At 40.6% G+C, this 60,948-nt stretch overlaps 1 protein-coding gene and 1 long non-coding RNA gene across 2 annotated transcripts; one reads left to right on the forward strand and one right to left on the reverse strand.

Moving 5' to 3' along the window:
- The first annotated feature begins 15,413 nt into the window (after positions 1 to 15,413).
- Positions 15,414 to 58,858, forward strand: CPB1 (carboxypeptidase B1). Its single transcript, XM_008531940.2, has 12 exons — positions 15,414 to 15,981; positions 25,420 to 25,656; positions 25,770 to 25,845; positions 32,277 to 32,401; positions 39,614 to 39,713; positions 39,798 to 39,899; positions 40,749 to 40,850; positions 43,793 to 43,903; positions 43,989 to 44,079; positions 44,756 to 44,958; positions 57,417 to 57,501; positions 58,525 to 58,858. Exons 2-12 carry the CDS (start codon positions 25,586 to 25,588, stop codon positions 58,710 to 58,712), a joined length of 1,254 nt encoding a protein of 417 aa, XP_008530162.1. The 5' UTR covers positions 15,414 to 15,981; positions 25,420 to 25,585; the 3' UTR covers positions 58,713 to 58,858.
- LOC139076015 (uncharacterized) lies at positions 24,830 to 43,812 on the reverse strand. The gene is made up of 7 exons (XR_011527203.1): positions 43,678 to 43,812; positions 40,662 to 40,927; positions 40,180 to 40,324; positions 34,906 to 35,047; positions 26,225 to 26,303; positions 25,998 to 26,141; positions 24,830 to 25,504 (listed from the first exon to the last, which is right to left on the reverse strand). It is a non-coding gene; the product is annotated as an uncharacterized lncRNA (long non-coding RNA).
- Positions 58,859 to 60,948: the final 2,090 nt, after the last annotated feature.

Genomic DNA, 60,948 nt, shown 5'->3' on the forward strand with positions numbered 1-60,948 from the left:
GATCATGATGTAAAGTGTTCGCAGCCCTGGAATACTCTTTGAGCTTCTTTCATTGTTTATTTTTCAAAGAATATCAAAACTGAAAGAATAAGACCAGTTAGTTCTCAAGTCATAATTTTAAGAGCTTAGTCCTGCCTAGTCCTCAACCTTAAAATTGTTTTATTTCAACCAATGTCCAGATAATTAGCTAATATTGGACTTATAAAGTACAACTGATATTGTTATCATTATTATTTGAGGAATTCTATGGTTTAGGAATGTTTGTCAAAGTTACTTTTCTGTTATCACTACAGAAAATAAAATTAATTCAATAATAATCTCCCAAACCAGAAAGAGTTACTCTTAACATTCTAGTATATTCGTATAGACATTTTTCTTATATGTCATTTCTATTTTTTTACATAATTAACATCCTATAATTTTGTACCATGCTTCCTAACTTAATATTATGTTACAAGCATTTCCTATCTACTTGGTTACATTTTAACCACATTATTTGTAATAGTTATATTATTCCATCTTACAACTACATTATAATTTACTTCAGCAGTCCACTATTGTTAAACATTTAAGTCACAATATGTCTTTACTAGAAACAATACAGACTTCCCTAGTCAAAACATTAGATGTGTGCTAATGTATAACCAAAACATCTAAATAAAAAACTATTTTAATACATAGCCAAGTGTAAAACTAGATAGGGAAATTCCTGGGTGTGAGAAACAAAGAGAAAACTGAAAGTCTTAAGGATAAGTAGGAGATGAAAGCACTCACCAGGGGTCTAAGACTCAGATGAGGCCATAGGGGCTGCAGGCTGCAATTTGACAGAACTGAGACAATAGGAGAGAAGTCACACTCCCGAGAGCCAGAACTAAATTTTGCATAAAACCAGGAGTCATGAAGGGCTGTGCATTCTATTCTACAAGCTCTGCTTGCCAGCCTCAGAAAGCTGCAAGGAAGCTGGTCATGCACAGAGGGATAAGGGAGAAAAGAATCCCCAGAGGAAAGCAGAACACCAAACCTGGGCCGCTCGTGGGTCTGAGGGTCATATTCCCTGGGCGCGGAAATCTCGACATGAGAAATTAACAGAATAGTTTGTTCAAACCAGTAAAACTCAAAAATACTTGGAAGAGGCAAATATAAAATCATTCCACGGTAATGACTCCACAATTCCACAACCCAGGACACTGGGACTTCCGTGGTAAACAACTGCTACTGAAGAACTGGTCACAGCAAAATCTTACAAGCCCCACACAGAAATGAGCCACAGTGAAGCAGAGTGTGCAGGTGCAACTAATGGGATCATCCGAGCCCTAAGAACTGAAGCCAGGAGAGCTGTCCAAAAGAAACTTGCAAATAAATATGAAAGTTAAGTTTCAAATGATCAAAGAAACAGAGAAAGGAACGGAAAACCTATGTCAAGAACAGAAGCTTAGATATAAATGTTTTTTTTAAAAAAAGGGAAATTCTAGAAATAAAATATATGATCAATGTAATTTTTTTAACTTAAATGTTTCAGTTCAAAAGTCATTAGTGGAGTTGAGCAAGATGGGTGTCTGTGCGAGATCCATGAGTAGTGGGGCACAGCTGTGGTGAGAAATGGGCTACACACGGGTAGGACTGATGCAATAAATAAATGTATTGAGGATAATGGGAATCTGTTTCCTCACTGTTAGAGAAAGGAGTGGGAAATATGAAAAGAGAAAAAATAAAGTGGATTGGAATCGAAGGTATCAGTGGAAGTCACGGGTGTCAATTTAGACAGTTTGGGAAGTATGTATATTTACGTGTATGTATCTAGATAGATAGATGCGGAGAGAGAGAATGTGGGAGAGACCTGGGAATAATAGCAATGATTACACCTAACCTCCAGATCTTAGTTTCTAAATAACTACTCCCCACTAAAAGGAACCAGGGCTCCTTGAAGAAATGGCTACTTCCAGAGCGGGAGCACAGAAAGTATAAGGTGAGCCTGGAACATCTTTGGGACAGAAAGTAACAAAATGCTCAAAGATCATGGAGAAATATCAAAGACACAGACACCAGTGTAAAGGAACTCTTAGCCAATTTTTGGACAATTTGAGCATCAAAATAAATAATTATTACAACAGAATATAAGCCATTGAATAAAATAGAAATTCTTGCGTCCATACTGATATAAATAATAAGTGAATACCCAAATGTGAAGAGAAGAAAGCTTTTCCCCACAGTAGATTGCCAACGAATAAATAGAGACACAATAAAGAAATCAGAAAAATCACAATTGGACAACCATCAGAGTAATAATTACTTCAGCCAGGAAACATCAATGGATGCTAAAGCTACATGGTGAAAGTGTAATGAGGAACGGGATATTTATATAGTTTCGTGCTTCTCCACAAAATCCTTACAAATTACCAAGGGATAAAGAGTACCTTTACATTGGAGAATCCTGACAAATACCTCTTTAATCACAGTTATGATCACTAGCAAGGGGACAAACCCAAACCACACGCCGCCTGATAGGACTCCAGGAGAAGAATATGGGGTCACTTCTGTGATATTCCCATCAAAATACATAGCCTGAATCTAATCATGAGGAAACTTCAGAGATAGGAAAGTTGAGGGACATTCTACAAAATAACTGGGCTGTAATCTTCAAAAGTTTCAGCAGGGGCCAGCCAGGTGGTGCAGCGGTTATGTGCGCACGTTGTGCTTTGGCGGCCCGGGGTTCACCGGTTCGGATCCCGGGTGCGGACGTGGCACCACCTGGCAAGCCATGCTGTGGTAGGCATCCCATGTATAAAGTAGAGGAAGATGGGCACAGATGTTAGCTCAGGGCCAGTCTTCCTCAGCAAAAAGAGGAGGATTGGCAGCAGTTAGCTCAGAGCTAATCTTCCTCAAAAAAAAAAAAGTTTCAGCAGATAGCCAAGAAGACTGAGGAACTGCCCCAGAGTGGAGGAGACTAAAGAGACGGGCGTGCACAATTCTGTGATAGATTCTCTTACCGTCAAGGCGTTACTGAGACAACCGGCCAAGCTGAATGCGTCTGATTAGACGGTAGTGATGTATCGATGTTAATTTCCTGATTTTGATGGTTGCCTGCGGTTTTGTAGGAGAAGGTCCATGTTTGTAAGAATTATGCACTGAAGTAATTGGAAGTGACAGGGCATTACATGGGCCACTAACTCTTAAATATGTCAGGAAAAAAGTTCTTTATCCTACTCTTAAAAGTTTTTCTAGATTTGAAATTATTTCATGTTAAAAAAATTAAAATGTCAAACAGTAGAGTGGGCACAGCTAATAATGAATAAATTGTTTGAAACCTAGAACAGAAATGATTTTAAAACAAGGGGACTAAAATACATGACAAAAACAAAGAAAATGAGTGGGGGATTTTCAGAGCTAAGGATTTGAAAGGGCCTTACATTGATTCAGAGGAGGATAGGTGCACTGTTTTACTGTATAATCTTAGAATTTAAGAAGGCATATAAAAAATTTAAAGGTGACGTAAAGTAGAAATGGAATGAAAAACTTCCAAATTAGTAGAGGAAAAAGTGAGGAATAGCAAAAACAGGATCAATCTTACAGAAAGCTGCATAAAGAATAAAACTACGGGGACTGAATGTGTGATGGAAAAATAGAAGTTATTAACACTATAATAAACATCCTTGGATATGAATCTCTCTCTCTCTCTATATGTATATATGCATATATATAAAATCATGTCCTTAGATGCCCTGGAAATGGAACAGCTGTGTTAAACTGTATGTATGCAATATTATTATGGACACAACTTTGGACTCATCAACAGGTAAACTAAAGTTTTTGCTTACAAACTATATTTTGTTAATAAACATTTTTTAACTGCATATCTCTGAGATTTCCCTTTGCCATGCTCCACCCTGTTGAGGATGCTCCAGCCACAGGACTCTTCCACCTGCTTCCAGGACACACCAACCTCCTTCCCACCTTAGGACCTTGGCAGATGCTGTTCCTCCTTCTGGGTTGTCCCCCACTTTCCCTTACATCCCGTTACAAGCACACTCCTTTTGGTCTTCCCGCAATCGCCACCTCCCCAGAGAAGTCCTCCCTGATTCCTCTTTAGCTCTGGGAGATCGCCTCCCAGGGAACCAAAAGCCTCAATGCAGACCACTTCCCTCAACTTTCTCTCCTAAAACTGAGGAGTGCAGTGTCACCTTCTTATGTTAATTTTGATAGCACAGTCTTTCTCTTTTGACACACTATATTCGATTTTTTTCTTTCATAAATCAAGCTGCTAAGTGCTAATAAAACATGTAATAAAAAGGTAAATGGCCTCTGCATTAATCTTAAGTACTGCGCCTGTAATATGATTTTTAAAGCTATATTCTCAAATTACATAAACCCTGTGGGGCTGATTGTCAATGTCTGTCATACATAAGAAAGCCTCATTGTGGCTGTCGTATAACTTATGCCAAATCTGTTTTCTCCTCCTTCTAAAAAAAAAAAAATCTTGTTATAAGAGACTTTTGTGAACTTAGTTGCTGGTGACAGGAGCCATGTGAACAGCGCTCGCGACCTTGGCGTAACCACAGGAGAAACACCCTGTTGTAGCACTGACATGTCTCACACACACTTCAGAAAATCCCCAGTTTTCCTGTTAACAATCATCCAGTACTGCTGAAAGTTTTTGTCATTGGAGTTCTTTCCATTTCCAGTAGGAAATGACCTGGACTACCACAAAGCAACTGGCTTTAAGGTTCTGGTGATGGCCGTCAGGCATGAGCTGGTGAATTATTAACCTCACTAGACCTGTCTGTAGCATGTAGGATTTTCAGAGTGTTTTACAATCCCTTTTCTTAGTCGTAACTTATAGACTTGTGAAACAGGCAGCTCCTGTCATTTTTGCTTTGCAATTTGGATGCTGATCCATGGAAAGCTTAAATACCGTTTCCAGGGTCACCGAGAGTTTTCCTGACAGAGCCTACTTAAGCATTCATTGCTGCTGACACAGGGCTCTGGGGAGAAGGAAAGAGGGGTGAGGGAAAGCCCTGGGTTACACCATGAGGATGCAACACCGTAAGCATATTGCTGGGGACAGCCTTTCTCATAAACTACTAAGACAACTACACCACAAATACCCGATTATGTTCAATTCTTGCTAATATTAAATAACATTATCCCTAGAATTGGTGGGGAAAAGCAAATAGAATGGCAGAGAGATGAAATGCAGTACACTGGCTTTTTCAATACCTACCAAGATGCATTATTTATTTTCTATTTATACCATATTGATGCTAACACAAGTAGCTTATATTTATGAACGCTGACACAGTCCTGTCATGTGCGCTGAAAGCAATAGGCATTGCTTGATTTTCTGTCTAAGGGCCACAACAGGGTCTTTGTCAAAGGAACCCTCTAGTTTTTCAGCGTAGGACACCACTTTCAGTACTTCACTTTCAAAAGTGAAGTGGCTCGTCCAACATCTCACAGCCACCCTTGCACCTTGCGCCCAGCTCCGCACACTGTCCCCAAGCCATGCTGCCTCCCTCTGGCTTTCCTCTGGTGGGCACTACTGATACCCTTAAATATGTGGAAAATAACATCCATGAGGTCATTTTAATTTGAGGGGAGGGCATGAGTGGAGGGAATCAATCAGCAACAAGAGCTACTGATCAACTGCAGGGGATTTGGGTGAAATGCTGAAAATACTCTGAAATCCCAGGATCTGAAGACCTTTCAGGAGAGGAATTCATCATTGTGTAGTTGACCTCTCATCCTAAGACCATGGACAAAGAGGAGGTTGAACCCCAGATCAGCTCTGGAGGTGGCTGTGACTCCGATCCTAGGCTCTTGGTACCCACAATCATTGGTTTAATCAGAATGCCTTCTGTACACAGAAGGTGCAATTATGGCTACTTCTCACAGAAAGTAAAGTAATAGCATACAGATCAAATCTCCAGTCTTTTCTCTGTTAACTCCGGATGCCAACGTATTTCCATTGCACTGTGGTTCATGAAGACGTTTGATCATAAAAACTCGGCAGCTCCTGAGAAATAGTGTCGTCTAATCCAGAGTAGAATGGATGCCAAGGCAGGGCCTAGGGCAATTGATCAGGCTTGGGCCATCAAGAAATTCCTCTCTGTCAACCCATCCTTAAAGCAGAGTCCAAGCACAGCCCTTGTACTCCTGCCTGTAGCAGCAAACCCAAGACTTCTCACTGGGGGATTTGGGGATTTGGTTTGTTTTCCCTTAGCCCTGTGACCAGGACTGTCCTAGTAAGTGAGCCAGTTCATTGTCTCCCTGCCGAGCTCCCCAACTGGTCTCCACAGAATAGACTTGGCACCCAAGGCAACATATTTAGGCAGACCACAAAGTCTCCCAAATGGGGAAATGTTGGAAGCGGATAATACATTCAGCTGAGCATTCTTCCTGGCAGTGTGAGTGAAAGCCTGATCTGGACCTTAAAAGCTTATGGCAACAGCGAATGAACGTTGGCCTGTAAAGTCTGCTTCCTCTTAGGCAAGACAAGGTAGGTAATGTGAAAATAAGTTTTAAGTATTTGCAGAATCCCTCTGCATTAAAAAAAATAGTCATACTTCCATACAGGCCACTTTCATGGAATCATTCAGCTCTACGTCCCTTGTGTGTGATCCAAAGCTCTCTGCATCTCTGACTGCCTCTCAGTACCTGAGGGTCAAGCATCCCACTGAGAGCTTGGAAAGAGAAGCCAAAAAGATTTGGAGCTGGTGCGGGTGACTGCAGAGCACAGATGGCCAGTTATCGATGTAATCTGTGTATCTGGGAGGCATGTGCGGTACGGAGGCAGCTGCTAAACCAAATGCATCAAGCCACAGTTTTTAAGAAGAAAGAGAGTGTGGATTGGAAAAGGATAGAAGTTTTGCATGTATGCAGCTGTGCAGGGCTATGATCAATGGATAAAAATCAGGATTATATGCACTAATTGAGGGTTTTCCCCAAGTACAACCCTATGGAGGGTCAGAATGACAATCCATTGGGGTGTCACTTTGCAAGCTCAGCTTCAACCCTCTCAGCCCATTGTTTTCCTGGTATGCCAGAATGTGTTCTATTACTACTGGTGCTCCATGCTTTGGGATAAGATAGCAGATCCAGGTTTAAAAGGTATTGATTGACCTGTCATCTTCCTATGGAGGGAGAGCAGGAAGTGCTTTTACTCCATTTATTGATCGCTCACATGTGTGGCTTAATCTGTATGGCTGGATAGATTCCCAATTTTCTATCTATAACCCATAATGTTAGTGGAAAATGAGCCAACACTACTTTGTTCTGGCCACGTGAGCAGCCCTGAATTCTAATTGTGTTTCTCTATCTAAGCCCCAGAATGGAAACTGCCAAGATGAATTCGTTTTGATAAATCCACTGTTTCTGATGGCTGTCTACAATGAACTACAGCTGCTGTTCTTTTTTTCCAACAAAATGATTATGAAGCAAGCGTGCTCCAACTATTACTCCCATTGTCTTACTGAACTAACGAATTGCTTTGGAAAGCCCGTTGTGAAGACTTTTGATAATTATTGCATACAAACTGGTTAAAAGGAAATACATCATAATTTGGCTAACAAATCTGCTGTGGGGCTGCCTCGCCTGACGAATGAATTCCTTGGAGACGGGGTTAGGCACAGAGAGGTACTTTGCATTTTTCTGTTTATTGATTTTCATACTTTATAATATGATAGATTAACCAACATTGGCTCACAATTGCTCTTTGTCCAGAGTTTAATGGAGGAAAGAAAACAGCTTTTGGTCTTTTAAAAAAAATCTTCTCCTAGACATGTGAGAGGAGTAAGCCTATGATCTCCAGCAATGCTACTGAGAATCTTCACCTTGATCAAAATGAGGAAATGCATTTCAGCTGTCACCACCATGTCATTCCAGCCCCTCCTCAACTGAATTTATGTTGCCAAAAAGAATCCTCACCAGATCAAAATGATTGGAATCAGGCCCAAGACAGCTGTGGCCTAGATAAAGAAAACCAAGTGATTTTCAGTCTCCTGGATACCAGGAAACAGGACATGTCATCAATGGCCAGTTAGCGATCTTATTCTACACTCAGTACTGCTCATCTGAGTGTGACACTTTCTGTATGGTCCTTGGACTATTGTTGCTCATTACAGTTTAAAGAGAAAAGGATTCCATTTTCTTTAGACTTTTACTGCAGAGCTGGGGACACGGACACCAAGTAACACACAGAGAAAACTTCAGGAGTCTGTAAAAAGAACCAACAATCCAGTCAACTACAATGTCCTTTTTCCTCATAATTTTATTGTTCAAAAATTGGGATATACACATATTCTAGACTAGAGACTACCAAATGACATATAGAGTGTGGCTCTGGACTTTATTAAACTTTGACCTTATATATTACATGAAAGGGGGAAATCATCAGCCAAACCTCTCACAGGAAGTTTTGGGCATTGATAAGAAATTAGCCCTCTTATAGCTAACTATGTTTAAAGACACTGTTAGCATTATGCTCTATGAGATGAAACGTAATGAATTAAAAATTCTGTGGACCAGAAATGAATGTGAGCAGAAACAAAGTCATTTGGACCTTACGCACAAACAAATAGAAGACAGTCTCTGGGACTCAAGAGTAGTACATTTCTTAGGAAGACTCAGTGCACCATCTTCCTCCATCCCATAAAAGAAGCCAAAAGAGTCTCTTTGATGGGCTCCCATTCCACTGGCCAGGGAGTGGTCCTGTTCTCATCCAAGGGGCTCTTCCCCGACGAACTCCTGAGCCTCCTAGTTCATAGAGTTTCTTGTCGCTCTAAGTTCTTGTTCCTCTCTGTAATAAAGCTTCTCTTTTCCTATGATAAATAACACCATGTAGAAGATAATTTGAAAAAGTGTGCTGTCCTTGGAAGACCAACATTAAAAGAGTCAAGTCACTAGTGACTTAGGGCCTGCTCCCCAGCCGTCCTCCTATCATAGAACATGGAAAATTAATGTTTGTACAGACAAGGCTGTTTGAGGTCAGGAGAGCTGCCCGGCTGGGTTTGCTCCAGCAGCGACCTGCCAGCCTGGGAACTGAGAGCATGACTATCTTTGGCACACAGTAAACTGTCCACGTGGGAAGCTTTGCTGGCTAGCCGAGGTCCTTAACCTTTTTGTGCCATGGACCCCTTCAAGATCTGGTGACACCTATGGATCCCCTCTCAGAATAATATTTTTAAATGCATAAAGTAAAATTCATAGGATTAGAAAGGAAACTGTATTGAAATACAGTTATAAAATATTTATAAACCAAATGCAAGATACAGTATATGTGGCTTTTTTATTAAAGCATTAAATAAGAAGACTAGTGGCAAGTCTAGTCACTATCATAATTTCAAAGTCTTTATGAGTGTGAGTAATATTGCAAGATGTCTGCAACAATTACCTTGTGATATGAAAGTATGTGTCATCTCTGGTGAAGACAAAGTCAGGGGTATTGCTCATGCTATAGTGGTGTGGCCTATATTCATAGCTGAGGGGGATGTCAGCTTTCAGTTAGAAGTGAGAGCAAATAAGGATGTAATTTTTTAAATCCCACCATACAGAGCCCCTGAACTTCCTCCGTGGATCCCGGATTGAGAACCCCGCTTTAGGAGAAGAAAGGTGCTGGGAAGCGCCTCCTCTGTTCTTTCTTGTCTTCCCCTTCCCCAGACTCGTCCTGAATCTCTCAGTCCCCTTCCCTGTCCCCTTTTCCTGCAGTTTCTCGTTATTTCTTCTCTGTATCTGTCTTCCCCTCCTTCTTCCCTTACTTTCTCATCCCATGCTCTTCCTTCACTTCATCTTCTTTTCTCACTTTCCGTAACCCATTTCTCAATACACTCAGCGCATGAGCAGACCATGGGGGAAGAAGGCCCTTGCGTTGGTCTGTCCATGGCAAACAGTGGAGGTTTGGGCAAAGAGGGAAATTCGCCGTGTAATGCAACCAAGGCGTGGATGCATGCAGCTTGCTCCAGGCCGGGCCCCTTTGTCATAAGTAAAAGAAAGAAAGCAGCTCCCACAGCTCTGAATGAAAATGGGCAATTGTTTACTAAGTTCAGTCAAGATGCAGTCAGTAATGTGAGCCAATCTCCAAAGGAGAGTATTTGCAGACATAATTTTTATCACTTAATATCAAGTTATTCCTATAAAAATTAAAGTTACATTTGTTAATCCATTATCATATTAGAAATTAGTATTAGAAAACCCTAAAAATACTTCTGGACAGTCAAAAGATCTTAAGGAAGCTCACACATTTAAAATTGTTATCCACGTGCCTCAAATACATGACCACACAAAATGTAGTAACTCAAAAATGTAGTAACACTTCACACACACACACACACTTGCCACTCTCCTCCTCAAACAAATATTCTAGAAGCGTCTTATATGATTATTCTCTCAAAGACCGCAGAATTCTCTGGTCGGTCTTCTGGGCCACCCCTGAGTAATCCAGAAGATCGTTAAATCCCCCAGTATGTAGTTAAAGAAAAGCCTTGAATAAATATGGAAACAACAGGAAAATAAGAGACTCATAAATGGAATTTATTTTTAAATTCTGCTGGAAAGATTAGGCTTACCAAGGAGGAAAGGGAATTCATTAAATGTTAAATATTTCATTTCAGTAAAGCACATGTAGCAACATTCAACGTAATTTTTTGTAAGACCATCTGAACTAATTTTGCAACAGAAAACCTAGCCACCTGGGTAGAAAACTGTCTGAAAAAATAATGATAATTTATAAGAATGCCTATTGGGGGAAAGCACGTAATACCGTGCTGTCTAGCCAAAGAAAATAAGATCTATTACAATTACTTCAATATTCTGACACGAAGCTTCTTGTGTTATTTTGTTCTTGATTCATCATGAAGAAGACCCAATCTAGAGATGGGTGGAAGCATCTGGATGAAAGTCACACCTGAATTCACACTCTTTTTTTCTCAGATGACTCATCGCTTTCCAGACTGCATAGGTCTCCCATCTCATTGTTTCAAACACAAAAATCATGATGTCTCTGATTCACATCTTGGCTCCTGTGAGTAATTGTGTGATCTTGAGTGGTTACTTTTTTCTAAGTCCCAGTTTCTTCAAATATAATATAGGAGTATTTCATAGAGCAATTGTGAAAATCAAGATAGACAATCCATGTTAAGTTGTTAGCATTGAGCCTGGCACAGAGTAAGTTCTCAATAAATAATATGGTGCTGATCCATCCAACTAAAAAGATAATATTTTAAACTATGAGAAGGAAACACCATTGAATATTGTATAATATGGAATGCCTTTTACCTGTTCAGGAATCTATTTTGTTCTCCTTATATTTGGTGAAATACATACCAATAGTGTGCCAATGCTGTGCCGTTTTTCACACACCAAAGTTGGTAGAAGTATGATTTTAACTTCAAATGTAAGCAGCTCATCTTATCCCTAGGACTATGTCATCTGCCTCGATGCAACATAAGGGACAATAACATCCACCTGGAGAGAGAGATGACAGCTATAGCGCTGTTTCTATTGGGGAGAATAAATTAAAATTTTGTATTTCTGTACTTTGAAATCCAAAGTACATTGGCTTAGCCTGGGGAGTCCCAAAATAATAATTTTTAAAAAAGTAATAGTGATCTTTAAAACTAGGGAAATGATTAAAAATCTATCTCCTTTATTCAGCCCATTCAAACATAATATCTATAAAAGCTTTGTGTTGTGGTAATAATCCCTCACTGTTTCCTCTCTCTCCTAGGTCTTTTCATTTATTCATTTCACATTAATCGTAAAATTGAAATAAAAAGAGAATGAATTTTTTAAAGTCGCTTTCCATTCTGGAGCTTCGTTAATTTCTTCTAAGTGCACTTTAGTGCTGTTTAATTCGTATCCAGGGGTAGCACACTGTTACTGCACTGTTCGCTTATTCCCCCAGATAGAAGCAATTAGCTGGGCTAGCCAAATCCTCCACCTGGCCACCATCAGCATATGCAGAGCCCCAGGAGAAAACAGGAGGCTGAGTGTTCCTTGGAGCCTGTTTCCTTTGGTGCTCACAATCCCCGCTTTCTCCAGTGGGTCTGCGGTCGTGGAGGCCTATTTACGGGGCTCGGATCATCTCTGATCCTAATCCCTGCAGGCAATAAACATAGTTGTATTTCTATTCTGATATTTCAGTACCAAACGCAGTTTTTTCTATTTAAAAGCTATTGCACTGACATTAAGGAATCTTTAAAGTGCACTCACTAATTTAGCATTGGTTGATACTTCTGATGTGTGCGGGGTTTTTTTAACACAACCGAGCAATTTTCTGTGACACCAGCTGGGTGTCCTACAATTTAACTCAATTCTGACACTATCTACCTGGAGATAGCGTCAGATCCCAGAGGTTAAGGGCTCAGTCCCACAAGACTTTTCCCCCCACGTCAGACGCCAATCACATGTGCAGATTGTTACCTGTGCTTCTGACCAAAAGGCTATAAACCAGAGGTTCCCATGAGCCCCTCTCTGGGTTCAATTAATTTGCTAAAGTGGCTCACAGAATTCAGTGAAACATTTTACTTACTAGATTAGTGGTTTATTATAAGAGGATATAACTCAGGAACAGCCAGATGGGAGAGACACATAGAGCAAGGTATGTGGGAAGAGGTGTGAAGCTTCTGTTCTCTCTGTGCCCACCACTCTCCCAGAATCTGCACGTGTTCACCAACCCAGAAGCTCTCCAAACCCCCTCCTTTGGGGCTTTTATACAGGCTTCATTACACAGGCATAACTGATAAAATCATTGGCCATTGGCAATTGATTCAACCTCCACTCCTCGCCCCTCCCTGAAGTCAGAGGGGTGGGACTGAAATTTCCAGCCCTCTAATCACATGGTTGCTTCCCTTGGCAACCAGCGCTTATCCTTAGGTGTTTTCCAAAGACCACCCCATTATCACATATTCGTTATTATCCAGGTCACATGGCTTCTTAGCGGGTATCCTAGATCATCAGGTCAAAGCTCCCAGGCGTTCCCCAACTTCAAGACCTTCAACAGACATCTGTATCTAAGACATGAGTAAATCAAGTAATCAAAAGTTGCAAATTTCTTCTAAAACAAATCACCTCTTTTTTTTAATTAGATGGGCAAACCATCCGTTAAATAGCTTCTTTCTTTACTGTGTACAATATAAACTGCAGTTCACAGCTGTAATCTAGCACCTAGCTCAGTGCCTAGCTCACGGAGGATACCACATAAATACCTTTAGAAATATTAAGAGGCTAGTTTAGTGAAGAGATGAATGAGTGAATGAAGACTATACTCTAAGTCTTAGTCCATCATTTCCAATTTAGCAGAAATGTCCTGAGAAGCATTGTTGTTGATGTTATTTTAACATTTGACATTATCACATTTTCTGTATTCATGCTGTCAAAAGTGTGCAAATGCAGAAATGGACTCCAGATTGCTCTGCTGTATAAGAAGCTGGAGAACAAAGCAAATCAAGGTGGGGGAAATTTCTCTATCTTAACATCTCTGGTAAATCCATCAGCTATCCTGCATGTTGTTCTGGATTTGAAAAGATTTTAAAACAAACTATTTTCTTCTCTTGGCCCCTTTAAGAATCTATCTAAACCCCGGTTTTCAAACGTGAAATGTCCTTCAAGCATAAAAAGACAATAAAAGGAGAGGAAGAAATGATACATTCAAGGACATAGTTTCCAAGAATTAGATTGCTACATTGCCTTACAGCAGACAGTCTGGAAATGACAATTGCTAGGCTTTTTCGTGGTATTAGCAGAGTAGTAAATATAATGTATATGTCATTTTTATTCCAGACAGGAAGACTGAAGGTAGTTACTGGTGAATGACAGTAAATTGTACCAGATGCCAAGTAAATTTTAACAGCCTTTTAGCTGCACTTCTCATATTCACATACTCATTAGTATTTTAATTTTTAGGTGTATAACTCAAGGTTTCGATACAACTCTACATAAAAAGAAAATTTCAAAAGTGTCTATAGAACAACATCCTCTTCTTGAGATAAGAATCCATAGTTTGATCAAGAAATTATTCTGTACCTATCCAAGAGAAATGAAACATATATCCACACAAAGACTGATATGTCAATGTTCTTAGCAGCATCATTGATAATAACCAAAACGTGAAAACAATCCAAACGCCCATGAACTGATGAGTGGATAAACGAAACGTCGTCCATCCAGGCAATGAAATATTATTCGGCAACAAAAAAGGAATGGACTACTGATAAATGCTACAACATGGATGAACCTCAAAACATTACCTGGAGATAAGCCAAGTGCAAAAGACCACATATTATATTATTCCACTCCTATGAAATGTGCAGAAAATAAAAATCTTTAGAAGTAGAAAGCAGATCAGTGAATACCTGGAGCTGGGGGTGGAACAGCGATCGACTGCAAAAAGGCCTGAGAGATCTAGTCAGGCTGACGGAAAGGTTCTTGGATTGTGGATAGTTACACAGCTCGGTAAATCGACTTGCTGATCGGTTCCTCATCAATCGTTAGTTCACACGAGCTCTCAGTAGTAAGCTTTCGGGCCTCGGAGTTGACGCCGTGATGGACTGAGACTTTGGGGAATGTCGAGATGAGTGAACGTATTTTGCACCTTACCCTTCCGAAGACCCAAACCATCACTTCCAACTGCCTGCCGCACATTTCCATTTGGATAATACATTGACAGTGCAGATTCATATACTATATTTCATCAAACTTAAATTGCTATCCATTATAAAATAAACGATTACTTTATATACCATTAAGAAAAAAAGTCACCCATTTGATTATGATATGCTGTTCATTGTAAGAACTATAGCAAATGGAGACACATGAAAGTGTTGGGTGGAGGGGACATTGAGCCTTTGCTTCAAGAACTATGGCAAGAAGGTGAAGCATCTCCTCCGCTGGACTTTAGAAAGGAAGATTTCAAACAGCTAGCAGAGCGCGAGCAAAGGTACGGATGATTGAAAATGCCTGGTCTGTTTGGGCAACTATGGCATCTGGAAAGACCAAAGCCGCCTTGAAACAGTCTGTTATCAAAAAGATCTGAGCAATGAAGCAGGCTTTGGACACCGTGCGGAGGACCCTCCCTCAGCAACCAGACTCTCCCTGAAGCACAGGCTCATTCAAATGAAGACGCCTCGCTCACTTCAGCCTTGAAACTGCCCTCTTTTAAGTCACCCAGGGAAAGTTACGCATTCGTAAGAATTCTGTAACTCAGAAATTAGCAAATTACATTGGCTCTATTTTTAGAATTCTAAAGATATGTTTTCTTTGAAAAATGTGTTAAAGGTAAAGGAAAAAAACACATAAATAAGGAAGAATGTCTGGTGCTTGCACAGATTTTTACTAACAGTATTAGGCAGGCCAAAGTCCAGAATGTGCTACAGTCCATGGGAAAATGTCAAGGATAATAAAATCATTTAATCGGATCACAAAGAGACAAGAATCAGCAAGAAATGGGTTCTTCTTCTTCTTCATGTTGAGGAGAGAGTATCCTAACTAAAATGGAAAGAAAATAGAAATAAGTACAGAGCTCCTGGCTGCCCCTGGCCCAGCTTTTCTTCATCTGGAAAAGGGTAGAGGGAATCGGGCCCAAGAAAAGTGGGGAATAGTAAGAAAGCATCCTGACCCATTACCGCGGTCACAGCCTCTAGGCCCAGCTGGACTGTGCAGGAAACTCAGTTTCCCTGGGGGACTGGAAGCACTTGCAGATGTGCAGAAGGAGCAAACGCCAAGGAACTTTAAAGAAATGAAGTCACCTCTATTCAAGAAAAGCCTCCCTCTCGGTAACTGCCGCCCCCTTCGTAGGCAATTGCTGTTGTTTTCCAGCTTGTCACATCTCAGCTGCCACCGCTCACGCCATGCTTCAGGGTATCTTTTGCCCTGGGTACAATTGTTCCACTTCACCTCACAAAACTGCAGCTGCCTACAAGGCCACCAACCTCTCTGCTCTGCACAGTTCCAGAGAATAATCTATTGGAGCGAGCATCGCTTCCGTGGTGGCATGTAAGTACCTCGCTCTCGTTGATGCTGTCTTGTGATTTAATGCTTTCATAGTTCTTAGGGATGCTGATGGAGCCATCAAAAAGCCATGACCAATTTCTAATCTAAACATACCACATGTATACCTTTATCCTGACTTGTGTCTACAGTCGATGTCTCTGTCTACAGTTTACTAAAATTCACAGAAGCCTTAGCTTAATTTGGAAGCAAGCTCAGATTTAGACCTGAGGAGGTATTCAGCAATGTAGGAAGACATTTTTGGTTGTCACAACTGAGAAGGAGTAAGGGTGGTTACTACTGGCGTCTAATTGGTAGAGGCCAGGGATGCTGCTAAACATCTTACAGTGCACAGTGCAGTCCCAAGAACAAAGAATTTCCCAGCCCAAAATGTCAATACTCTAAGTACTAAGATGGAGAAACTCTGTAATCTAACAAAATACTTCTAATTTCGTGACTATAAACTCATTTCTCATTTGTCATGTATTCTTCGTGCATAGATTTAAAGTACCTGCCACCTTCAAAGACTGAACATAATAAGAGCCATAATATGAACCTATTCTGCACACCTGCCTTTCATACATTTAAACCATATTCAGAGATCACCAGCATCAGATGAAATGATGCATGTCAAAAACATTGTTGAGGGGTCGGCCCAGTAGCATAGTGATTAAGTTCACACACTCCGCTTCAGTGGCCCAGGGTTCACAGGTTTGGATCCCAGGCACAGATCTAGCACTTCTGGTCAAGCCACGCTGTGGTGGCATCCCACGTAAAACAGCAGAAGATCAACATGGATGTTAGCTCAGGGCCAATCTTACTCACACACACAAAAAAATGAAAACATTGTTGACTTTTTTTATTCCCAAAATACATGTAAGCTATTAATATGCATAAATCATTAACAATTCATGTAGTAAGTATATGAAAGAGCAAAGTTCTAATGGTTTCTATGCATAATTTTCACTTATAAACCTGTCTCCAGACTCTTTCTCAACCCCATTAAAGCCTTATCTGCATTAAACACAATATCCCCTCCATGACCAGGAAGAACGTGTGCAGCTCTCTTTCAACCCAGGAGATCTAAGCCACACACCTCACCCTCCACGACCAGAGGGCTCATTATATTCTGAATCTGCCCAATGTCCATTACGATGTTCTCACACTGTGGTATGGATTTATGTGAACATTTTGTTTGTTGGGCAAAATGCTAAGTAGAAATGAGCAAACAAATGGTTTCAAAAATGAGTATGAGGGAGAGAGTGAAAAAGGAAGACTGGGAACAGGAAAGGAGAGAGAGACGCTTTTTTTTTTTAATTATCAAGGCTTGTGCCAGAGATGTTGGGGATTATTACTTCAGCTGTGTCCTCGCTCTGCCTCTGAAGCGCTGCCATTGTCCACAATTTGTGACTTGGTCCTGCGTTTCTCTTGATCAACTTGTCAGCCTGTCAGTTAAAATTTACCATCAAGCAAAACTTTTACCAACTGCTACCCTTATGCCCGTTGGACTTAAACCAGCTACTCTTCCCCACATTTTGTACTATGAACTAAATTGTGTGTGAAAATTACCTTTTATTGACTTTAGTGAGAGCCTTATGCAAACATCCGAGGGCAGATTTCAACTGCCCACTGCCAGAAGAGCCCTCTGTCCCATCTGCTGGATGCACATATCATTAAGACTTTTATTAGCCTCACAAATAGAGAACTCATTTTATGGTGTTAGCTAAAAATCTACAAAAGTCCTTGAAAGGCAACTCTTACTAGTCCTGGTAACCACTGCATCTGAGCAAATGCTGCTAAGAAACAGATTGGCAACAGACATTAAGATAAAAATGCCTCCAAATGATAGCACCAAAATGTAATTTCCTAAGTGTAAATTCATATTTTACATTAAACTGCTCCAAGAAAATATACCTACTGGCCCGCCGAAAATGGAGATTTTTTAAAACTTGTTTTGAAAGAAGAATAAGAAACTTTTCTCAGCAACACTGGAAAAACATGATTTCTTAAAGAAACCACTGCGAAGTAAAGACATGGAATAAGAATCACCATGAGAAGAAATCAAGAACTTTCTGGGAGATGGAAAAGTTGTAAAAGGCTTAACCTGTAGGGGCCCAGGGAGAAGTAATGACCTTTTACCAGAAGAAGAGAATAAAATCATGGAGGCCTAATATGGGTTTCTACAGTTCGGCTTACAATTACGCATTAAACAATTTACCCCTTGTGGATGAGTTCCCAAAGCCTGCTGAGATGTTGCACTCAGAGAAACGAGTACATGCTGTTTTTTCTTCTGTTGTGGTTTATTTTTATTAAAACAAAAACTTACGACAACTAAAAAAAAAATGCACTTTTGCAAAATTTTACTCTTTCCAAGAAGACCGACAGCATGGATGAACATTTGTCCAATGTTTGTAGTAAGTCCGACAATAAAAGACAATGGCTTGTACATTCATGCCCAGTCAATGTCCTATGGGCTGAAATCCATAAAATAAAGGCAGCAGATGGCATACCTAAGTTTAATTTGCTATTTGATTTATCCTTGTGTTGCCACTCTGAAATGCAGATACTGAATGTTTATCTAACGCTGTTCGAAATCGCAAGACCGTGCTTTAAGCAAGTTTATCATGTAATCTGATGCTGGATCATCAATCCTGAGAATGAAAACTATAGCCCATCCACAGAGGCATTCCCCTTGGATTAAGAGGGACCTGTCAACAGCCAGTACTCTGTGTATCAGGGATGGCACTTCGTGCGGTGTAGAATCACGACTCATGGCAGTAAAGCAATACCAGAGACCATCAAGGGGAAGAGTGAGCTTTTGATTCTGCTGTTCTAATTTGAATTAGAGGAGATATTTGTGTGTGCTTCAGCCTTACCTCCCAACGTTCCCTGAAAAAACTGGTGTTTTGTTTAATTGATTGATGTGATCGCTTTTCCTTGTGGGTTCTTCTCTTGAACACTGTGCTACTGTCTTTGATTGTCCATTAGCATGTATACATCAGACCAACATTCTAGAACACCACATTCTAAAATGAAAACTTTTGAGTCTTATGCTACTGCTTCTGGCAGCTGTCAAAATAATTCCTGCTGACATCATGGTTAACAGACTTGCCTCCGAGTCAGATGAATGTTGGGGAGCAGCATGCCGTGCTGCAAAATTGTGAAGCAAGGTCATTAATTGTGAAGCAAGCTCAACCCTCCTTGCATTTGAAGACGAAAACTCTGAAGTAAAGGGAAACTGAACAATGAAAGATTCTGGAATCTTCTTTTAGATCTCACTCAAGGCATCCATTTAGCTATTTAATTCTCAGAGTTCTTTGAAAGGATTTTATTGTTTAAAAGTATGGTGATATAATACCTAGTCCACCAAAGGGTCTGTAAAACCTCCCAACATTAAAGTATTTCACTCCTCAAGGGTGAAAATCCAAGTGCTAACATCCATTGTACTGATCATCTTTCTGAGCACTCAAATGTCAACTTCTTCAAATGACTGCAGGAGAATCTGTTGTCCTGTTTGTTACTCTCAAGTGTCAACCAGTGTGGTCATCATAGGGTTAGCCTATAAAATTACCTCATAGCAATATCACAAAGAGAAACACGAGAGTCTCAATGACTTAGAATCTGGGAACAGACAAAACCAATCTGGTTGTTAGAACCAGACTGCCAAATAGCAGCATCAGCTGCATTATCTGTGCGCCTGGGGGTTGCCCTTCCAAACTAATTTTAAGGATAAATTGAAATTGAACTGGAGCCATGCAAAGTAGAACACAGACCTTTTCGAAGATTCATACCAGGTAAACAGTACACAGGTTGTCAGAAAATATCGACATTTTTTTTCAAGTTGATTTTATGCTTTTATTTCGCTACCCATATAGCATTTTATATTATTAACATTTATTTATTAAAACCCAGCCCTTTCCTCAAAAGGTTTTAAGGAGGTTTAATGTTCTGTTACAGCATTTTAAGAATAAAAATAGTTCCCCATTACCTTATAAACTAGAATAAAACAAATATTTCTCATATTTGAATACAGGTAGAAATGTACATCTCTTACAAGTTTGTTTCCAATAAAGTGAAGATGTTAATATGGAAATATATGTAATTTATTCATTCATATCTGAGGAGTTTTCCCTAAAATCCATCATCTAATACACAAAGATCAAAGCATTAAGATGGTCTATAAAAACCAACAAAGAGAAATGCAGGTGCAAAACAGGTTGATTTATTTGGCAGCATTCCAATTTACCCCCCTACTCCCCTGTCCTGATTAATTGCCCTCAGCAAGGAGCTGGAGCCTAGTGATGCTGTTTTCTTAATTCCTGTTGATGGAGTGTTGATATAAGGATAGAAAGAGAACCAACTGCCTTTTAACTAACCCGTTCTTCATGAGTTAATCAATCATAACTTGTCCATTTTAATTATCTTCCAAATTCCAAATAGCGATACGCTTGCAATTTCCAAATATTTGCATGATTAAAGTTGTCTTCCTTGTTTCAATAAGCAACCTCAAATTGATGAGTCAGGTGGTAAGATTTATGGGATGAAGTTGTCCCATTTATCTCCCAGCTTTCAAAAATACTGGTCTGCAATTCAGTAACAAACAACATTCCCACCAGAGACATGCAGACTATGCCCATCAATGGTGATGGTCATGCTTTAAAAAAAAAATACACCAACATCAGTAGATGCCAGAGAGAAAAGCTAGCCAAGAAGATGCTTACGAGCCTCCCTCTTCATATCCATAAAAAGGCAGTTTATTTGAATATTAAATATAAGTACACAAAGCTAACAGGCCAGTGGTGCACCTGGATAACATTGTCAGATTGAGTTTGCCCTCCTTGGAGCAATACCAACAGATTGGGTCATCAATCACTTATACCCATCAAGTTACAGGGACATTCTGTCTGCCTCACGAACAACTGGACAGTTCAGTTAAGATAAGGGTGTGAGCAGAATTTTCACTGAATTGACTAAGCCAATCAGTTATTTTGATTGGATGTAAACAAAAACAAAAGCTAACTCTTTTCAGAAATAACTCCCCTTTTAGGAGCTTCCTTCTTCTATCACCTAAAATCCTATAGTGTTCTTAACATCAGAATTGAAGCCACAGCGTTCTCCTTTGATAGTAAATGGTATAGCAATTGATGATAGAATATGAAAATGATGATGCTCATGATGATGATAATACAGGGTTTCTGAGAGAATAATTTTTATATGAATTTTTTTCTATTCAATATACTACAGCCACAAATACATGTACAAAGTACTTGAACTCCTTCAAGTCATTAGAACTGGTTTCTCTGATTTAACAGAAATTTCACATTCCCTGACTTCTCTCTCTTCCCTTGTATCATCTGGTCCTCTAACAAACAGTGAAGGAGTCCTCTGTCTACTCCTCACCCATCAGTTCCAGGTAGTACTCAAGAAGAGAGAATGGTGTACCCAGAAGCATCAACTGACCCAATCATTAAATCCACACTCTAAAACAAAGAAGAAAGATGTTAAGTAAACTACTCCACTTGCATGCCTGGCACAGCAGAGCTTGAAGAGCATGAATCAAGCCCCTTTCATCTCTAAACATGCCATAGCACTTAGCCCGGTGACCTTAATATTGAAGTCACAATAAACTCTTAGCCTTGAACAAAATAGACCAAGAATCCATAGGGCCAAACTTTTAAGTTAATGTGATTCCATTTGTGAACTCAGTCTAGAGTTCCCCAAAATTTGTTCCCAAAACCACTGGTCCTAAGTGATGCTTTTGAAGAAAATGTCCCACAGCCAAACACACTGGAATGGAGCAATGGTCCTAAGTCTTCTAATTGTAGCTGGACTTAACCAACCTGGCACTCTATTATGAGATATGTTTGGGAAATGCTGTGTCAGAGTCCTTTTTTGATGATTTACAATAATACTGAAGACTCTAAAAAGCCCTCTTTTAGGAAAAGAGCTTATTTTGGGGGTCTGCCTGTGGCCGAGTGTTTGGGTTTGCGCACTCTGCTTCAGTGGCCCAGAGTTCGCCAGTTTGGATCCTGGGTGTGGACCTACATACCGCTCATCAAGCCATGCTGTGGCAGCATCCCACATAGAAGAACTAGAATGACCTATAACTAGGATATACAACTATGTACTGGGGCTTTGGGAAGAAAAAAAAAGCGGAAGATTGGCAACAGATGTTAGCTCAGGGCCAATCTTTCTCACCAAAAAGCATACTTTGAAAAAAAAAAAAAAAGCTGGTTGTTTCTTGTTTAAAGCAAACATATTTGCCCTCAGAACTCTTTCCTATTTAAAACCATGGACTATGCTTGGGGAAATACTTTTCCAGAACCTGACATCACATAGGATGACTTATAACACCAAAGGGCAGTTTACAGAATCTCCAAAATCTCATGCTGTTATGTGAAACACAAATAGACACAAAGGTGCCTCTTGGCTTATTAATTACCAAAGCTGTGCATAAAAAATAAAAACTTAAATTTATAAAGTGAGATGGGAAGCAGAAATTTCAATATCTATGGAACATCCTATCATCCTGACCACTTAATTAGTTCAGAGAAATAGAGGCACCCACTGAGATTCAATCTGAAGATTTGGGTTAGAATTTTGGGGAATAAGAAACTATCTTTCCAATAGGATTACCAATCCAGTAGGATACAAAACTGGATCAGTTAGTGGCCATCCTGTTATCACATGGCAGAATTGACCAAAAAGAGAGACCTGGGCTTAACAAATATCGTTAACTGAACTTGTGAAACCAGCACTACTGCTGAACTTCTCAGTTACATGAACAATGACTTCTCTCTTTCATTTAGCTAGTTTAGACCAGGGTTGTTATGGATGATAGAATTGCCCTAGACGCCCTCCTTGCAGGCCATGGTGGAGTTTGTGCAATAGCTAACAGATCCTGTTGTACCTGTATTACTGCCTCAGGCAAAGTGAAACAGTCAAAACCGAAATTTAAGAAGAAAGCTACTTGGCTTTCTAAAGCAGACACTGATGGTTTATGGAATTTGTTCACTTGGTTGGGTCTGGTACCCTGGGGAGGAATGGCTGAGGTCAGTGTTACAGATTGATTTCATCATGATTCTTGGAGTCCTGTTGAAATTAACCTTAATTAAATGCCACATTAGACAAAGTGAATGGATTTGGTCCCAGCCCCCATCAGTCAGATTAATCAGAGTTACCAACAGAGTAGCATACTCATGGGAAAACTCACCAGAAGTCATGAGCATGTGAAAGGGTAGGTATTGTTCAGAGACAATTCTCCATGGATCCCTCTGTTTCTGCATGTCTTGGGACAGCTTTTTTCCTGGACTATCTTTTCAAAGATGTTTGTACAACAGCAGCTTGGAAGATAGAAATGGCCTCTCCCTTTAGGGCAAAATAAAGATCTGCCCTCCAGGATAATAAGGCTAATGTCTCCTCTGGGGCAAAGTTTGGGCAGAACTTGCTAGCAGCCCCCTCATAAGATTGAGAGTTTCCTAGACTCAGTATACCTCAACTGTGACGCAAACCTATGTACCCAGCATAGGTTTGGGCCCACCTACACCTCATCCCCATAGGACTAGGGAATAAAAGGACTGCCACAAACATAAAGCTTATGCTGCCTGCTGTGCCATGTGTAATAAAGTCCTTTGATTCTGACCCAGCACTTCTGTGTCTTCTGGCAGCATCTATAAAACCGGTGGGGTAACTTTTTATCTTGCAGGTAGGACAAAATCTCAGACCCTTCACACCTTTTGACAAAGACCCAGATTAACATACAGAGATAACACGCTTATGAGTTGAGAGACTTAATTCTCCCCCAATTGATCTACAGAGTCAGTGCAATAGCAATCAGAATCCCAGCAAGATTTTCCATAGAAATTAACAAGTTGATACTAAAGTATATATGGAAATGTAAAGTATTAGAATAGCCAAAACAATCTTAGAAAAGTACAAAGTCGGAAGACTTATATACTATCTGACCTTAAGACTCGCTAAAGTATAGTAATCAAGACATTGTGATAGTTGTATAAAATTAGACAAATAGATCAATAGAACACAATAGAAAGTCCAGAAATTATCCCACACATATATGGCCAAATAAATTTTGACAGAGAAACCAGTGTAATTCAGTGGGTAAAGAAAAGCCTTCTCAAAAATAGTACTAGATCTGCTGGAGGTCCATATTTTTAAAAATTTGTTGACCCATACCTCACACCATACATAAAAACCTAAACTACAAAGCTCCTGTAAGAAATCATAGGCAAACATGTTTGATACCTTGGCATAGGCAATGATGTCTTGGAAAAATGTAAAAGTCATAAATTATAAAAGAAAAACATTGATAAACTGAAACTTCATCAAAATTTAAAAACTTCTCATCAAAAAGTAATATTGAGAAAAAGAAAATGCAAGCCACATACTGCAAAGAAATATTTGCAACATATATTTCTAACAAAGGATATCCAGAATATATTTTTAAAAACTGCTACAAGATAATTAAAAGGCAAATAACCAATTTCTTTAAAAAGGTAAAATTTTTCAACAGATGCTCCACAAAAGAGGATTTACAAATGGCTAATAAGTACATGAAAAAGATGTTCAACATCATTCGTATCAAGGAAATACAAATTAAAACCACAATTAGATATCACTGCACACTCACTGAATTACCAAAATTAAAAACTAATGATACCAAAATGCTGGAGAGGATGCAGAGCAACTAGATACTGGCGGAAGCCTAAAATGGTACAACCACTGTGGAAAAATGTTAGGTGGAATCTTATCATTTAACCCTCATCGACATTATTATTTAGCAATTCCACTCTGATATTTATCTCCCTCCAAAATGAAAACATATGTCAACAAAAAGACTTGTACAAAAATGTTTATTGCAGCTTTATTTATAATAACACACAATTAGAAACAACACAAATATCCATCAACAGGAAAATGGATAAACAAATTGCGGTATATTCATACAATGGGATATTACCTGTTAATAAAAAGGAACAAACCAATAATGCAAACAAAATATTGATAAATCTCAAAAACATTATCTTGAATGAAAGAAGCCAAACACAAAGGGATATATACAGTATGACCTTATTTACATGAAGTTTTAGTACAGGGAAAATTAATGTATGAAAAGCTAGAAATTCCAATAGTGGTTGCCTGAGGGGAGTACAGAAATTGACTGGAAAGGTGCTCAAAGGAACCCTTCGGGAGATGAAAATGTTCTATATGGTGATTGAGATGTTTATTACCTGGGTGTATACATTTGTCAAAACTGAAACTTTACACTTAAATCTATAGAATTTATTGTACGTAATTCTCAAGTCAAAATGAAAAAAAGAGACTAAAAATAGATTTTATTCAATACTCATTTACCTCCAGGCTATTCAAGGTCTGACATCCAAATTAGATAGGTTGAACTTGAGATTGTTTGCTCTGTTTCCACAGGTGTTGAGGGAGATATCCTCTCAGACTTTACACAGCTACCAGGGCAATGATGCCGGGAAAACCATTCATCAAGATTTGACAGTGCCTATTTGCAATCAGGAGAAGAAAACAAACACCTTGAATATAAAAGCAGGTGAAACCCACCCAAAAGACCTAGTCAAGCACAATGTTGGCGTTCTTGCTTCTCGTGACTGTGACCCTAGCCTCTGCTCATGAGTCTGGTGAGCACTTTGAAGGGTAAGTGAGCACCTCCTTAAATGAGCAAGCCCTTCTTCCTCACTGGCCCCAAAATTTGACTGTGTTACCCAATTTTAAACTTTCTCTTCTTCTTTTGCTATCTCACCATTCAGTGAGAAGGTGTTCCGTGTCAAGGTTGAAGACAAAAATCACGTCAACTTACTCCAGGAGTTGGCCAGCACCAACCAGGTAAACGATTCTATTTTACAGGTTTACTTCACACTTAGTTTAAAATCTTAGACTGCACTGTGATTCCATCAAAGTAAAGTGACATGAAATATTAACTATAGCACTTTTGGAGCAAGAAATAAAAACTTGAGAAACATTCAGTGCCACAATACCTTCTTTTTCTGCCTAGATTGCCATAAGCCCTCTGGTATTATAAATCCATGGTAACTTTTAAAAGAGTTGACAGAGCATGACAACTGGATGAGTTGGAACTGTCGTAAAGGTCATAGAACACCTAATATACAGTCACTTCCCTTCTAAGGCAAAAGAGAAAAATGATCAACTTGGATATTACTGAAAAACTGGGCTTTTGTCCAACTTGAAATTCGTTTCCACATACCATGTATCATCTGTTCTCTTTGATTTTCTTTCGTTCCAAATCAAACAGCTTGAGTGTTCATGACCTTGATTCAAGACCTCTTAACGAAATGGCATGAGGGGGAAAAGAAAGTAAAAAGCCATGAATGATTTCCGTACTTTTATTTTCAAGAAACCGAAATCTCTACTCTACTTAAAAAAAAAAAAATCCACTGTATGTGGGATGAGAACTGACTTTTTAATTATATATGTAGTGTGGCAGGAAGCTATTGTTGACCACAAATAGTTCACCTGGGCCAATGCTGTTTCTTCGTGAGTATATAAACCAAAATAACCTACTAGCTCCTAAATATCTACCCTTCCATCTATCTACCTATCTTTCTAGAGTTATTTTTTTAGCTTTTAAGGTGTGGAGGAAGAATGAAGAAGGTAAAAGGTGTCATAATCTGAAACAGATTCAGAAGTTTAGAATCGAAAGAGAATATAAAGTTATCTATTCCAGCCTTCCACTCAAATCTAGAATTTCCTTCATGGAAATAGCAACTCTGGTTGCTAGCCCTAATAAAACCTGTTTGAGTATTTCCAGGGATAGTAAGAATACTGCTTTTCAGAGTAGCTCATTTGCCTTACAATTAGAATGCTAACTGATACACTGAGCTGAAAGCTACCTTCTTTCACATTGACCCACCCGGCCTAGATGAGCCAAATACTGTCTTCCCTCTAAGATTTATTTTTTCCAGATCCTCCATCATTTCTCTTAGCATTGGTTTACAGACACTTGATCATTCTGGCCACCTCTGGATACAGCTCAGTCATTCTGTCTATATTTCTTTTTTAAAATGTAGCTCTCAGAATTGACAATGGACCTCCAGGTGTGCTCTGATTAATACATACTGCGGGACCACTGTCTGCCTTCATTTCTAAAGCAGACATTTATTAACGGGGCCTAAGATTCTAGCACCTTGAACAGTTGTAGAACATTCTTAGTTTATATTAAACCTACAGTCAATCAAAACCATTAGGTTATTTTTTTCTCACATGAATCACCCTCAAGCAGGGTATTCTTCCTTCTGTGCTTGTCTAGTTGATTTTTTAACCTATGCAGGATTTTACATTTACTCTGTTAAAATTTATCTTGATAGCCTGTTCTCAGCATGTTGAGATCCTTTTAAAAATGAATTTAGTCACCCAGGTAAATAATTCTTCCCCCTAACTTTGCATCACCGGCAACTTTAATAAGCATGTCTTCTCAACTTCTGTCTTTGCTATTGATAAAGAAAAATGTTAAGTCTTCAGGGGTCAGCACAGGATCAGAGGCCTCCTTCAGTTCATTCATTCAATATATATATATATATCTTGAGTCTCCACGGTGGCAGACACAGTGTTAAGCACTGAAAGTGATTCATGAACCATCTCTCCTCAGATAAGTTTGCTCAACTACCCCCATTACTGGGGCGTTACCTACAGCTAACACTGTACTTTCCAACTTGTAAAGAAGAATATAAACGCAGACTTGGTCAAACACTTTGCTCAGATCCAGATTCAGTGTTCTATCAGGCTAGTGGTCTCTTTCAATAATAAGATGAAGTTAATTGGACCTGACTTACTCTTGCTTTAAACCGCGCTGGCTCCCAGGGATCACAGCTTCCTTTTCTAAGCATTCACAATCCATGTGTTTCCAATTTTCTCTGCATCTCTGCCAGAATCCTTGCCAGGCCCCCGGAGCTCCTGCTTCTGGGATTCACCCGTTTTCTTGTTTCTGCGATCCAAGACTTACCCCCTCCACGACTCAGTGATCCCTTCAAAGTCTGATTCCTCCAAGATTGCTGAGAAAACTCTGCAATCATATCTGTGGTGTTTTTTTAATTACCTAAAATTCAGTATTTTTATGGTGGCAAAGAGCAGAGGATCTGGATTCAGACTGCCTGGGTTCAATTCCTGATCTAACACTTGCTAGTTGGACCTTGGCACCTCTCTGGGTCTCAGCTTTCTCGTTTGTCAAATGAGGAGAATAATAGTATTTACCTTATAGGATTGTTGTGAGATTTAAAAGAATTAACATAAGTAAAGCACTTACAAAGAACTTATGGAGTGAGAACTATATAAGTGTTTGTTATTATCACCATCGTTAGATCTGAGATTCTGAATGCAATTTACATGACCAGTATAATCTCCTTTCCTCATCCATCTTGGGGCTCAATGTTCTCATTCCAAAGAAGGTATTTCTGCTAAAATCGTGACATGTGAAAAATTCTTTACTTATGGTAATCTTGTTTCTCAGTAGAAGCAAAAAGAGATAGTGTAATTCCTTGGAAAAGACAAAAGCCAAACAAGAGTTAAACAGGGCTACTTTCTCTCTTCAGCTGCAAACTTCATGCTTTAGCTCGAAGCAGTGGGACCGCATGTTCCTTCTTTATTCATTTTATTTCCAACGTGATTGGAAAAGAGATTTTTATCCTCCTTAGCAGTCTTGGGAGCACAGCATATTCTGGACCATAGCCTTCCTGATAAGATCATCACAAGGGCATCTAGTCTTTGTATTCATCCTTGGCCATGTGTCCTTCCTCCCAGCTTTTGAACATGTCCTTCTCAAAGGTGAATGTATTGGAGAGATCTGTGACCATGCTGGACACCAGCGGCCTCCCCCTTTCCATCCATCACTGTAAAGCAAGGATTTCATTTCATCTCCTTGCAGTCAGGGTTGCACTTGCTCCTTTATTGGAGACATTCACCATAAAACCTACTCTCTTTTCTCTGTACTTTCTTGAACTCTGTTTCTCTAGTTTAAGGTGCATGTTCGTCTATGCCCAGAGTAACATGGGCACAGTCTTCCAATGTTCCATCCCTCCCGCTACACTAGTAAGTTCCTCCCTGATGTCAGGAATTAGGCCTAGAGTAGAAGTCACTTCCTCTTCCAAAAAGAAAGGAAAATTCCATCAAGATAATTGAAGAGTCTATCAGATGCTCACCTTACAGTCAAGAGCAATGTGAAGAAACGAATCTGTGTAAATTGTGAAGAACCAAAGATCTCCAAAACCAATATTTATTCTTTTATATGCCCATCCTATTCCCAAAAGAACTTAAAGTGGATACACTACTATCTTGCTTTTGTACTGGTTTTGCAGTATATTTTAGAAAGGACTCTTTAGTTATTAGGCAGCTAGCCGATTCAGTTGACATTCCCACAGTACCATCACTTAAAGATATTCCTTTATCTTCCAACAAATGTTCTTTATGGTTCTTTGTCACTCAGCTTCCTAGATTTAAAATTTTATAATCTCAGTTTTACAACTTCTTAACATATAATTCAATTCCCACATCTCATATCATTTATTTTACTCTGTTTCCATATTTGAGACACGATCTCATTCACAAGGTCTTGTCAATTACTGAAATTTATATTTATCTCCTGTGCTAATATTTTGAGTTTGTTATTTGTATCCATACTCTATGCATTGGTAAACCCCTATGAGGCTACTGTGTTGCTCCTGATTTCTGGCTCCCCTGGGGATGAGCTCCAATATGGTACATCTGCATCATCCTTGCAGGACTCCATACTGATGGATGTTAATACGGTTTGCTGACCAATTTTCTCCATGTCAAACTGAAATTTTTAAGGAACCTCAGGTTACCTCTGCAAGTGTTCTGTCAAACATATTTATGAGATTTCTCCACTCCATTTTAAAGAATCCATCATTCTCACTGCAAAATCTTAAAGATAATTCTCTTGATAGATACAGAGAGAAAGAGAGAGAGATCTACATATCTATATATTTACCTATTTCCCCCAATATTTGGCAGAGCCAAGACCAATAGGCAAGAGGTTAGTAGATTAGGAAAGGCAACTTTCAACTTACTGTCAGAAAAACAAACATTGATAAAGTAATTAGGCTATTCTGAAATAGTACTAGAAGTACTCAACCATCACCAAGGATGTTGTGCAGGCACTTATTGCTCTATGTGGACAGCTAGCCTCTTAATCTAGGTTCTTCCAGATAAAGATTCCAGAGCAGACTTCATTTGGGAAGTGCAGGGAGCACTGGTAGAGAAGTGAGGAGTGATACAGAGAGGGGAAGGCAGCCAAAAAAGAGGGCACTATTAAGCCAGCTACCACAGAGAATGACTAGAGCTTAGTCCTACAAGAACTCTAGGAAAGGGTGCAAATCCCGTGCTCCAGAATTAGCCCACCTGAGAAGAGAGGGAATCGGAGTATTTAGACACCCACTTTCCAGGGTCATTGGTTGAGCACTTATCTGGAAAGAGTTATTTCTTTTGCACTTCCTGCCTGCCAAAAGCTATTAGCTTGGATTTTCTAGTTCTGGGTGAAAGAACTTTCAAGCACAGAGATTCAGATCTTGGCAGTGGAGAGTTCCCTGAGCACAACAAAAGGTCCTAGCGTTACGTGTGGGCTGGGTACTGTCAAGTTGCCTACAGATGCTTGGAGGTCTTCCTGTGCTTTACCAATTCCAGACTCTGTGTCCGTAACAGATACACCTCCCTCTCCCAGCCCATCTTGCAATGACAAGCATTTATCAGGAACACAAATTCAGAGTGAATGCTTAAAGATATCCTTCTCCTGGAACGTGCTTCTCTTTACGATGCTGGCTAACTAGAATCACCAGCCCCTTGCTTCCTCTGTCCTTATCATGACATGCCTTTATACTTCCTCCACTATCATTTAGCCTCTCTTCTTTGACTCACTAGATCATATTCTGTAGCCAATTCTTATCGAATGATCAATACTCTCTCCTTTCAACACCTTAGTGACAACCACACTCACACTTTTTCTTCTGGAATCCCTCCTGGTGTAATCCTAACGCCCCTGCCTCCATTGCCCTGACATTCCCTATGGCCCTGACTCAGGATCAGCACCCGTGAGACAGCTACAGTGGTTTGAAGATTACCAGGACAGGAAATAGGCTACTGGAGTCTCCACAGCTGTATCTACAGTTGAGGCATCTTAAGATCTTACCTCATCAGTTTCTGTTAAACAACTTCTAAGTCTGCGCAAACTCCCTTCCAAGTTTCCAAGCAATGGTCCCAAATATCACCACCTGTCACATGTCTAGCCTGAGACTAGCTCAGAAACATCTGAACAGGGACTGGCAAGACACAAGGGCAGACAAAGACCCAATGTCAGGCTTGCCTCTAGCTTCTAGGCATTGCTCAACTCAAGGAAGGAACAGGAAAACAGACACCTACGAGAGGCAGCCCGTCCTTGGTTAATATTTTCCTATGGAAAAAGGAGATTTGACACCACACATCCACAAAGAAAAACATGAGAATTATCAAATATGTCCTCCTGTTATTTTTGTGCATAATTTTCTCTAAAATCTCCCCCATGAGGACAGAAGCCATGTTTGGTTTGCTCACTAATATATTCCTTTTCTCAGGCACAGAGCCTAGCACATGGTAGGTCCTCAATAACTACTCATGGATAATTGAACAAATGAAAATGTCAGGACATTGCTGGATCCTCGAGAGTATTTTATTTCTGGCCATGGTGCCTAGGTGAGCACCGTGCAGACATACATTTTCCCTCCCTGAGGTACCCTCCACAGGTCAGGGACGTTCATGCTTCCACACATGACTGTGGCATGCACAGCACTGAGTTCCAAGGTAAACTCATAAAATAAGTCCATTAAAAAGCCACAAGGAAAGCTCACTTTGTCCCTATTAAATTTTGTGACTCTAGTTAATTCATCATCATTCCTTCAGCACATTTACCCATGACCACAAACACTGCTATCACAACGAGCAACTGGTACAGGAAATCAATAAAAAGAAAAGAGCAGTTATAGAATACTGCAATTAACTAGCATTATGGGAAATAATTATATGTTCTTCATGCTCGTTGACAGTCAATTAAGCTTATGTATGTGTAAACATTTTTATTGACATCTAGCTGCTTGATCCCAACTCTTGTTCACTAAAAGGAGATAGGTTTAAGAGATTTCACGGATAATTTGAGTTTGAAAATAACCCAGTGGAGTAGAGCAATAGCGTGCTTGCTGATGACAATTCACCCATTGAATTATAGGTGTCCAATACAACATATCTTATTCCTTATTCAGATTGACTTCTGGAAACCAGATTCTGCCACACAAATCACACCTCACAGTACAGTTGACTTCCACGTTAAAGCAGAAGATATTTTGACCGTGGAAGACTTTCTGGAGCAGAATGAACTACAATATGAGTAAGTTCATGTTTTATAGCTATTAAAATTCTCTCCCATGTATGCTCTCATCCAAGCCTCTGAATAACTCTGAAACTGAAAATAAGACCCAAACCATAGCTTCCCCAGGACCCCACACATAGGTCATGGCAGAGCTGGCCCCGGATCCCAGATCTCAAGACTTCAGGTCTGGTAGATTTTGTGCTTAGTTGTCGCTCTTATAAAAATGGCTGTGACTCTTGAACCCCAAATCTTCAGCCAGACATCTGAGCTGCTACTGGTTTGCAAGTGATATATAGACTACAGGCCAAACCAACAGACACTCTGTTATCAGCTAGACACAGGCTTAGTCCTAAATCATATCCAGGCTTCTCTCAGGTGAGCAGTCAGACCTACTGTGAGCCATGAGGGCTCTTCATGCCCTTTTAGATTAAGGACCAGACTACAGTTAGACTGAGTGGTCCTTCTATCCTTTTTACCCCAAGGCCCCACAACTGTCTCTAATGGTAGGAAAGGCATGGAAAAAGGACTGAAAGAAAGGAAAGTCGTTCCCCAAAGGCCTAGAATAGAGTTAGCTAAGCTGATCACCCCACATCTCCTCTCCCCAAATTCCACGCTGGTCCATCTAAGGCTTTTTTTTTTTTTTTTAAAGATTTTTATTTTTTTCCTTTTTCTCCCCAAAGCCCCCCGGTACATAGTTGTGTATTCTTCGTTGTGGGTTCTTCTAGTTGTGGCATGTGGGACGCTGCCTCAGCGTGGTCTGATGAGGAGTGCCATGTCCGCGCCCAGGATTCGAACTAACGAAACACTGGGCCGCCTGCAGCGGAGCGCGCGAACTTAACCACTCGGCCACGGGGCCAGCCCCCATCTAAGGCTTTTAAGATGAGAATGTCCTCCTCAGTAGAGGCAGTTGCCCACTTGTTGATCCAACAAATAGATAGTGAGTGTCTACATATACCAAAGACCAAAAGATAGATACAGCCCCACTCTCTTCAGAGGAAAATAGACTTTAAACAAAGAATTGCAATAACGTGTAAAAAATGTCAGGAAGAGTAAAGGGCTGGAGATGCAGGGGAAGAGACCACGTCTAGGGCTCAGGGAGGGCCACCCTAGGAAACGATGCTTCAGCTGAGAACTGAAGGATGAGTAGGAGTCAGCGAGACGAAGATAAGGAAAAGTCATACTCTAAGCAGAGGACAGACCACACACTAAGGCTTAGAACTGGGAGAGACCATGTTGACCTGGAGGCATTTGCACTAGAGGGAAGGAGGAAATGGGGTCTTTAGTCCAGAGCAGAGTTCTTCCTCTAGAGAGTGGATCAGCGAGAAGCAAAGAGACAGTCTCGGGCTCCAGTCCTGAACATTCGAATGTTTATCCAACAGTGCCCCGCCACAAGCTCAAGTCTTCACCGGATTTTAGGAAAATGTAACCTACATAATTTTAACAGAACTTCTGTCTTGTTTCTCACATCTTAAAAATACAGAATAGTATTTATGTAAGTGGAGATGTCAGAATTGTCACCTATAAAATCTGTACCTCCATCAGGAGAAGTGGTGCAGCATAAAGCAACAAGTAAAGGCTTTGGGAAAAACCAGACCAGATTTAAATCCTGGTTCTGCAACCTCCTGGCTGTGTGACCTTGGATAATTTGCTCAACCTTTCTGAGCTTCAGTTCCCTTATGTATAATATGAAGCCATAATGCCTCTCTCAAAGGGCTGTTGAGAAGATGAAATAAAACAATATGTAGATAAATCGCAACTGATATTACTATTGCTGTGAATGCAAAGAGGGAGATTATACATTTTTTAAAGGTCAACAGAAACTGTTTCGTTTAACCCTGTTATCGTGCTTCACACAGCTGAGCTGTCTGCTTCTGCCTGAGGGAAGTGTCAAAATGTGACCTTAAGAATTGACTGTCTTTTTAAAACAAAGATATAACATAGTAAATTTCAAAATGTGATTTAGATTTATGGCTGTGACACCTTGCTCTTCTTATCACACTAGGAAGGACTTCTAAAACCCTAGCCTTCAGGAGCCTTCCGTAACACTCAAGAGGATGACAGTTTCTTTATAACTCTTCAAGAAAAACAAAAGGAGGATCAGAACCACAAGCTAACCCTAGCCACCTGAACGCCGTCCTCATTCCGCCCATCTCACAGGGGAGAAAAGCGCTTCTCAGCGCATATCAGTCTCCTTTTATCAGTGTCCTTTTCATGTCCTTTTGTAGTGGGTAAACTTTCGGAGAATTGTGTGAGAATGTCACCTCATCTAGAACATAGGACGTTCCCTGGGGCCTAAGAGCCTGTGAATTCTAGCTTTTCTGTTCAGTGCTTAGCACATTCATAGCATATCACTTTCCACATATTAAATAATAATAAGTCCCTGGAAATCCTGGAGAAGCCACCAGCAGTATCCCTGCGGGGCCGCAAGCCGCCCCGTGCATCCCATTATTATGATAACTAATTTGTATCATAATATGATACAAATCGTATGATAACTAATTTGTATTTAGACAGTTTCCTACCTGAGAATTTGCAGTTGTGTTTGTATATAACAGGAACCATCTACTACACAATTCCAAAAATAGCTTTTCCGATTTTTCAGTGGTTCCAACCCTTTTCACCGAGACTTGTGTCATTTGGCAGCTTTCATCAAATTCTGAATTACTGCAGGAAAAAAATTCAAAATGTGTGCACCAAGAAAAATAACTGTATTTTCAAATGTTTGTGTTGACCCTTAGGTACAGAAAGACTAGGAATTGGATGGTGTAATTCTCCAACTTATGGTTCTGAAGCCAAGCTGACAGAACCTTTTGGTGGGCGGCCCTGCAGAGAATTCCTTCCTACAAATTGCACAGAGGTCGTCTTTGCCCCATTCAACTCAGGGAGAGACTGAGGGTTGCTAACCGCTTATAGCACCATTTTCCTACATATTTCAGATTCACACAGGAAAGCGTCCTTGGACAGGAATGGGTGCACAGTACCATTCTTCAATAGCAATGGGCATGTGGTCTGGGAACTGACCAAATGCTTCATTTTAAAGAATCTGAAAGGGGAAGAAAACGGAGTCAGGTCGCTCATTCTCAGACTTTGCGTTCCTTGCTTTCTTGGGAGTCCCTGTTATCTAGTTTGTCTTGTCAACAAAAATAATCCATAACCAATCTATAAATGAAAATTTGGGAGAGTTTATTCTGAGCTAAAATCTGAGGACCATGGCCCGGGGCCTTTCTTCCCGAAGGAAGGAAGGGCACCAAAGAAGTGGGGTGTACAGAATGGTTATACGCCCCCAAAGAGGATGTTTCACATAGGATTGAAATGTCCTTTTTACAATAGTTGTGAGACTGCTCTGTCAGCACAGCAATTGACGGAAACAGCAGGTAGGTCTGCTGTCTCGGTGGACACAGCAGGGTGGCAGGTCTGCTGTCTCTAGCTGCGTGGTCACAGGTGAACTGAGTGGTCAAAGGTGAGCGCAGCAATCAGTTCCTAGCCTAAGGAAAGATGCTTATCCTTAAGGAAATGCCAATGTGGGGGGAAGTTGCATCTTTATCTTAAGGCCATTCGTTCTTGCCGTAGTAAATGTTTAAAGCAGATATATAATACATGCTCAATGGGCACGTCAGGCCCTTTTGGAAAAAACAAAGTCAGGCTGAATTAGGTTGACACCAAATGGCTTCCTCATATACTCCAATATATTCTATTGCTTGCCATTTCTATTTGTCAGTCTGCACGTTTAAAAAAAAGAAAAAAGCAGGGCCAGCCCCATGGCATAGTGGTTAAGTTCATATGCTCTGCTTTGGTGGCCTGGGGTTTGCAGCTTTGGATCCTGGGCATGGACCTACACACTGCTCATCAAGCCACGGTGTGGCAGTGTCCCATGTACAAAAAATAGAGGAAGATTGGCACAGATGTTAGCTCAGGGCCAATCTTCCTCACCAAAAGAAAAAGAAGGAGAAGAAGTTGGATGGCACTATAAAAGGAACATATAAAAGTATAAAATAGTGTCCATGCCTCTGTATTCGGGAGATATAATGCAGTCCCTATTACATTAAGAGGCATTGCTTTAATCTCCTAGAATAGAAGCTCATTATTTAGTAATAATATTTTGTAATATAGCTAATGTAGTGCTTTGTCTTAAATCTAATAAAATCAAATAATCATAGAGCTGGAAAGGACCATTTGAGGTCAATCCCTCGCCTTCAGGCAAAAGTCAGCACCACATTTCCACCTCATCCTGATGCTCTTTTGCAAGTCACTAGACGATACTTTACTCTTGAGTGTCATCTTAAATTTAACTGGTTTTTTATGCTTCTTTGTCCTAATCGTTGATGAAAATGCTTAATATTTAACATAGTAATAACTCTAACAGAATGTCTCATCTTAGTACCAAGCAAAACAATAATCCCAACAGAGTCCCTGATTCTCTCAAATAATTTGAATTTGAGATCAGGTGCAGGAGAAAGGGCAGCAATAGGCTGTGGGAGCTCTGGGACTCCCTCCACTCGGAGCTGGTTCTGGTAGATCAGAGATCGCCATGGTTATGGTCTTAGATACAAACGTCTATGGAAGGTCTTGAGGTTGGGGAACACCTGGGAGCTTTGAACTCACGATCTGGGATACCCACTAAGAAGCCATGTGACCTAGATAATAACTTAGTTGCTCACTGACAATGGGAAATCTTGTTAAAGTGAAAATAGACGTCATTTACCATTTCCTCCTGGAGTTTTAGTTTTGTCAGTCAGTCAGAGAAGCTCATCCTTGTCAGGCAGGATTTGTTCTCTGAAATTGGGGATTTAGGAATATAGTCATTTTCTTAAAGGTTTCTGCCAGTTGATTTTTTTAAGTTTTCAAGGTTTTTGTTTTGCTTGTTTTGTCTTGTTTTTGTTCATTTTTTTTTTTCAGTTTTTAGTTATATTTGAATGTTATTTTCCTAAACTATCTCTTTCTTGGTGTTTTCCTGGAGTTTATGAAGGTGCTAACAGGCAACTTTACTATAGTTTAAATTTTTTTTCATAAACCTTAGAAGATATCTGTGTAAATGACCAAGGCGTATGGATTTGAGTCAAGCCATTGCATCTTAGAACTGAAAAGGACATTGAATACCAGCCAATCAAACACCCCATTCTAAAAATGATGAAATTCAGGCCCAGAGATTAAATTACTTTTCTGAAGCCAATTTACAAGTTAGGCAAAATGATGACCCTGATCTTTTGATTCCTAACTCTGGATTCTTTCTACTTCCACCCTATTCCCTAACAACCCAACTTGGGTGTTGAATATAATTATAGCACTTACTCTGATCATTGTTCCTAACTGTAGCAGGCAGAATGATGGTCCCACCAAAACTCTCTACATCCTAATGCCCAGAACATCTGAACGTGTATTCTTACATGGCAGAGAGGGGGGAGGGTTCCAGATGGAATTAAGTTTGTTAAGCAGATGAACTCAAAAGGGGCAGATATCCAGGAATGTCCAGATAGGTCCAATGTAATCACAAGCATGCTGAAAAGCAGAAGAGGGAGGCAGAAGAGGAGCTCAGAGGATGCAACTTGAGAAGGACTTGAGATGCTATTGCTGACTTCAAAGATGGGGGAGAAAGGCAAAGAGCCAAAGAACGTGGGCAGCCTGTAGGAGCTGGAAAGGGAAGGAATCAGGTTCTCCCCTAGAGCTTCCAGAAAGGAGCATATCCTTGCTGACACCTTGATTTTAGCTGAATGAGACCCGTGTTGAACTGCTAACCTAGAGAACCGCAAAATAATAAATTCACCTCGTTTTAAGCCACTAAGTTTTGGTGATTTACAGCAGCCACAGAAACTAATATACTAACAGAATACTGATGGCTGCTCAATGGGAAATTTTCCTTCCACAGAAAAAATTTTAAAATCTGCTCCTTTCTCTTCCTTTTTAAATACTACCTTAAGACAGTTAAGACTGTAAAACAGTATTTGCCTCTTGCTAGGAAGCAAGTATCATTTGGTATTAATTTATGGCATTTTCCATAAACAGACACAAGTTCATGCCCACGTTAACCAAATGAAGGAGAAACGCGGGGAGGTTCAGCGGGTGTCCCTGACATACTTCCTCAGAATGCCCTTGGGCAGCCGGCGCAGAAGGAGACTTTTGATGTGCGGCTGCAATTCTCTGTGTGTCAGATAAAAACATTTCAAGGCTTCACTGTGGATAATAGAAGTTTCTGCAAACTAGCCTCTGTTCAGAATATCCACAGGATTGTGACCAAGGATGTTAACGCTCAGAAAATTTTGTCCCTTCAGAACACACTTTCCGCTCAAACATAGCAAAGAGAAACAAAGTCAGACATACCCACACCTTCAGGCTGCCTCTTATAATAGGAACTTTCACCTGAACAATCATTTCTAGAAATAAGCAGGCCTCAGAGGTTCTGTCACCAATTTTCATATTATCATTTTTTTTTTAAAGATTGGCACATGAGCTAACAACTGTTGCCAATCTTTTTTTTTTTTTTTTTCTGCTTTATCTCCCCAAAGCCGCCCATACATAGTTGTATATCTTAGTTGCAGGTCCTTCTAGTTATGGCATGTGGGATGCCACCTCAACATGGCCTGACGAGCTGTGCCATGTCCACACCCAGGATCCGAACTGGCAAAACCCTGGGCTGCCAAAGCGGAGCGCGTGAACTTAACCACTGGGCCGGCCCCAATCATATCATCTTGCTACAGAACCATTCTTAGATTACTTTAAACAAGCCAAAACACAGGCTAGCAAAAACTAGTTCTTTAAACCCGGTCTTCTTTGTCTAATAAGTCTTCGGCTTGTTAATATTTCTGAATTTCCACCCATCAAGATGGTTTCCTCAAAACCTAGAGAAAGGCCTCAGGGAACCAATTGTCCCAGTTACCTGACCATGTAAAGGACTCAAGAGCATACTTTCATGTGGCAGCCCAAGGCCCTGATCCAGAATGCCCCCGGTACCAGGGGAAACCATTTTCCAAGGTTAGGGTCCAAGGACATCCAAACATGCAAAGTTTGGGCCAAGGAAGAGCCTGCCTTGCTCCCACGCTCCAGTTCCCTTCTCAACCGGTTACTCACTCTTTGCGATGAGCAGCTCAGGTTGAGGGCAGCAGGAACGATCAGAGGACACGTGTGAGTCCGTGGAGAGTGCACTGTACCATCCAGTAAGGTCGTCACTCTGGGTTTCCGCATACGTTTGCGGAGAAATGCACTTACTCACAGGAGCACCCCTTCGGTTTATTGCAGGGTGCTGATAGGCAACCTGAGATCTGCGCTGGAGGCTCAGTTTGACAGCGGGGCCCGCGCAACGGGACACAGTTACGAGAAGTACAACAACTGGGAAACGGTAGGATGTGCGCGTGGTTTAGACAGACATTTGGGAATTGAACCAAGAACGTCACATTAATCCACAAATGGTTCCATCTGGTAGATAGAGGCCTGGACTAAACAAGTCGCCAGCGAGAATCCAAACCTCATCTCCCGCAGTACCATTGGCACCACGTTTGAAGGACGCAATATATACCTCCTCAAGGTAATCACTTTTAACCGTGACCTTGCTGTGTCTGAGGGCTTTCAATCAATGAATTCTAACACATTAGCATCTGTTTCACAGACATGCTCATCCCAAACGTTGTTATAACTCTTTCCCTGCCTCTCTCCCCCAGGGAATCAAACAGATTCCCCAGCTTCTTTTATCATATGTGGAATTTTAAATCATTATTTTGATTTATTCAAAAGGAAAAATGCAATAAAATAAGAGAATCCCTATAAATTTAACCACATTCCTGTAAGCAATGTAAATGATCACCTACCTTGATGAAATTCTTCTCTCCCAGATGTCGTTTGCAAATCCATTTGTTAAAGAGGTTCATAAACTTCACGTCTATCAGACAACATTACAAAGCATATCAACAATTTGTTTCTATCATCCTCTAATGTCATTTTTGTCATGTAATTCTAATGAAGAAAATAAAAAGATCAGGAATAAGTGGGAGAGAAGGAAAAATTCTTACAAGATTAGCAACCATCATGATTACTTCTAATTACTCATCCAGTTGTCTTGGTCATGTCATCTAATAATAGCAGCTGAAAATAACCTCCACGTGAGTACAATTAAGCAGGGTAATCAAGCATCTTCTGAAAATATGAGCTTGTCAAGCTTAATAAAAATAATAAACAGCCATGTAAGCCTTCAGCTGAAACATTGTGAGAGTCTAGAGGCAAGAACATACTGTGCCAGTATTATGTTTTAATTTAATCACAGGCTATATCTCTTGCTGCTGTCAGGTTTCACCTGTTGAGTCCAAGCCCAGACGGGTAGTGAATGGTAACCGCTGAATGTGCTGAATGCCAGTTTCCCTTTTCCTTTTGTTTGCAATAGGTTGGTAAAGCTGGATCAAACAAGCCTGCCATTTTCATAGACTGTGGTTTCCACGCCAGAGAGTGGATTTCCCCTGCATTTTGCCAATGGTTTGTGAAAGAGGTCAGTAAGTAGAAGGACTTTTGGCAGTGGGAAATAGGAAGTACTTTTTTTATTTCGATCAATTCCTTATAAGATAGCTACAATAAAAGAGAATAAAAACACAGAAAAAATTCATAATTCCAAGTTCTCATTTTTGGATATTAGTTTCAACTTTCACCAAGAGACCTTTATAAGGCAAGATTTTCTAACAGTTAGCAAATTGTATTTATTTGAATTTCACTCATCTGAACTTTTCACCAGCCTTTGGTGGAGAGGCTAACAGGTAGTATAGTGGATGGGTCACTTAAATGATTACTGATTAATGATTATTGATAAGCCACTAACTTGATCATCTCCTGGGTAACAATCATTGTATATTTCAGAATAAAAGAAAGTAATACACAGTAGTTCCTACTCTAAATGATACTGGTCTTCATTCCTTATTCCTTAATTCTTATGATAAGATATATGGAAAGCCCTTTAACTAAAGTTCTTAAATATCTCATATTGGTATGAATAAATGATTCAATAAATAAATAACCAGGAGAAAAGGAATAACTCTTTCTTAAAGAAGAATTACAACTATTGGATGTACAAAGAATGAGCAAAATTGAAAATCACCATTAGAACTCCACACTAATCATCATTTCAGGCAAATCTATGGATAGATGCAAAAATTAGTGAGTAAAAGGTTAAAGAGAGGAGGCCGGCCCGGTGGCCAAGTGGTTAAGTTCGTGCGCTCCACTTTGGCGGCCCAGGGTTTTGCCAGTTCAGATTCTGGGCGCAGACATGGCACCGGCTCAACAGGCTACGCTGAGGCAGTGTCCCACATGCCACAACTAGAAGGACCCACAACTAAAACTATGCAACTATGTACTGGGGGGACTTGGGGAGAAAAAGCAGAAAAAAACGAAAGAGAAGAAGATTGGCAACAGTTGTTAGCTCAGGTGCCAATCTTTAAAAAAAAAAAGTTTAAAGAGAAATGGGATATTTGCAATCTCAAAGTATCTCCCCCAAAATACGTACTAAATTACAAAGGCAGAATTTACAGTGGAGAAACAGCAGAAACTGCTCAACCAAGAGGTCAAGGCTAACATCACCAGTATGAGACATAATCACTATCATGTACTGCCTGTATTATGCACTAAAAAGACACATCGTATTTGTACTATTCTTCCCCAAAATGTATAACCCCTCTCTAATGATTAAAAAAAAAAATCAGACAAACCCAAATTGGAGGACTTTCTGCAAACTCTTCAACACTGTCAAAGTCAATAAAAGACAAGGCAAGACTGAGGAACTGTCACACATAAGAGCAGACCAGGGAGACAGGACAACCAATGCAATGTGGGGTCCCGGATGGGATCCTAGAGCAGAAAAAGGAGATTAGCGGGAAAACTGATGACGTCTGAATGAAGCCTATAGTTTAGTTTATAGTATTGACCAGTGTTAGTTTCTTCACTTTGATCCTTGTACCATGGTTATGTAAGTAAGCTGGTAACATTAGGAAAGCTGAGTGAAGGGTATGTAGGAACTCCCTGTATTTGCAACTCTTCCATAAGTCTAAAATTATTTCAAAATTAAAAGTTTAAAAGACTGAACGGCTTCAAAAATATAAGAATACTATGATATACGATATAATTTCCTTTGCGTGAAGCACATCTCTATCTATTTGTTATGGTCTTGGTTTCCAGACATGTTATATATCCAATCGGCACCATTTAACTTCAGTGGGCATCTCACCATCTGGCCTCTAGAAGGAAATAACTTTTTTATGCGCTTTTTTTCTCTTTTGTTGGTGAGGAAGATTAGCCCTGAGCTAACATCTGTTGCCAATCTCCCTCTTTTTTTTTTTCCCTCCCCAAAGTCCCAGTACACAGTTGTATATCCTAGTTGTTAATCTTTCTAGTTCTTCTATGTGAGATGCCACCACAGCATGGCTTGATGAGTGGTGTGAAAGTCTGCACCCAGGATCCAACCCTGTGAACCCCAGGCCACCGAAGCAGAGCACACAAACTTAGCCACTACGCCGTCAGGTTGGCCCCTAGAAGGAAAGAACTTTTATCAGTATTTTGGTTATCTCCAATTGTAGACCACTAAAAGAACTTAGATCTCTGTCTCCTCCAACCTAATAAGCACATGCTTCATCATGCGTTATTTGTGGATGATACACAAAGAGCATATAAAAACTGTTAATACATAGAAGCCTCAAATATTTTAAAGTCTGTTCAAGCAAGCCTCGGGAACAGCTGAATTTCAGTTGACCATGACCCTGGGGCTAAGGGCCTACGACTAAGAGAACATCATAAATAGGCATGAGGTCCTTCCTTCATGGATACGTGTTCACACTACTTAGCAGGGAGAACTGGGCCCCTAACAGGGTTTCCTTCTCCAGAAAGAGGAGGAGGAGGAGATTTCCACCACTGCGCAGCCAGGCCGCCCCAGATCCATCCCTGTGAGCCCACTTCACAACGGGAGGCTGTCCCACTTCTTCCACGTCGGGCACGCCCGCCAGTGAGACCATCTACAGGAGGTTTCAGAGAAACTAAATAAACTTCTAGACCATTCCATAGACATTCCTGACTTACCAGGAGTAGGTGTTACCCTCATTGCCCACTAACTTTGAAAAAAAGTTATTGTGGTTGCTATTTCAAAAGTAGTGAGTATCTACGTTCTTTAAAAGTCTTTAATTTTATTAAATCTTTCTTCATCTTTAAAGTCAAAATAAAAAATAATAATTATGTGAGTTATATACGGGCAAAATAGAGTTTCCTGGAAACAGAGAAGAATTAGAAACAATTATCAGCAATATTTTGTTAATTGCCTTTTAAATATTAATAATACCTACCTTGATAGGGGACACAGCTTTCATTACCAAAGCCAACATTCATTCAGTCTATGTAATTTTCGCAACATCATGCCCTCCATTTTTCCATGAAATTCTCTTCATGTTTCATACACAGGCTGTTCGCACCTATGGAAGTGAGAGCCAGATGACACAACTCCTCAACACGTTTGACTTTTATGTCGTGCCTGTGCTCAATATTGACGGCTACGTCTACACCTGGACCACGGTATCTGAACCAATACTGACAGGGGCTGAACCAACCACTTTCTTGTCCACATTGTACTTGTCCTAACCATATAATCCACTTTCAGAACCGAATGTGGAGAAAAACGCGCTCCGTCCGCAGCGGAAGTACCTGCGTTGGCACAGACCCCAACAGAAATTTCAACGCTGGTTGGTGCTGTAAGTATCTGGCTGACTATTTTGCACGCATCTGTTGAAAAGCATAGGAGGAAAAATAACACAGGAAAACACAACAGTGTCTAAAACAAGAAAAAATATAAAATTTTATATATTAGAGTTCTAACTTTCTGAAAGCACAGACAAAAAACAGTTTATTTATTCAGTCAATAAAAATGTATTGTGTGCTCCATTGTGGTCCCAGCTGTGCTGGATGCTGGAAACATAAGACTGAACAAACCAGTCACAATCCTACTTCTTGTGGAAAGTACAACCTAGAAGAGACTGTCATTAAATAACTATTTAAATAAAATTGTAACATGATTACAATTTTATGATTCAACTCAGAAAATGATTACAGTAATACAGAAATTTCTCATGGAAATATCCTCTACTTACTAATTTTCTTACCTTTATTGATCTCATTGTCTAACACTACACAGGGACACATTGGTGATTTCACATGTAACTTTTTACCCTGTTAGCTTAAAAACGTACCATCCTAATCTTGTGGCTAAATGTATACATCCTTTATAATCTATACATACATGAGGATGATTATAACAATTCCTGTAAAAATAACTTACTTTTAACTCTCTAATTTGAAAGTTTGAAACATGTCCCACAAGAACTTCAGTAGATGACCATTTGCCATAAACAACAATATACGTTTTTTCAGCCATTGGAGCATCTCGAAGCCCGTGTGCTGACACTTACTGCGGACCTGCTGCAGAGTCTGAAAAGGAGACCAAAGCCCTGGCTGATTTCATCCGCAAAAACCTCTCCTCCATCAAAGCGTACCTCACAATCCACTCCTACTCCCAGATGCTGCTCTACCCTTACTCCTACGCTTACAAACTCCCGGCGAACAATGCTGAGTTGGTAAGTAGTCACGGTTGTAGATACGGTCTTTCACTGTTGGGATTTTTTAAATTCTATTCCCGAAAAAAAATTATAAGAACAATTTCTAGAAGTTCCATTATTGATTTTTGGTAGTACAAGTAAAAACTTACCACAGACTTATAAGGAATCTAAAATTGGTTAGACAAGTTGACTAAAAGAAATATGATTCTGATGTCGGAAATGGTCCCCAACATGCGTTTTATTCACTAATCTTCAAAATGACAACATTTCCACTTCTTCCTGCTTCACCGCAATACTGGTTCACGTGATGATTTGAGATGCATCTGGGATAATCAACCCAGTTCCTTCCTCTCATACAGGATCTTAATCAGAAAGTCAACTTTGCCCAGTTGTCTTGAGCTGGATTTGACAAAGGCAGAGCATGGCAGATGTCATTAGGAATTTGGCACATTTGGTTGATAGCGGGTTAGATGATGAGATCCTAAAATTGCTTATTTCACTGTTTGATCAGGTGAGACACAGAAGCAAATCAATCAATGAACAAATGATGTGAATGGGCCCTTACTAGATAGAGGAAATAATGCAAAGAAATTTAAGTATCCGTGACTCAAAAACCTAGCAATCTTGTTGAAGACTCAAGATAAAAACCACATGAAAAGTTAAATAGCATAACGGTTTAATGACATTCACATTAACAAATATCACAATCAATGTGTAATTTTTTTAAATAAGCAGATTTGAATCCTTAAAACAATATTTTTTTAATTTATGAAACATCTGGCTGCCAGAAGTCGGGACCAATAATCTAAAAGTACAAGTATAAGATTTAAAGCATTTGAGTTAACATCAAAAAAAAGAAGTATCCCATTTAGACGATGACATAGATGTTTGGCTTACCTAAATGCGTAAATTCGAAGACCCAGTGACCTTAACACCTGGAAATTGTTGTTTTGTACTTTCAGAGACCAAATAAAACATGTAATGCTTGTAAATATTTTGTGAAGAGCACAATGGAAAAATAGCTCAGTTTCTTAGAAAATTGATAGCTAATAGTTGGCCAGGTCCTTTTCTTAAAAGAAAAAACTGCTACATTTTAAAAAGCTTCCCATTTTCCCTATCTGTAGCCAAAAAACAAAGGAAAACATCATTAGTAGGAACCATTAAATATTTCAGTTTTCCATTATACTCGGTCTGTAAGTGTTCCCAGCGGGCGCTCACAAGCCTGCTGTCCCAGAGATGGGTGTCGTCAGCTCCTCATTTCAAGCCAAGATTTCTGGCCACCAAAGGAGAAGAAGTGGGGTATGTTGTTTGCTTAATTCATGCGAATATGTTTAAATTGTTCCACATCAGAAGAAGAAAAGAGAAAGCTATAATAACTAAGCACTAATGAGTTAACAAGTATAATATTAAAATTAAAATTGTAAACTATATTAAGTGTAACAATAACTAATATATCCAGTTTGCTTAATATCAGCTAGTTTTAAACATAAATTCTAAAAGACTAATGCTGAAAGAAAAGCTTAAAGTGTTCTCAATAACTTTCCTTATTTGGGGAGTAAGTTTAAGCCCTTTGAGTAACAAAAGTTTTGTCACCCCACTGGATCTATACGATAATAATTAGTGTCTGGGCTACTCTGAAAGTCTACAAATTATCCCTAAAAAAAAAAAAAAGGAATCAAAGGTCAGCCCGGTGGCATAGCAGTTAAGTTCATGCACTCAGCTTCAGGGGTCTGGGGTTTGCCGGTTCAGATCCCAGGTGCAGACATGGCACCGCTTGTCAAGCCATGCTGTGGCAGCCGTCCCACATATAAAGTAGAGGAGATGGGCACAGGTGTTAGCTCAGGGCCAATCTTCCTCAGCAAAAAGAGGAGGATTGGCAGCAGATGTTAGCTCAGGGCTAATCTTCCTCAAAAAAAAATTCAAAAACAAAAAACAAAAAGAATCAAGTAAGTTATACCTTTAGAATCTCAGGAATAATTTTTGCTACTTCCTATGGGAGTTTTATCTTGAAAAAGACCCAAGACTCAGAGTTAGTGGGTTTAGTGGGCCAGTTCACATGTTGCCCAAGTGGTGTGAGACCATTCCAGCAGAATGCGAGCCACTGACGCTCTTCTCTAAAAATCACTTCTTCATTTAAAATCCAGGAAAGAGAGTCAATAGTAACAGAGAGAGTAGAAATCTTGTCCTCCAAAATTGTTTTTAAATTCTAATTAACAAAGAAGTGAAATAAACAGAATTCTATCAAAGTAAAACATTCATAATCTCAAAAAAAACACAGACCACAAAATAATCTTATCTTGGATGTTTATTTTTATACTCACAAAACTAGTAAATTCAGGAGAAGTACATGCTACTTCTTATCTGTTGCAGAGCATGATAAGATAGGTGACTAAAAGGCAAAACTTAATTGCATTTATATTACACTCATTGATTTAAAAGTTACCATAATTTCCAATAATTTTTTTCTGTGATTAAACTTTTGCCTAGTATCTTAAAAGAAATATTTAAATACCACTGGTAAAATCTAACATGATTTGATTTTTTTGATTATTTGATTCATTCTGGATCTAAATTTAGTTTGGCACCCCAAAGCAACTTAAATTTTTCAAATAACTAGAGATACTTTCAATATTTTTCTTATTTTGTATAATTCCAATTCACTTACTTCCTAAGCACATTTTGCTAGAACACTCATAACTATAGTGTTACTACAAATATATGTATATCTAAAAGAGAATTTGAGTCTCTCAAAAAGAAAAATACTGGCTTTTTCATGGTTTTTATTTGTAGTGGGGGTATCAAGGAAACAAAGTAAAAGTCTTGATCTAGAACGATTAATGTTCCATCCACACCTAGTGCCTCGATATTAATTCTCAATTAGAAAAATGTGGCCCCACTATAGAAAAAGAAAGATAGGAACAGATAAGTAAGATGAATTCTTGGCCTACTACATTATAGAAACTCAGAATTTTCTTAAAGGAATGCAAATCGGACTTTGTCTTGCACAGATTTCGGCCTAGATGTGTGTGTGTGTGTGTATATATATATATATATATATATATATATATATATATATAATTCTTACTACTCTTTATACTCATAAAACTTATAACATTATATTTGTAGCCAAAAAAAGTGCTTAAAAAGGAATAAGACTTTAAACTGAAGGATATTATTCTGTACTCACATTAGCATTCTCAGCCCAAATTTAGGATATATCGTAAGTAGCAATCTTTTGATATCTGAGTCATGATAAAAATTTATGTGGCTTCATTTCTGAAAGATCGTACATGTAGCTTTCCCAACATTTACTCAAATCATGAGACAGCCTTCAGAGGGAAGAAAGGCAGAGATGGGAACGCAAAAGACCAATGAAGTAAAAGGACAAGAGAAGTAAGAGATGGATTACAAAGAAGGCTACAAAAAATATATCTTCAGTAAAAAGTATGAGGAATCATAAGAGTGTCTTACATACATAAAGCTTTCCAGTTTGCAGATTGCTTTCACACGTACCATATTATCTAAAGAAAGAATAGAAAGTGCACTGTGAGTTTCCAATGGCTTCATGAACTGTCCAGTCGCTCACTGTTGATTCCAATGTAAACCTCTATCACTATCTTTAAAGGAAGTTTTAAGACCCAGAAAAAGAATATACTTGCACTTCCAAAATTCTAAAGGAATTTAATGAAATATTGAATTGCACGACCAGTTTATTGTCAGAGGAAATAAAAACTAGGAGGCACAATTGAAAAAGTTCCCAAACTTACCCATATCTTTGCATTTATTGAGCAAAGAGAAACTTCCAATCTTTGGTCCACCTTCCGCCCAAAAAGGCCCACGTGGCACTGTTAATAATTATTATAATTACACTTCTAAGTTCAAAAGCAGGAACCCAGAATAATAACTGGTCAACTAAGTGTCTTGACCCATTCCTCAGGTTGACAAATGGAAGGTAGACGTGCACCACACACAGGGGCAGATCCAGGGCATGCATCTCACACCACATGTCTGCATGAAGCACTGAATTTTACAGCTGGAAATCGTGGAATTTCTCTGGTTCTGCTTTCTCATTTCCAGCTGAGACAACGGAGTCTTGGCTAAGTCAATATCAGTGGAGAGGCAGCCACAGGCCTAGAGTTATTGGATCCTGAAGAATTTCCTAGGCTGCCCCAACTTCAAAGAAACACACACGTATTTGTGTAGCCATGTTCTATGTCGGTACCCCACGCAGCTGTTTTGCAGAAGAACATTCATCAAATAAAGTCTTTCACCCCACAAATACATCACTATTACCTCTGTCCCTGGACATCGCTAAGAATTCACACTGGTAAAGTGAGATGCCTGACTTCTTGCGGCTCGGTCTTTGTGATTCTGGCTCATACTTTCATGGGTACATATTCATTAACCAAGAGAAAGATGACAGTCTTTCTGAAAAATTATTAAACTTGACCAAAATATAGAAATCCATTTCTAAAGTCTGATACATTCCAGTCCAGTGGTACCTCATCACCTCTTAATTAAAGTTTTAGCTAATGAGCCATCAAGATAGAAATCCACCGCTCCACCCAAGCACATGAGCATAGAGCAAGAGCATGATTAGAGATAAACATAAAAATCAGAAAGAAGAGATGTTGTGATTAGGAGGTGGACAATTGCAGGAAAATGCGCACACCCAATCACAGCTGTCACCCTGCCCCTGCCTAATAACAAAAACAACAAGGCCACGGTCCCACTGTCAGGCAGGCTACCAGTAGCTAAGGCAAACAGGACTTGAGGCACAAAACATTCACTTCAGGAATTTTCTCCGAATTTCTAATCTCATTTATAAGGCAAGAAAAAATTTTTTTCTTTTTGGTGAGGAAGATTGGCCCTGAGCTAACATCTGTGCCAATCTTCCTCTATTTTGTATGTGGGGTGCCACCACAGCATGGCTTGATGAGCAGTGTGTAGGTCCGCGCCCCGGATCCAAACCCACAAACCCCGGGCCACCAAAGCCATGCATGCAAACTTAACCACTATGCCACCAGGCCAGCCGAAGACAAAAAAATTTTAAATGACAACTGCAGAATTTCTTTGATTAGAGAAACTGGTTGCTGATTTACCAATACACATTTTAAGTGACTTCTCAGCTTGTCAGAATTCCACTACAGGGCCTAGCCGGTACACGGCTCATCAGGCAACTAGCAGAAACTTCACTGAGCACCTGTTGAGAGCTCAGCATAAACCATGGTTCCTGCCATTGAGAACATAGAGTCTTATTGAAATAGTAAGACTCAGATGTCAGAAACCATACCAGAGAAGTATAGAATTGGGAGATTCCAACTGGGCACAGTGGTAGGAATTCAGGGCAGGAAAATGGCAACGTGTGATGAAGCTATTCAAGGAAGGTTCTAGAAAGGACATAGAATTTGTTCTGAGCCTTGCAGGATGGGCAGAATTTGGGTGGCTGAGGAAGGAAGAGAGTATTTTAGGCACAGAGAAGAGCCAACGAACGTGCAACTGTGGGACTGAGAAATGGAGTTGAGGAGTAGAGTAGAAGGGGTCAGCCTGTTTTGAGTGTTCTTGTGAGGGAAAAATGGGAGTGACGTAATCGGATTATGAAGGGACTTGAATGTGAGAATGAATCCCATGTCACAGCGGGCCCTGGAGCCAGTGATCCGGTAAACAAGAGTGCCAGGTCGGGTACAGGACTCCTGGTTAGATCTGAATTTCAGATTAACAACAAATAATTTTTAGTGTTTAAGTATGTTCCAAATATTGCATGGAATAGACTTATACTGAAAAAGTATTCATTATTTGTCTGAAATTTAAATGTAACCGGGTAGCCCTGTATTATTTGCTAAATCTGGCAGCCCTGCTGGTGAAATGACATTCTAGGGGGATTGGCGTAGCAGTGGTATTTAGGAGACACTTAGATTATTGTCGGTAGAGAAAAATAAGGCGTTCCCAGCACCTTTAAAACCAGTTGTCTTCCTTTTTAATTTTCTCTCTAAGATACACTCTTGTTTACCATAATTATGTCTTTTATCTGACTTTCCTTTAAACTAACTTTGCCCCCTTCCCGGTCCCCAGGGGACATTTGGCAATGTTGGGGAGATATTTTGGGTGTCGTAACTGTGGGAATGCTCTCGGCATGGAGCGGGTAGAAGCCAAAGGATGCTGATAAACATCCTACAATGCACAGGGCAGCCCCCACAACAAAGAATGATCCAGCCCACACGTCAAGAGCACTGAGGTTGAGAAACTCTGCTCTCAACAAAGATAACAAGAGTCACATTCCTGGCCAAAGGTCCCTGACCCTCACAGGATCTCACACCCTCCTCACAAGTAGTTTACAACATTCTGCAAATCTGCAGTGCAAGTAACCCTGGACATCCCCATTATACAGCATTTATTTTCTAATGTTTGTTAAGAAACACCACCTCCACACAAAAAAAAAAAATCTCTGGACTTTGCAACTTTAGCTGACTCACACTTCACATTTTCCTTGAATTTTAAAGAGCTTAAAAATACTAGTGCAGATCAGCCAAAGAAACAATTTGGTTTCCATCAGGGGAAGCATTCTCACTCTTCCCGTAGGCTCTGCCAAGATGGGCAGGCGCTGCTCTCTGGAGTCAAGCGTCTCTCCAAACTCCTTGTCCTTCTCTAATCTCTGGGCTTTGCAGCCAGAGCCCGCATCTGTTTACCTCCTCTTTTTTCTCAGAAACATATTTGTTTTTTCCGAATCCCAAAGGCTTTCCCTCAGGGCCTGTGTGGAGGCCTGGCGGGCTTCTCCTTTCGCACTAAAATTATAAGCGTTAAGTTCCTCATTGGTCCCTTGGTGTAAGTTACCCATTATCACAGGACAGATGAAGGAAGCTGCGGTGAAAGATCGCTCTGATGCTTCCATTATCACGTGTGTTCACCCAGAGGGATGGTCAACCTCAGGACTTAAGTTAGAAACAAAACTCTGAAGAAAATCTCCTGTGAATTGGTTTATAGCCACAGTCAGTTCGGGGCTTGTACTGTAACAATGGCCCAGCGGACGATGAGAAGAGGCCGCCCCGCGTCACGACACTGGCTGTGCACACAGAGGTTGCAGTGGGCACCATGAGCACAGTCATGGGACAGGGGCTTCCTGATCACGTGTTAGCTGGGAACGCAGGTCAGCGGAAAGGAGCACTCTCGCCTGTTCATCTCACCAGCCCCCGGGAGCTCAGAGCCTGGGGAAACATTACTCTAATCAGTCCTTTGTCCCTTGGACTTTGAGCTGGATGGGACATTTTAGACTCTCTCTCTCTGTCTTTTGTCCTATAGCCAAGGCTTCTTTTTAAGAAAACAGGTGACAAAAGAGAACATCCATAAGACATGGTAGGAAACTCATCTCTAAGGATTAATAAAGGCTGGCCATGTTTGACCTTGCCTGGGAGCAAAGTTTTCTCTGAGGCTGATTTATATTTAGCTTCCTTCTGTTCCTTACAATTGGTAAAACCAGCTCCAGCAACACTTCTTTTGAAGTATTCCAAGGCTACAAGGAGAAGTATAAAAGAGCACGAAATTTACAGCAAGAAGCACCTAGCTCAAGTCAGCCACTTATGGGGATGCTTGCCCTTGGGTAAGTTCTTTCATCCTCTCTCAGTTTCAGTTCTTTTATCTGTAAAATGGGGATAAAAATATCTAGCTCTTATCAAGAGCTCTTTTTAAAGTCTAAGGTTTTATGCAAATGTTAGTTCTTATTTTGAACCCATTGAGCAAGGATGCAAGATGTCCCTCAAATGACAGATTGAACACAAAGTGTCATTAATTGGAGTTTCAAGATGTGAACGAGGCTCTCTGATGTGCGAGTGCTCTGCGGGTCTTTCTTCAGCTGTCTTAGACCCTTTTTACAGAAAAGGACAAGGGAAAGGAGTTACCATTCTAACATTCTAGCAAAGGCAGAGCTCACCTCTCTCCCATTCCTGGCAGGGCCCATCCACCCATCTTGTTTGGAACATTCCCACCAAGCGTGCTGCCCCACGTGGCATTCCATTCTGTTAGAAAATTCTATGTTGATGAAATGTGGACAGATAATGTTTGGAAGATAAATGAGCAACATTTGTGAAAGTATTTGAACTCTTCAAAGAAAAAGACCCATACTGATTCCAGGGATTTTTGTTAACATAATCGGAATTCTCAATATGATATTTTGGTTGATTGATGTCTGTTCTGATTTTTTTGTCTCTCAGCCTTGGAGGAGCTGAGAGAAAGGGTGCACAGACTTCATTTCTTTAAAGATTAATAGAAATAAGTAAAGCACACAGCAGAGGTCAATGTCTAAATGTGGCAACCCATCAACCATCACTATGTGGTACCGCCACGCTCCCTACGAGCATCCCCAATCTCCACTCAGGTGGGTTCAGCCTTTGCAGAGCCCAGCACTCTGTGAACACACACACACCCAAATTGGGCCCATCTGTTATGGCCTGAAGCCCTAGGATAAGACTCAACCAACCAACCATGTGCTAGGAGCTGTGCAATCTGCTGAGGACACAAAATGAATGGCCAAGAATTCCCTCCTGCAAGGAGCTCGCCTGGGGGGCAAACAGATGCAAAAACAATTGACTACAGTTCAGTGATAAGAACTCTGCTAGAGATGTGAGCCCTCACAAAGGAGGGGGCCTCAGGGCTCCCTAAGAGAGTTAGGGGCATCTTCACAAAGAAGGTGACACTAAAACTGAATCTGGAAGAACAATGGCAATTCCAACGAAGGGAGAAGGATGCCCAAAGTCCTGGAGGTCGGGAGAAGCAGGAAGGGGTGTACAGGTAAGAAGTGCAGGGAAGCCTGGCTCAGAAGAAATGTGGGGATGCACAGCCAGTGATGCAGCCTGAGAGAGAAGGGAGGGACTAACTCACAAAGACTCTTTACGCCAAGAGAGGAGGCTGGACTTCAATAGAAGGTGAGAGAGCTAATGAAAGATGTGGCAAGGAGGTGATGCTAAGAAGATGAGTGACGAGGTAAATATCAAGATGAGAGAGAAATTGAGGACAAGGAGAGCCAAGGCTGAGGCACGAACTGAATGTTCCTTCAACAGGTACCAGTGACGGGAACAACATAACCCCCCCTTTTTTTTTTTTTTTTTAAAGATTTTATTTTTTCCTTTTTCTCCCCAAAGCCCCCCCGGTACATAGTTGTATATTCTTCGTTGTGGGTCCTTCTAGTTGTGGCATGTGGGACGCTGCCTCAGCGTGGTCTGATGAGCAGTGCCATGTCCGCGCCCAGGATTCGAACTAACGAAACACTGGGCCGCCTGCAGCGGAGCGCGCAAACCCAACCACTCAGCCACGGGGCCAGCCCCCAAAATAACCCCTTGTTAAGCTAACATCAATCTTAGATGTTGCTTCACCATCAAAGGCAGAGCAACTGTTTCCAAAAGACGCCTCTGAAGGCTCAGAAAGCACTTGGTTATTGCTTTGAGGAAAGGCAAACTGAACACGTCCCTGTGGCCCTAACAGTAGTCATGACTAAACTGATAAGTTGATAAGTCAAAGGAGATAACAGGCCCCTTCGGTTTTGTCAGATAACTCAAATATTATGTTAAACCAATAAATATATTAAGAGACTTGAAGGTCAACTGACGTACAGGAGTTCAACAGATAGTGACAACGATCTTCTTGTCTTAAATTTTCTCTAGTCTTCATAACGTTTCACATTTGGAACTAATCCTGAAGAATCATATTTCTTTTTTTTTCCCAACTTTACTGAGATATAATTGACATATAACATTGTGTAAGTTTAAGATGTACAGTGTGATGATTTGATATGTGTGTATATTGAGAAATGTTTACCATATCAGTTAATGCATCCTTCACCTCACGTAATTATCATTTTGTTGTTGTTATGTCGAGAAGATTAAAGCTCTACTGCCAGCAACTTTCAAATACACAACACAGTGTTGTTAACTAGAGTTACCGTGCTGTACGTTACACCTTCCAAACTTATTAGAATCCTATTTCTACTAACTAAAAGTAATGATTCAAGGCTTAAGAGGGGAAAAAACAGAACAGGAGAAAAGCCTGAGGAAGGTGGCTAGGAAAGGAATAAGTTCTCTAGGATCAGAGGTTCTGCCTTACAGAAAAATAACTAACTAGAGATTTCCTTGGATGGATGGAAAGTTAAAGAAATTGTAGAATAGTAGGAAATATACTGTTTACCTACAAAAGAACTGGCACTGCAGCATGTTCACGTCTCTAAGAGATGGTTTTAAATCTCGTCTGAGCACATGCAATGATTGTAGGTTATTCCGATTTCAACGAGCAAAGGCCCCTTACTAAGGGGAGGAGAGAAGACCCAAGTGTAGGTCATTGGTTAGAATAAGGAGAAACAGTAGGAACTATGCATTTAGATCACAACACTGAAGGTTCTCGCAGTAAGAGAAAGCACACATTAGTCTACCAGTTTGGAGAAAAAGGAAGTGAAGTCCTAAAATTTTCAAGTTACTCTTCCAAAACTGAGAATAATAACTTAGTTCCAGGAAACTGATTTCATTATTTCAGTGAACCAGATCAGAAAAATCATGATTCAAATTTTCTAGTTCTGTCTAAATTTTCTAACTTACCACTTGGTTGGTCAAGCATTAAGTCTTGGGAGCTGGAATCCTTGAAGTCTTGCAGCCATGCCCTCATCAATTTGACCTAAGACTCTACTAAACTGGTTTTAATATTAGAACAAGACTAAGGGAAGTTGCCACTTTGTAAAAAATAGGATTATTCTGATTTCATCACCAGCCTCACAGTTTTCCAAGTATATGTCCATGACATAATCAAGATGCCAAAGTATGAAATATAGCTAGTTTCATAACCAGAATGAATTATGGCTAATTCTCCTGTAGTAAACAATCGGATTTTCAGATCTGTATTCCTCAGAGAGCTCAGTCGGGACTTGTTTTTCAAGTGATTCATTTAAATAAGAGCATCCCAGTGGCCTTTACGGTGCAGGGGCGGGATGCAGAGCCCTTCTCCTAAGAAGCTGGGCGTAGAGGCCCGAGGGCAAAGGTCTTAGGAGAGGGTGAAGCTGCTTCTAAGAAGAAAACGTAATACTTGCTCCTTTTTTTATTCTGGAATTCAAATGTTCTGCACTTTGAAGTAGAATGAATGTTCTCTAATTTTTCAGTCTGAAAATCTTCTAACCTGGAACTACCCCTTGTCCTTGGAGCTGCCAATTCCTAAGCTTTTCTCTGCTGGCCCTGCATGTTGCACGGACCATCCAATCATTCCTAGTGTCGCTTCTAACACTCCTGCCCCAACTCACGCAATCCTGTCATGACTTTATCTTGGCTTTATAACCTGCCACTTTTCCAGGTGGTTTTTGTTTGGTTTGGTTTGGTTTGGGGTTATTTTGTGTGTTTTCGATTTTTGTTTGTTTCTCTGTAAGAGGTAGGCAACCTCTTTGGACAACCATAAAGACTTCCTTGCCTCCTTGCTTTTCTCTTACAAGCTCCAGAGACAAGATAGACTTGCCAAACTGATCCTTAGACATAACCTAATTCTTAATACACAGTGACATTTTCCTATGTCAGTAAAGGCGATCTCTGTGACAGTTACAGATCACTAGAGCCTTGCTTCTCTAACCTGAATTAAGGTTAAAAAAACAATGTTTAACAAGCCTAAGTAAGAATTCCAGGAGGGGCCGGTCCCGTGGCCGAGTGGTTAAGTTCTGCACGCTCCACTTTGGTGGCCTGGTTTCACAAGTTTGGATCGCAGGTGGGCACCCACACCACTCATTGGCCATGCTGTGGCAGTGACCTACATATAAAGTGGAGGAAGATCGGCACAGATGTTAGCTCAGTGCTAATCTTCCTCAAGCAAAAGAAAAAAGAGAGAGAAAGATTGGCAACAGATGTTAGCTCACGGCTAATCTTCCTCACCAAAAAAAGTAAAAAAAAGAAAAAAAAAGAATTCCAGGAAAGAAGAAAAGACCAACTAAGTTCTATGTAAATAAAAAAGAAAACAAAGTAAGATCGTCCTCTGAGTAAAACAGAACTTATCATTAAGACCTACATACTTTACTGCAACAACGATTTAAAATCAATGGAAGGACCTAATTCTCAAATGGTAGGGTAAGAAGAGTGCTAATCATGCTCTGAGTTCCAACAAACAGCTACCAGACAACTACGAAGTGGCAAGCCCTGGGCTGGACCCTGGGCCACTGAGATAAAAGACAGAAAAAGTAACAGAGAACTCAGAGGCCAGCAATGGTGTGGACACAATATAACACACGTGTGTGGCAGAGGGAAGCTCAGAGTGAGTGTGTGGGGAGAGCACAAGGGAAGCCATCCTTTCACAAGAATCACTTGGATCATATGACTAAGCTGGACACACTGGAATGGGCACTGAATAAGCGCAAAACACTAACCCAAATTGTGACTAACACGTCCTCAATGTCTTAGAAACCATTTGCGGGTGTGCGTCTGTCAACGTGTCTTTTATTTATTTCCTCACTCACTGCTGGTTCTTTGCAGAACGCCCTGGCCAAAGCCACCGTAAATGAACTGGCCAGCCTGTATGGCACCAAGTACACGTACGGCCCAGGAGCCTCGACAATCTGTGAGTCTGCCCTTCAGAACCGTGCAAAGAAAGCCCAGGTTTCTGCCCAGGTCTGAAAGGATTAGAAATACTAGAAGAAAGGCCCAGTCTTGTCATCAAGGGGCCTCCAATGCGGTCGGAGAGGCTCCAATCCTGAGGGTGTTTTTAAAACTTTATGTAGAATATGTTTTTCTGTCTTCTTTCCCTTTTTCAAACTGCTCTGAATCAGATGGAGTATAATCTTTTCTCAAGGGGGTTCTAGCAGAAACAACCCACCTATTCGTACTTTTGAACCTCGTGTATGTTTTCTTCAGACTAGCTCAATGAGGTTTCTTCTCCATGATACCGTAAGCCCTCGGAGGGCAGGAGCCACGTCTTTCCTTTGTCCTGACAGCTCCAGAGTTGAGCCCATGGCCTGCTGCTCAGTCGGGGCTGTGCCGTCCATGAATGAATGAATGAACACATGAATGAATAGGGGAATACGTAATCTGTGTGGCAGTGACATCCTAACTGTTAGTGGATGAATAACTGAATAAATCCCTAGTCTCCGCCAGGCCAAATGCTGGACGCTGAGAAACAAAGATAAGGCACAGCGCCGCCCTCAGGCTGCTCCCACTCCATCACTCAGCACAGTCCCGCAGGGTTTGGAGTCCTCCCCTCTCGCCAATGAACAGGCAGCTTTCCTTATTTTCCTAGGAGACACACCTTCTTTTCCCGGGAAATCATATATATTTTATAAACGAATTACCACCGTATAGCGTAGTTTACCATGGCACACAAGCACGCTGAGAAGTTTCTATATCACAAAGTACATACTTCCTGGGGCATTAAACACGTCACTCCCAGGAAGCAAGCTTAGAGGTAAGACTGCACTAACTTTGTAAAATAGCCCCCATATCTCTTATGATCCAGTTTACTAGACTACTGACCTACTCATATTATTTTGTACAGTGAAACATTTATAATTATAAAAGGAAGCTGGCATTTTTTTTAACCTCCTTCCTAGGTTTAAGATTTTTTTTTTCTGCTGCTCGCACATTTCAGATCCTGCCGCTGGCGGCTCCGATGACTGGGCTTACGACCAAGGAATCAAATACTCCTTCACCTTTGAACTCCGGGACACAGGCAGATATGGCTTTGCGCTCCCTGAATCCCAGATCCGGGCAACCTGCGAGGAGACGCTGCGGGCCGTCAAATACGTGGCCAGCTACGTCCTGGAGCATCTGTACTAGTGGAGAACTCCCCGAGCCGTATTTCAAAATGCTCTCTCTTTGTTTCGTTTCTGTGCTGAGTTCTTATTTTGGTTTGCCTGGATGTTTTCCAGATCCCAATCTTTCTCTGAAGCTTCTGGGTCTATTAAACTACTTGCATCTTTTAATACTGACCATAATAAGAGTGAATCACTATAATTGAAAAACGTGACAGACTGCTTCTCTGGGAGGAAAGTGATGTGAACAGATGACTAAGCAAGCTGTGCACAGGCGGTGATGTGGGTCAGCCGTAGAGGAGTTAGAGTCCCCGGGGCGTCGGCCCACACTGGCAGCGTGCAGACACGCGCGGGTTACAGGGGGGCGGCTTGTGAAGGAGAACCATGGGGGAACTCAGGATGGTAGAAAGTGTGCAGGTGAAAAGACTCCACCTCAGCTGAGTTCCGTCTCAGCTCCTTCAGGTTACTGCATTAGCCATCCGCCACGTGCCAAGCAGCGGGCTCAGCGAGCGAGGACAGAGCAACAACAAAGAAAAATACCATTTCTGCTCTCGAGGGTGGTACAGCCATTTGGGAAGACAGTCATGAAGTAATTATTTAATAATTAGTGATTTAATTTATATCAAGCAAATAAGTGCCAGGCAGTCTACATAAAAGGAACGTATAAAAGGTCTCCCTCTCTGGCATAGGGGAGAAGGCTGTCTCAGGCAGTGCGGAAATGTGAAGAATGAGTCACAACCAGCTGGACCAAGGGAGCACCCCTACCGGGCCCTGTGGCTATTCAGAAGCCGTGAGAAGAAAGCCAGAGAGGGTGGAACTTGGAGAGTCGAGGGAAGGGGGAGGTGTGGCGGCTGAGGAGGGAGATAGAGACCATATCAGGCAGAGCTCAGAGGTCCCGTTAACGATTTGGAACATTGGTCTGAGAACAATGAAAAGTTACTGAAGACATTACACCGTAAATGGCATGGTCAGAGGTTCTTTGAAACACCAGCCAGAGAAGGCGAGGGCATCAGAATGGAAGGGAAACCAGAGAGCGCCAAGGCCCTGGCTGGACCATTTAGGCCTAAAATGAAAGAGGCAAAAATCACTCCATGACTCGTGCATCACACATGACTTGAAGTTTTCCAGACTCAGAACTGAACATGCTAATATTGGACAGTATTGTGCAAAGTTCAAATTTTAAAATAGAACAATATGTAATTAGTTATAATTTAGGGGAATCTCTTCCTTTAAAATAATATAAAAAATATTAGTTCATTGTTTTCTATGTGGATTCAAGGAAAATAGGATTCCATATCTAGCATAATATGTTGAAATATGTCTAACAGTGTTCCATTCCAAAAAAGAGTCCTGTGAAGTCACAACGATTTGTTCGGAAGTTGTCAAGAGAAAGAACGATTAATTGCACTAATTGTCCACTAGATGGTAGCAGTGCAGCTGCTACAATTTACCAAGCAGTCATCTTCAAAATAATTTAGTAATACATTATTTAAATAGGCAGAGAAAAAGACACCTTAAGTGCAGAAAAGAAATTCCTGTGAATTCTTAAGCAGTACTGATGGAACTTTAAAAAATAGTAAATTAGCTAAATTATCTTCCCCCTGCAATTTAGATCATATCCGTGTTGTGAATCGGAGGGTCACCTGAGCGAAGCGGCATTGCCGCAGGCGCATCGCTTCATCCACACACAGTCGGAGGACCGGCCCCCGCCCCCTCCAGCGGGTACCCGCGACCTGGAACCGACGCATGCGGGCGCCCGGAGTTCAGAAGTAGGGTGGGTAAACCATGCGCCCACAGCCCGGGACGCGCCCTGAGCCTTGCCTTTCCCCAGGGGTGTGACTACAGAACAGCAAGGCTGGTTTTCCAGTCTGGATTAGGGAAGTTCTCCATCCCTGGACTCACGTGCCATCTGTCACCTGCTTCTGCCGGCGAACCTAATGAATTGGTCCGAGAGAGAATTTCAGGCCCAGGAGGAAGAGAAGGAAGAACGACAACAGCTAATGATGTCATTTGGGCACCAAATGGGGTCTTGATGAGCCTCTTAGGTCGTCTCATTTGAGGAGGTAGTGACTCCCCCTGCACCAGGGCGGACCCCGCGGAACCACACACCACGTCTTTGTCCAGAAATGCCACCTTGGCTGTCACTAATGAAGTTCTCTGCAGCATTAGGCAAAGCAGTTTCGTTTCGATACTGAGTCCAACATACACAACTAAGGGTCACAAATTTTTCCTTCAACATATGCTTTATGAAATGCCTGAAG

This window comes from Equus przewalskii, chromosome 15 (assembly GCF_037783145.1).
Source record: "Equus przewalskii isolate Varuska chromosome 15, EquPr2, whole genome shotgun sequence".
Lineage (NCBI taxonomy): Eukaryota > Metazoa > Chordata > Mammalia > Perissodactyla > Equidae > Equus > Equus przewalskii.

Excerpts from the sequence above, each read along its gene's own strand:
- CPB1 (XM_008531940.2), top strand. The coding sequence starts at position 25,586 with ATGTTGGCGTTCTTGCTTCTCGTGACTGTGACCCTAGCCTCTGCTCAT. Across the intron at positions 25,846-32,276 it reads AGTTGGCCAGCACCAACCAG|ATTGACTTCTGGAAACCAGA; the intron begins GTAAACGATTCT and ends TTCCTTATTCAG. Across the intron at positions 44,959-57,416 it reads CGGCGAACAATGCTGAGTTG|AACGCCCTGGCCAAAGCCAC; the intron begins GTAAGTAGTCAC and ends GGTTCTTTGCAG.